The 70,948-nt window shown below is 48.8% G+C and overlaps 1 protein-coding gene across 5 annotated transcripts; it reads right to left on the bottom strand.

Annotated features, from left to right (window-relative positions):
- Positions 1 to 22,794: 22,794 nt before the first annotated feature.
- Positions 22,795 to 54,183, bottom strand: HOPX (HOP homeobox). 5 transcript variants are annotated; one of them, XM_073340002.1, is made up of 3 exons: positions 53,902 to 54,183; positions 36,055 to 36,229; positions 22,795 to 23,472 (listed from the first exon to the last, which is right to left on the bottom strand). In XM_073340002.1, the coding sequence occupies exons 2-3, from the start codon at positions 36,196 to 36,198 to the stop codon at positions 23,395 to 23,397; spliced, it is 222 nt and encodes a 73-aa protein (XP_073196103.1). In that variant the 5' UTR covers positions 36,199 to 36,229; positions 53,902 to 54,183; the 3' UTR covers positions 22,795 to 23,394. The 5 variants fall into 5 exon arrangements, with proteins under 5 accessions (XP_073196103.1, XP_073196101.1, XP_073196100.1 ...); XM_073340000.2 differs by lacking the exon at positions 53,902 to 54,183 and adding an exon at positions 53,522 to 53,600; XM_073339999.2 differs by lacking the exon at positions 53,902 to 54,183 and adding an exon at positions 53,190 to 53,230.
- Positions 54,184 to 70,948: the final 16,765 nt, after the last annotated feature.

The following is a 70,948-nucleotide window of genomic DNA, read 5'->3' as shown; positions in this document are numbered from 1 at the left end:
TGATGGTGTCACTTGAATAAATATGCGGACAGAGTTGGCATTGGGCTTTGTTGCAAGGATAGGTTCCTGGGTTAGTGTTTTTGCTGTGTGGTTGCTGCAGAGTATTAGCTTCAGGTAGACTAACATGGCTGCTACTCTGAAACCTGTCATAGTATGTCAGTAGCAGCTCCGGGAATAGATCCTGTGTCTCCTGGTTCCTAGCCCTATTCATTGGACAATGCTGCTTTCCTTATTTTCTCTTGTCTCCTTCCCACTCTCTACTCCTCTTGTGGGAGTTATCTAACGTAGCTCTTTGGACCAAGGGCCTCTCTTCTCACTTCACCGTGCACACCTATAGCTCTCTCTCCAGATATCACCACTCTAGTGAGCTCTCGTGCTAGGGTTGCCAACCCTCCCCATTTCGCCACGAGTCTCCCAGAATTAGTTTCTAACACCCGGAGGCTGCTGAAGCCAAACTGGGAGATTTTAGGCCGCTAAAAGTCTGGTGGTACAGTGGGGTAAAGGCAGGCTCCCTGCCTGCCCTGGTCCTGTGCCGCTCCCGGAAGCAGTCGGCACATCCTTGTGGCCCCTGGGGGGTGGGAAAGGCCAGGGGATCTCTGCGTGCTGCCCCCGCCCCGAACACCAACTCCGCAGCTCCCATTGGCTGGGAACTGTGGGCGGAGGCAGAGTGCAGAGCCGTCTTCCCCCTCCCCACCAGGGGCCACAGGGACGTGCTGCTTCTGAGCCCGCCTTAGCCCCACTGCACCGCCTCCCAGAAGCCACCTGAGGTAAACGCTACCTGGCTGGAGATGGCACCCCTCGCCCCCTCCCGAACCCCAAGCCCCTGCCCCAGCCGTGAGCCCCTTCCTGCACCCAAACTCCCTCCCAGAGTCCAGACCCCCTCCTGCATGCCAACCCCCTACCCCAACCCAGAGCCCCCTTTTTTGCACCCAAGCTCCCTCCCAGAACTTGCACCCCAACCCCCTGCCCCAGGCTCAGCCCGGAGCCCCCTCCCACACTCTGAACCCCTCAGCCCCAGCCCAGAGCTCGCACCCCGTCCCACACCCCAACTCCCTGCTCCAGCCTGGTGAAAGTGAGTGAGGGTGGGGGAGAGCGAGTGACAAAGGGAGGGGGGATGGAGTGAGCAGGGCGTGGCATCAGAAAAGGTGCAGGGGGGTGGGGCCTTGAGGCAGGGGTGGGGTAGGGGCAGAGCAAGGGTGTTTGGGTTTGTGTAATTAGACAGTTGGCAACCCTATCTCGTGCTATGAGAACGGAATTGGTAGCGGGAGAGGCAGCTAGGAGAGATGGATTCCCAGCTGGGCTGGGGAAGCGGGCTAGCTTTGATATGGATACTTTAGCACTGTTTGGGGGGGCTCTCTGGCGGGTGTCAGGCATCTCCACTCTGCCCACCCTTGTTCAGTGCATGCGTGTGAGGAGCCGGTGGGAGGCTCAGTGCAGAGCTGTATCTGCAGCACCTGCAGTATGCCGAAGGGTCAAGCGACCCTCCCCAGCGTCCAGTGCCCCCAGCAGCCGGCCCGGGCGGGGAGAGGAGGGACAGGCCCAGAGCCTCGCCTCCTCCAGCCTCGCTGCCTGCCTGGGACACTGCCCGGCGCAGCGCAGCAGCTGCCTGGAGAGCGCGCGGCTGTGGCAGCAGCTGGCTGCCCCCTGTGCAGCCTCAGCCCCTGGGGGCGCTCTGGCTCTCTCAGCTGCTGTCCCCAGCTGCTGCCACAGCCGCGCGCTCTCCAGGCAGCTGCTGCGCTGCGCCGGGCAGCGTCTGGAGTGGCTCCGGGCCCTGGCTGCCAGGAAGAGCGGTCAAACATGCCGGGGAAGCTGGCGCAGTGGGAGGACAGAGCCGCCCCCCACAGGTAACGTTGGACGGGGAGAGCGCGGGGGCCCTAGGCTAGGGGTGGGTGGGGGCACAGTCATGTGGGGGGGTCACATAGGGAGGTCATGTGCCCCCCCCCTTTAGCTGGTGCCCCCTTTTGTGTCCCTACCCCGAGTCGCCTTGATGCGTCCAGCATTATAATGGGGCCATCTAGCCCAGGCCACAGGGTACGGTGGTGTGTTTCTCTCCAGGTCTGGGCAGGACTGGACGTGAGGTTCATTCTCGCTGAGACTGAGCCTATGACGGCAGGTTGGGGGAAGCAGCTGCAGGGTTTAGCAAAGTCACTGTCAGCCCCTCTGATTGAGGGGATGGGTGCAGCATTTGTCACTTGGGTGTATAACTTAGTAGGCTTGGTAGACTCCCAGGTGCTTCCCTCGGATCAAATAACAGCAGTGGCCAGGCAGTGTCTGGGCACTAGGCTCCAGCCTTTTCTCTTGGCTGTGGACTTTGCTACTGTGATCCATGCCTTTGTCACCTCTAGGCTGCTATGCTGGGCTGCATTGGGTACACCTTAAATTCCTTTGGGAACAGAAGGTTTTGTGAAGTGGTGTCTCCTGACAGGAGAGTATGGCACTGGGCTGCAGGCTTGGCACTGGCTGCCCAGGGGCTACCTAACATTCAGCCCAGCACTTCACGGCCAAATGCTTGTCGGCTCCAATCTAACAGCTGTGCTTTCAGGACAGAACTCTAGGGGAGCTCCTCCCATGGTTCCTCCCACAGGTATCCAGGGCTGCCCAGCAAGCAGTAGCAAGTGTTCGGACACTAGAGTTGGCTAAAGCAAAAGAGGTGCCACACGAGTATCTGCCTGCCCGTGATACCGAATGGCCAGTGACAAAGGCAGCAAAGCATGCAGTGCCTACGCCTAGGATTGAGGAACTGACCCAGCCGTGCAAAAGGTACGTGCTCACCAGAGGGGGCTTGCTAAAAGGAGAGGGGAAAGATTGCTCAGCTGTGCAGAGAGCACGTTTTTGTCATCGTTCCTGTGTCTCACCAGCTGGTTCTATGGCCATTTCGCTCAGAATGCGGAAATGTATTAAGCAGAACTAGTTCTTGTAGGAACCCAAAAGCTAATTGTGCTGTTAAACAGCTGCCATTGCACCCCAGAGATGTTTGCATGTTACTATTGGAAGAAGCGACTCGTGAATGTATATTAGACTGTATATACAGTTTGAAAAGTGCTTTGAAATTTTTTGAGATGGCAGCGCTGGGAAAACCACTCTGAGTTACTGATTTTAGCACATTACTTAGTAAATACGGTAAGAAAAGTAAGGCTAATGTATCATACAATGCTCTTTGTTCATTTATGTTGTTAATCGTAGTGTAGCCTTTGTCAGGCTGTCTGGAGTGGCTCACAACTGTGAGTGCCTATCTCAGGGCAGACTGCCAGAAAACAAGGGCAGATGCCCCAAACTCATGGTGTGTTCTATTATTAGATTTTTACCAAGCCAGTAACAAATGTGAATGCCTGGATCACTATACCTGGAGTCACAGACAGTCCCCTTAGACTCTCCAGCCCATCTTGCCACCCAGACAAACTGCACTTTGTGATAAAAAATTATAGAAACCAAAAGTCACATCACATTAGGTTACTCCCAATCCCAAAGTCACTTACCCCAAATCAATTGGTAGTCTGGATCTTATGCCAAAAACAACACTTATAGCCAGTTCTCTAGTAAACTAACTAAAGGTTTATTAGCTAAGAAAAAGAAATGAGAGTTATTGAGAGGTTAAAGCAAGTAAAACATATTAACAGGTGAGTCAAAGTTTGTAAGTCCAAATGTTAGCAGAGATGGAGTAATCTGCCAGTCTCCAAAAGACTTTCAGGGTTACCCAGGAGAACTCTGGGGATCTCTGTCGGTTCACTCAGTATTTCCACCCTGTTGGAATCCAGACAGTCCAGAGATGCAGGATCATTCCATGAACCCATATTTATAGCTTTCCCCCACAGGAGGCAATCTGATAAGTGTCTTTATTCCTCCATGATCCCTGGCTTTGAAATTAGCATTTTCTGTTACAGCCATTAAGTCTTTCATTAGCATTTCCAAGATTCCATTTTAGTCACAGGGATATACATAATTTAAAAGGTAAGGTAATAGCAAACAACAATCCTTCATTAGTTTTCATGAAGTTTTAATACCTGATTACAATCTTACACGAACACACCTTTGATTACAGAGTATACATAATGTAGAAGTAACGTAATAGCAAACTATGGGATATAGACAGATGAAAACAATATAATCAACATCTTTGATATTCACATACAAGTGAATTGCCTTGAGAATCTGGCATGCACAGGCACCTGGCCTGTCAGCATCACAGCCTTAATTATCTGTGGCAATATATCAGCATGTACTACGGAATGCTCTGTGATATATTTTGCAAAAATAATGAAATTTTAGTACTATGGGACCTCTCAATGATGCCTGCTATTAAATCTTGGCTGAGAGACATGGAGAGGTCGTCAGTGATTTGTGCAGAGGGTAAGGGGTGCAGTTTGAAGTTCTCCTGAAAACATAAGCTCTTATTCTTAGTAGCTATAGATTCAGAACTTAAGCTCCAGTTGTTAAAACTGAGGGAGTCTTCAGAAATCACGTTGACACTCCTAACCCATTCTTCTTCTGTGTTTTCACGGTTTCAGGCCCACTGCAAACCTTGCTCAGTTTGATCCAGATGCCTTTTTTGTAAAGGAGTCTGCTAAGAAGGCAGTTTGCTCCAGCAGGCTTCAAAAACTAGCACACCCTATTGAGCGCTGAACCCCTTGGCTTTTAGGTTCATTAAATCCTTCGAAGATTCATGGCTGTCTTGTCTGCTGTTCCCCTCCCCCGTGCATGTGATTACATGTTGTAGGTAGACTGTATGCTTGGGAGAGTTTGAATAAAGAAGAGATGGATGATCTGGGGAAAAGCCCGCCAGTGATTCAACTGCTGCTACTTTTAAATAAGTTGCGTCTCTACCCAAGTTCTCAAATAAAAATTTGTCCAAAAATTAAAAAAACTCAGAGTATTTCTTTGCACAGTTAGGGCTGGATCATACTCCCCATGCCCTGAGTTCCTTTGTTTCTCAGAGGTGCCCTATGAGAGGATTTCTTCCATGAGTTAGCCCATCCAACTCCAAATTCTTTATACTCGCCTTGTGCTTAATTTGGCCTCTTCCCCACACATATTGCCCATATATAACATGTTTTAGTTTCATCTTCATGGGAAGGCCCAGAACCACCGTGGTCTGCAAAGACATGCCTTTCACTTTGCTGGGAGGTACTTACAACCCAATGCAGAAATCCTTTCTCATGTTTTTCGTAAGCGATTTCCATTCACTGTTAGAGCGGGGGTGAATTTTTTTTGGCAAATAGTTTATTCACCAAAAATGTAGTTTCAGGTTGACTGAAACTATTTGCAAATTTGGGTTGAATTCAGTGAATAGTTTTGGCTGGAAAAAAAGGAAAAAATATTCTGAAAATGCTGAAGTGAAACATTTTGATTTTTTGTTTCAAAATGATGATTTGCTTAAAAATTTAGCTACATTTAGCTAATTTCCCCCCAAAGTATAAAAAACTCCCAAAATGAAATGAAACATTCTATTCTGAGTTGAACTAAATGTTTTGTTTGACCCGAAACAAAAAAAAATATTTTTTTTTCTTTTAGGGTGAGAAATTGTCATTTTGGGTTGACCCGAAACAAAACATTTTTCTGTTTTTTTTTTCAGTTTGGCCACTGAACTGAAAAATCAGTTATTCAACCAGCTCTATACTTACACTTGGATTACTTTGTAAATGAAGACTATTATTCATATATTGCTACTGTAACAGGTGAAAGGGATGCGTATATGCTCAAGTGTAATCTGTTCTTTGCTTCATGGACTCAAAATCCCATATGGAATGCTGATAGGTGTGGAGGAGCACACATGTAGGGAACATAATAACGGCTATACTGGGTCAGACCAAAGGTCCATAGATTCATAGATACTAAGGTCAGAAGGGACCATTATGATCATCTAGTCTGACCTCCTGCACAACGCAGGCAACAGAATCTCACCCAGCCACTCCTGCGAAAAACCTCTCACCTATGTCTGAGCTATTGAAGTCCTCAGATCGTGGTTTAATGACTTCAAGGAGCAGAGAATCCTCCAGCAAGTGACCCATGCCCCATGCTACAGAGGAATGCGAAAGACCGCCAGGGCCTCTTCCAATCTGCCCTGGAGGAAAATTCCTTCCCAACCCCAAATATGGCAATCAGCTAAACCCTGAGCATATGGGCAAGATTCACCAGCCAGATACCCGGGAAAGAATTTTCTGTAGTAACTCAGATCCCACCCCATCTAACATCCCATCACAGGCCATTGGGCCTATTTACCATGAATATTTAAAGATCAATTAATTACCAAAATCATGTTATCACCTAGCCCAGTATCCTGCCTTCCGACAGTGGCCAATGCCAGGTGCCCCACAGGGAATGAACAGAACAGGTAATCATCAAGTGATCCATCCCCTGTTGCCCATTCCCAGCTTCTGGCAAACAGAGGCTAGGGACACCATCCCTGCCCATCCTGGCTAATAGCCATTGATAATAGCACCCCTTAGTGATGCAGTTATTAAAGGGGGTACTAGTAAAGAGGATAGGAAAGAAGCTAATAAAGTACAGGTAGAAGCTAGTGAGGAACAGTCAAATGTAAAAGAGTCCCATTTAAATATAAGATGTGAAGGAAAGCAACTGAATATTGACAAAATGTACAAGTGCTTATATACAAATGTTAGAAGTCTAAATACTAGAGTGAATTAGCGTCCTGGCAATAAATGAGGATGTTGATATAACAGAAACTTGGTGGAATGATGATAATCAGTAGGACATGGTAACACCAGGGTACAAAATATATCAGAATGACAGAGGAGTTTGTGCTCGTGCGGGATGGGCACACTGGCACACTTAGTAACAGAAAGCATCGAGTCAAATAGTCAAAGTAAAAATGTTAAATAAACCAAACTGTCCCATAGAAGCTCTATGGATAGAAAGAACAGAATTATCAGACTCATAGATGGACATGATATATTGAGGAAGAGTCTTTGACAAGGTCACACACAAAAGGCTCTTAAAAAAAGTAAGCAGCCATGGGATAAGAGAGAAGGTCCTCTCTTGGATCAGTAACTGATTAAAAGATAGGAAACAAAAGGTAGGAATAAATTATCAGTTTTCACAATGGAGAGAGAAAGAAATAATGGGGTTCTCCAAGGATCTATCTTGGGACCAATACTATTCAACATATTCATAAATGATCCAAAAAAGGGGATGAAAAGTGAAGTGGCAAAGTTTGCAAATGATAAAGAATTACTCATGATAGTTAAGTCCAAAACAGACTGTGAAGAGTTACAAAGGAGTCTCACAAAACTGAGGGACTGGGTGACAGAATGGTAGATGAAATTCAATGTTGATAAGTTCAAAGTAATGCACATTGGAAAACATAATCCCAACTGATTTCAGAGTAACAGCCGTGTTAGTCTGTATTCGCAAAAAGAAAAGGAGTACTTGTGGCACCTTAGAGACTAACCAATTTATTTGAGCATGAGCTTTCGTGAGCTACAGCTCACTTCATCAGATGCATGCCGTGGAAACTGCAGCAGACTTTATATATACACAGAGAATATGAAAAAATACCTCCTCCCACCCCATTGTCCAGCTGGTAACAGCTTATCTAAAGTGATCATCAGGTGGGCCATTTCCAGCACAAATCCAGGTTTTGTGCTGGAAATGGCCCACCTGATGATCACTTTAGATAAGCTATTACCAGCTGGACAATGGGGTGGGAGGAGGTATTTTTTCATATTCTCTGTGTATATATAAAGTCTGCTGCAGTTTCCACGGCATGCATCTGATGAAGTGAGCTGTAGCTCACGAAAGCTCATGCTCAAATAAATTGGTTAGTCTCTAAGGTGAATCATAGAATCATAGAATCATAGAATATCAGGGTTGGAAGGGACCCCAGAAGGTCATCTAGTCCAACCCCCTGCTCAAAGCAGGACCAATTCCCAGTTAAATCATCCCAGCCAGGGCTTTGTCAAGCCTGACCTTAAAAACCTCTAAGGAAGGAGATTCTACCACCTCCCTAGGTAACGCATTCCAGTGTTTCACCACCCTCTTAGTGAAAAAGTTTTTCCTAATATCCAATCTAAACCTCCCCCACTGCAACTTGAGACCATTACTCCTCGTTCTGTCATCTGCTACCATTGAGAACAGTCTAGAGCCATCCTCTTTGGAACCCCCTTTCAGGTAGTTGAAAGCAGCTATCAAATCCCCCCTCATTCTTCTCTTCTGCAGGCTAAACAATCCCAGCTCCCTCAGCCTCTCCTCATAACTCATGTGTTCCAGTCCCCTAATCATTTTTGTTGCCCTTCGCTGGACTCTCTCCAATTTATCCACATAGGTGCCACAAGTACTCCTTTTCTTTTTGATAATCCCAACTGTACATACAAAATGATGGGGTCTAAATTAGCTGTTACCACTCAAGAAAGAGATCTTGGAGTCACTGGATAGTTCTCTGCAAACCATTGCTCAATTTGTAGCGGCAGTCAAAAAAGCTAACAGACTGTTAGGAACCATTAGGAAAGAGATAAATAATAAAATAGAAAATATCATAAAGCCACAAAATAAATCCATGGTACACCCACACCTTGAATACTATGTGCAGTGCTGGTTCTGTTTCTGCAGGGAGGGATAGCTCAGTGGTTTGAGCATTGGCCTGCTAAACCCAGGGTTGTGAGTTCAATCCTTGAGGGGGCCATTTAGGGATGTGGGGCAAAAATTGGGGATGGGTCCTGCTTTGAGCAGGGGGTTGGACTAGATGACCTCCTGAGGTCCCTTCCAATCCTGATATTCTATGATTCCCCCATCTCAAAAATCTGAAAAGGTGTAGAGAAATGCAACAAAAATTATTAGGAGTATGGAACAGCTTCCACATGTGGAGAGATTAAAAAGACTGGGACGGTTCATCTTAGAAAAGAAACAGCCAAGGGGGGAATATGATAGGGGGTCTATGAAATCAGGAATGGCTTGGAGAAAGTGAATAAGGACTTATTGTTTATTACTTCACCTAACACAAGAACTAGGGGACACCCATTTTTTCACACAGCGCACAGTCAACCTGTGGAACTCATTGCCAGGGGATCCTGTGAAGGCCAAAATTATAACTGGGTTCAAAAAAGAATTAGATAAGTTCATGGAAGATAGGCCCATCAATGGCTATTAGCCAAGATGGTCAGGGATAAAACCCAATGCTCCAGATATCCCTAAACCTCCAACTACCAGAAGCTGGACTAGACAACAGGGAATGGGTCACTTCCAATTTCCATGTTCTGTTCATTCTCTTGGAAGCACCTGGCAGTGTCAGAAGACAGGATACTAGGCTAGATGGACCATTGGTCTGATCCAGTCTGGCTATTGTTATGTTCTTAAGCACCCTCAGCAAATTTGCGGATGACACTACGCTGGGGGAAGAGGTAGATACGCTGGAGGGTGAGAACAGGGTCCAGAGTGACATAGACAAATTGGAGGACTGGGCCAAAAGCAATCTAATGAGGTTCAACAAGGGCAAGTGCAGAGTCTTGCACTTAGGACAGAAGAATCCCATGCACCGCTACAGTCTGGGGACTGACTGACTAACCGTCAGTTCTACAGAAAAGGACCTGGGGATTACAGTGGACAAGAAGCTGGATATGAGTCAACAATGTGCCCTTGTTGCCAAGAAGGCTAATGGCATATTGGGCTGCATTAGTAGTAGCATTGCCAGCAGATCGAGGGAAGTGATTATTCCCCTCTATTAAGCACTCGTGTGGCCTCATCTGGAGTACTGTGTCCAGTTTTGGGGCCCCCACTACAGAAAGGATGTGTACAAATTGGTGAGAGTCCAGCGGAGGGCAACAAAAATGATTAGGGGCCTGGGTCACATGACTTATGAGGAGAGGCTGAGGGAACTGGGGTTATTTAGTCTGCAGAAGAAAAAAGTGAGGGGGTATTTGATAGCAGCCTTCAACTACCTGAAGGGAGGTTCCAAAGTGGATGGATCTAGACTGTTCTCAGTGGTAGCAGATGACCGAACAACGAATAATGGTCTCAAGTTTCAATGGGGGAGGTTTAGGATGCTAGGAAAAACTTTTTCACTAGGAGGGTGGTGAAGCACTGGAATGGGTTACCTAGGGAGGTGGTGGAATCTCCTTCCTTAGAGGTTTTTAAGATCAGGCTTGACAAATCCCTGGCTGGGATGATTTAGTTGGTGTTGATCCTGCTTTGAGCAGGGGGTTGGACTACATGACTTCCTGAGGTCTCTTCCAACCCTGATTGTCTATGATTCTATAGCCCCTTGTGCAAGCAATCCAAGCTACATGAGGCCTGAGCCATCAACTCTCAGAGCCAAGACTTTGCTCAGACCTGTCAGTGTGGTGCTGTCTGCTGATGCTGTATGTTTTCATATTGCATTCATATGCACCTGTCAACAAAAGTTATTTAGCAGACTATGAAGAGCAACTAATGTTTGTATTTATATGAAGGAGGGTGCCTTCAGCCCTGCGAACCCATGACCCTAATATCTTGCCAGGCCTGGCCTAGGGAAAGACTCAGTGTTCTGAAAGGTGTTTTCTATCCCTCACCACTATGATCTAGTCCATTTTGCCAGGTCTCATTCCAAGGAGCAGAGAAGTGTGTATGTTTCACATTTCTCTGCTGGCCTCAGGCTAGTTACCAGGAAGCTTTGGGGAATATGGCCTGCAAGTCCAAGGTGAATGGGAAGATTTTTGGGTACTAACTAGAGACCAAGCAAAGAAGCCATAAGAACTACTGGCTGGTGGTGACATATGCAAGTCATTTGTCCCTGATACACCCACTGGAGATGCCAGAATGGTTATAGATGGGAGCGTATAGCTTAGAATTCTGACTCTTTAATTACAACTCAGTTGGGTGCTCTTGCAATACAACTATGAAACATGTGCATAAGTATCCTAAACACTGCCTCTAGGACTTAGCCTGTTCAGGGCAAGTCTGCTAGGCGTGGCCCAAACACACAGCTGTTCTGTGATGGGAATCAGAGCTGCAGTAGTGGATTGTAGATACCAGCATTTACCCACTTTGCATTTTTGGAGGCAGAAGTTGGCCAGCCCTTTTGCCAACAGTGAATTCTGATGGGACACCCTGTGGTTTCTACAGATAGTTGCTAGGTTAGGGGAATTTCCGGTGTGAGTGCTGGGCCCACAAAGAAACCTCATACAGAACACACACTTCATAAATTACCTCTACAGCCATGCTTGGGGAACTCATGCTTTGATAAATGTGTTTGTGAATGCATGTGAGATTTCATGTCAGAGGTTTATATGGCACTTCTGGCATCGTAAGCTGGGCCATTGTTTGTGAGACTCACAAGAAACTTGACTCTTACTCATACCAGAAAAGCTTGATTCAAGCTGTGTATTCTGCAAAGGTTTGAAAAACGTGGAGATATCTGTATTTTTTAATGAATATTATGTGTATCTCTAGTTGAGTATCATAGTGTGGCCAGCTCTATGGAACACCAAGGGGTAGTTCCAGCTGGAGCTCTCCACACATACCCAGAATGAGGCAATGACTCTAATTTAGTTGCTGCTGCTTAACAACAACACAATAAATCTACTGCTGGAGGTCTGCCCCCAACTTTCCTGAGGAAAAGCATAAACCTGACAGTGATGGATTGTGCACCCCACACCAGCCTTGATAGGGTTAAGAAGGCGCTGAGAGGCCAATTAGGTCATCTGGCATCACCTGAGAGAAGGAGGTTAATTGAGAATAAAGCCCAGCTGGGGAAGGACTGGGACAGCACTATGAAACTAGGAAGCTGAGAGTAGAAAGGGGCTTCAGGAGAAGGAATCTTCAATCACTCCCTGGGATTGGATTGATTGGACTGGATCGAATCGAATCTTCAGTCACTCCCTGGGTGGAGGTCTCATCAGGGACAAGGAAGAGGTACAGGGGGAGAGTAAGCTCTCAGACCCTGTCCTGGAATAAGGAGTCTGGAAAGAGGCTAGGAGGGGTAAAGTATCCAGAGGGAGTAGAGTAAACTCCAGTGGTAAACCCAGACCCAGGAAGAGATGTGTTAGGCTATAGATATTGAAGCCTGTCTGAAAAGGCCTATACTTTAAGAATTTAGGTGTATTCATAGAATCATAGAGTATCAGGGTTGGAAAGGACCTCAGGAGGTTATCTAGTCCGACCCCTTGCTCAAAGCAGGACCAATCCCCAACTAAATCATCCCAGCCAGGGCTTATCATAGAATATCAGGGTTGGAAGGGACCTCAGGAGGTCATCTAGTCCAACCCCTGCTCAAAAGCAGGACCAATCCCCAATTAAATCATCCCAGCCAGGGCTTTGTCAAGCCTGACCTTGAAAACCTCTAAGGAGGGAGATTCCACCACCTCCCCAGGTAACGCATTCCAGTGTTTCACCACCCTCCTAGTGAAAAAGTTTTTCCTAACATGCAACCTAAACCTCCCCCACTGCAACTCGAGACCATTACTCCTTGTCCAGTCCTCTTCTACCACTGAGAACAGTCTAGATCCATCCTCTTTGGAACCCCCCTTCAGGTAGTTGAAAGCAGTTATCAAATCCCCCCTCATTCTTCTCTTCCGCAGACTAAACAATCCCAGTTCCCTCAGCCTCTCCTCATAAGTCATGTGTTCCAGTCCCCTAATCATTTTTGTTGCCCTCCGCTGGACTCTTTCCAATTTTTCCACATCCTTCTTGTAGTGTGGGGCCAAAACTGGACACAGTACTCCAGATGAGGCCTCACCAATGTCGAATAGAGGGGAACGATCACGTCCCTCGATCTGCTGGCAATACCCCTACTTTTAGAGCCCCAAATGCCGTTAGCGTTCTTGGCAACAAGGGCACACTGTTGACTCAAATCCAGCTTCTTGTCCACTGTAATCCCTAGCTCCTTTCCTGCAGAACTGCTGCCGAGCCATTCGGTCCCTAGTCTGTAGTGGTGCATGGGATTCTTCTGTCCTAAGTGCAGGACTCTGCACTTGTCCTTGTTGAACCTCATCAGATTTCTTTTGGCCCAATCCTCCAATTTGTCTAGGGCCCTCTGTATCCTATCCCTACCCTCCAGCGTATCTACCTCTCCTCCCAGTTTAGTGTCATCCACAAACTTGCTGAGGGTGCAATCCACGCCATCCTCCAGATCATTTATGAAGATATTGAACAAAACTGGCCCCAGGAGCGACCCTTGGGGCACTCCGCTTCATACTGGCTGCCAACTAGACATGGAGTCATTGATCGCTACCTGTTGAGCCCAATGATATAGCCAGCTCTCTATCCACCTTATAGTCCATTCATCCATCCCATACTTCTTTAACTTGCTGGTAAGAATACTGTGGGAGACCATGTCAAAAGCTTTGCTAAAGTCAAGGAATAACACATCCACTGCTTTCCCTTCATCCACAGAGCCAGTTATCTCATCACAGAAGGCAATTAGGTTAGTCAGGCATGACTTGCCCTTGGTGAATCCATGCTGACTGTTCCTGATCACTTTCCTTTCCTCTAAGTGCTTCAGAATTGATTCCTTGAGGACCTGCTCCATGATTTTTCCAGGGACTGAGGTGAGGCTGACTGGCCTGTAGTTCCCAGGATCCTCCTTCTTCCCTTTTTTAAAGATTGGCACTACATTAGCCTTTTTCCAGTCTTCTGGGACCTCCCCCGATCACCATGAGTTTTCAAAGATAATGGCCAATGGTTCTGCAATCACATCCACCAACTCCTTTAGCACCCTCGGATACTGCGCATCTGGCCCCATGGACTTGTGCTTGTCCAGCTTTTCTAAATAGTCTGGATCCTCTTTTCTCCACAGGGGGCTGGTCACCTCCTCCCAATGCTGTGCTGCCCAGTGCAGTAGTCTGGGAGCTGACCTTGTTCGTGAAGACAGAGGCAAAAAAGGATTTGAGTACATTAGCTTTTTCCACATCCTCTGTCACTAGGCTTGCCTCCCTCGTTCAGTAAGGAGCCCACATTTTCCTTGGCTTTCTTCTTCCTGCTAACATACCTGAAGAAGCCCTTCTTTTAACATCTCTTGCTAGCTGCAACTCCAAGTGTGATTTGTCCTTCCTGATTTCATTCCTGCATACCTGAGCAATATTTTTATACTCCTCTCTGGTCATTTGTCCAATTTTCCACTTCTTGTCAGCTTCTTTTTTGTGTTTAAGATCAGCAACGATTTCACTGTTAAGCCAAGCTGGTCGCCTGCCATATTTACTATTCTTTCTACACATCGGGATGGTTTGTTCTTATCACTTAGCTAGTTATAGAGGTATAAAAGAAAGAATCAAAATCACTGTCTGTCGGTGTAAGGGCCTCCTCTCACTGTGACAGTCTGAGGCCCTCTTCTCAGGCTAAGGCCTTTGGATAAGCAGTGGGAGCAGCCATAAGCTGGGAAGCGAACGGTCACATCCCAAACTAGTCATATTGAAATAAGGCAATCTGGGGCTGTTAGAAAGATGATCCAATCTATCTCCTCCAGAGAAAGGGAAGAGCTTAGAGGATGTAAAAGCAAATTTAGTTTGATAGTTTTCTGTTTGGTAAGAACTCACTTATCAATAGACACAGCTGGGAAACCCTTATGTCTTTATAGATGTCGTTGTAAAATCCTCACTTCTGTATTGTTTTGTCATTATAGTTCCCACTTTGTTATTGTTTATTTGCATGGTCTCTGTCTGGTTCTGTGATAGTTTCTGTCTGCTGTATAATTAATTTTGCTGGGTGTAAACTAATTAAGGTGGTGGGATATAATTGGTTACCTAATCATGTTACAATATGTTCGGATTGGTTAGTTAAATTTCAGTAAAATGATTGGTTAAGGTATAGCTGAGAATATTACTATATAAATTAGGGGCAAACAGGAAGTAAGTTGGGATTCAAAAATAAGGAAAAGAATTTGGATTTAAGCTTGCTGGAAGTTCACCCCAATAAACATGGAATTGTTTGCACCTTTGGACTTCGGGTATTGTTGCTCTCTGTTCATGCGAGAAGGACCAGGGAAGTGGGAGAGTGAAGGAATAAACTCTCTAACATCTTGGTGCCATGACTTGGATGCATCGCATCAGATAGGTGAGTGGCAGCCTGTAAGTCCCCCACCCCAATAGTCCGCGCAGCTACTTGGAGGGGTATAGTGCACTCTTGAAATGGTAGTTGCGGGTTCTGGCAAGCCGGGGTAATGGATTTTTTTGATAAATGGATAAGGAAGAACCAGGTCCCATACCCGGTGCAGGGGTGAACGTGGGATGAGATTAAAAAGGAAATGGAGGTTGTGTTAGGGAATCCAGTGGTATGGGGAGTGGCTGAGAAGCCCACCCTCCTTGGTATATGGGTAGTGGAAGAAGGTCCCTGCCCATGGGGACTAGATGCTGTCCAGGGAATGGAGGCACTTCAGCCTGCTTGTGAGAGGTTTGAAGTACGGGCAGCATTACATGAGGTGGGACTTGGCCCTTGGGGAGTGGGGTGGGGGGAGGAAAGTAGGTTTCAAAGTGAAAAATGGCAGGGTTTGCAGGAGCAGATACTAACCCCCACTCTTGTCCCAGAGCCAGGATGAAAACCTGGGAGTAAGGGTTCCCAAGTGTTTCAACCCAGGGAGCCTAATCTTGGCTCAGAGTTAACTGTATCCTTTTCTTCTTTTCCTTCTTCCTTTTTTCAGTTTACTTAATTTGCTGCTGGTAGCCTGTACTTTAAACTGACCTGACAGGCTTAATTAGTTTCTTTCCACCTCTTCTTCCACCTTTCCACACTTTTGTTTTTCTGAAGTTTTAATGGAGGGTACTTTGGATACATATGTAAAAGGTTTTGGGTTTTCTGGACAAAGCATGATGGAGGTCTACTGTATTCCACTGGAATTTTTTGGAGTATAAGATCCATGGGCATCCATGGAGACAAATGTTTTACTGCATTTTGTAATAGTCTTAAGGTAAAGACAGCACAGGTTAAGGCAGCTGTGTGGCAATAATTGTACTTGGTGGCTAAGTTGTTACATACAAATTGCACTATCTTAAAGAACTAAATGTAGGAGTAAGTGATTTAAAGAAGTAAGTGAAAAGTTACAAATAGCTTTTGCAAAAATTAATAATACGAAGTTTGGAGGAAAGTAAACATTTGGTAGTTGTGGAAATGGTAAAAGGTAACAGTTGTGAAGATGTTAAACAATTGTGGTATTACAAGAAGGAAGTTTTTGTTTAATGATAAAACCCAGTTATATAAATGTAACTGTATGTGCGACTCTGTGCAATCACATAGGTTGAAAGCTTGGTAATTAAATTATCCAAGGGGGTCAGGTAGAGTGGCTACTACCAGCACTATGCTTCTGTCCCCAGAAGTCTTTACAGCTATTCTGAGGGGAAATGGGCCCTTTCCCCCCAGAAATGGTCTATAAGGGGCTGCTGCAGGCAGCAGGCAGAGAGATAATCTGATCAAATGATTTAACTATTAGGTAATGTAATCAAAATCACTAAAGGAATGTAAGGGGTTTCTATTGGAATTTAACTTGGCTACCCATGGCTGTCTCTAGTTGTACAAGATGGGAGTGTAATTGGGGTACAGTTGTGTAAAAAAGAGTAATCGCAGTGCAAGGGATGTTAGGCAAAAGAGAACTTTGTGTGTGCGCACAGGAAAAAGAAAAGGAAAAGGGTAGCAATGATGCCTTGGAACACTAAGCCTTGGGGTGGCTCTGGGGGATTGGAATGTCGCTTTGGTGGGTGTGCATGAAAACTCTGTGGGCACGGGGGAGGCAGTTACACCTTGTGTAGAATTAATATGGCTAATATAATGTTATGGAGGTTAAACTATGGAAGGAATGTGCACTTTCCCAGGACGTGTGCAGTGTATATTTGAGAAGGGGTAAAAGAAATGCAAACAAAACATGGCACTTAATATAATCCTATTAGGGCTCCAAAAGGAGCCACAATAAGTTGTGCTTTCTTTTTCAGATCTGTGTGTGTTTTGGAGCAGGAGATGAAAGTGGAAAGTAATCAGAACTCTGGTTGAAGTGAAATGTGTCCCTTTTAAGACAGTCTCTGGGCTGCTAATCCAAAAGCAAGCCAAAAAGCCTCTGTGTGGATGCAAATTACTTAGCTGATGGGGCAAGGGAAGTGACAGCACAAAGAAACAAAGGACCTGCAAATAATAAATACATCTGATCAGCAAACAAGCTACTAGAAGACTCAAATTATGGCCCTCCAGGAAAGGGAGGTGGAAAAAACAAGTCAAGCCTGAAAATAAGGGGGACAGGTTAACCTTAAGAGGGTGGGGGTGTGTGTGCGCAGTGCTAAAATCTGAAGCTGTCTCTCCGCTATTATCTGAGAATAAACTTAAAGCTTGGTACAGCAGAAAAACTATAGCAAACCTGGTCTGTTGTACAAGAGGGGAAACTGAGGTACACCACCTCATGAATTTCATAAATGACCAGTGAGTGGGGTAATTCACTAGCCTAACTATAGAACAAAATAAGGAGAGCCTGGAGGTAATTCTTCTGTTTTCCTGCAATTAGCAAGGAGATTTGTAAAAGGAAGTGGTATTATTATTAAGCAATAATCTGTCTCCGCCAGGGGAGTGGAAATTGTTTCTTTTTGTCAGACACTCTACAAGCAAGCTGGCGCCAGTAGAAGAATAACCCATAATGCCAATGATCTATGTTTTGTGTTGTTTATCTGTGGTGTTTGTCTTGTTGCTAGCATTGTTGTTTCAATGAACACAAAACCTCATGATGTGGGTGCGAGATGGCTTCAAAAGGCTGACCTGGGGGGAAGATGTGTATGGGAATGCAAAATGCTCAACGAGGAGGCCAGCACCTGTGTAATAGCTACCGTGGTACCTGGAAATGGAACGGCAACTACGGTGGTCCCCACAAGCCCTATGGGAATAATGAGAAGGGGAGGAGCTCACTTGGAATCAATGCAGGGGTGTGTAAAATGGTGTAAATCCAGAGAAGATGTTTGGATGTACCCCTCCCTGATGGCCATGGAGGAGCACAGCCAATGGCCTCTGGCAAGGGGTGGACAATTGGGTGTACTGTGTATGAAGTTTTTTGCTGGGAATGTACATATTACTAGGGAGCACAATTACACCAGCCCATAACCAAACCACATACATCTACACATTGCTATCTGGACTTTGGCACACAAATGGATATGTAAATCCTATTGCTGTAACTAATCGAGCCAGGGCATATGGCCTGATTCCATACCAAGTGGTTAAGTTGGTTTGGACAATAACCCATTTCTCTGTGGACATTCAATGGACTTATAATATGGACAAAAGCACGCAAAACCTGCAGGGGCAGTTTGTTGCAACTGCCAGCAACTGGACACATTAGGATCTTAACCCTATCACAGGAGGAGAAGCCGTGTTTTTGGTGGTGGCCGGGATGTTGGACCATACTGCAGTGGTCAGGACACTCAGTGTTGCTGTGGATTATCATAGCAGCTGGTGTATTGTTAACTGTATTTGTGTTATGTTGCATATGAAAACGAACAAGATGGGCACAACCCCCTAGAGAACAGCCAGTAATTATAACCGATAAATAATGTAGTAAGCCCTCCCCACCCCGCAGTGTGCTAGACAACCCGGACCCAACCTTTTTGGGCCTGCTAGACTGGGAAGTCTGGAACACTAATTGGAATAGGTGTGGTATGCCCGTACGAGAGAAGCTGCAGGGCATGGTACTACACAAGGGGCAGTGGGACAGATGGAGCATCAACACCTTCCACCTTGATGCCTGGCCCTATCAGGAAGTGTGTCGCCCTATGTCCTATGCTTTTCCAGGGATACCTGGGCAGGAGGATCCCAAAAGAAAAGAAAGGGGTGGCGTGTTAGGATATAGATATTCAGGCCTGTCTGTAAAGGCCTAGACTTTAAGAATTTAGGTGTGTTCTTATCACTTAGCTGGGGCCGAACACCATCTGGAGATGGCATTTGGACAGGGGTCCTGTTGAACTTTGTAACCAGGGAAGGGGTGGGCTAAATGGTGACCTTGGCAGAGGGCCAAGCTACCAGAAGAAAAGCTATCGCAGAGCGAGGCGGCAGGAGCAAAGTTCCATCACTTGAATGCAAGGAGCCGTGCTAATGGTGAATGGTGACCTTGTTACGTGGGGTGCCCAGGTTCAGGGTCCCCAAACAAACAGGGATTTTGAAATGGATAAAAGAGTGCCTGTGAACGAGATACTGACTGGGGTCAGACTGACAGTAAAGGCTGCAGGGGGGCCCTCACCCAACCCAGTGCTGGGGTGTGTGTCTGAGACAAGGGAGCCTATGGAAAAATATAAGGAGAGGTTAAGGTTTAGGCAGGATAACATGTGGAAAATCATTTTGTTGTTTTGATCCTTTTCCTGTCTGTTTTCCTATGGAAATATAAATCATTCTTTGTTTTGAACAAGCCCTTCTCTGTCACTGTGTTCTCACGCTGATCATAGGCTCCCGAAACGTGCTCTTTTGCAGGGGTCAAACCCAGCAGGACCTGTTGAGGTAACATGGTTGGTGACCAGGGGTGGGAAATGGAGGTTCAAATTCCTACTCCAAAGCAGGCTGAGGGAAGAGATGAACCTTGGTCCCTGTGATGGAGTGCTGACGGCTAGCACTTGAGCGAGCATGCTAGTCACTATTAGTACTAATTAGATTCCCCTGGAGAAAGTCTAATTAGACTGAGGTGTACCTGATTAACAGGCCAGGTTGGGGCTGGTGAGTCAATGAGACAATTAGCGTGTTAACAGGGAAGCTGTATAAAAGGGGACAGGAAGGAGTGGTTGGGAGAGAAACAGAAAACTAGGAGAGCCTGATAAAGGGGGTCCTCTGAGGAGACACCTTCCTCCCCCCATTTTTTGGCAAAGGGGTGTGAAAGTTGAGATGCGGTGTGTAAAACTGTAGAGATACTGCTGTGTATTGTGGAGCGGTTAAATACTGTAAATGAACTGTGCGGGGAGGTTCACAAGCAAGGTCTGTGTTGTGGAAGAGGTGGGGGTGCAGCACGCTGCCCCATCACAGTCTCTCCTATGCTGGGTTGAATTCTCTAACCAGTGGGCTATTGGGCATAAGAGGTGAGATGGGCCTGGCACCGTTACCACCACCTTGGTTTTTTGCAAGAATGGACCGATCTGGATTGGGCGCCTGGCTCCAGCAGAGGGTTTGCAGCCATGAATCCCAAGCGGAGGATGGTGCCTCCCTCTAGCCCAGAGTTACCCGCCTACTTCCCTAAGAGGGTGGGGCTCAGGCCACTTCCCCTCTCCTCACTCTATTCTATTAGCTAGCTTGGGCAGCTCCCCCGCTCAGCAGGCCGGCTTTCGTGGATCCCGTTCTTTGGCACTGTGGTGCTCCCTGCGTCCTGGGCAGGGAGGCTAAGTCAAGGCTGAACGTTCCACGGAGCAGTAGGCCAGCTGACGCTAGGTGCTGCAATGCTAAGTCACCTTCTGGCTCCGGTGCTGAGTGTGCCATGCGGTGCCCTTCAAATCTAGGGCAAAATATTGCCTTCTTTATGGGCTACACTCATGCTCACAGTTTGGAAGCTGAACACAGGATGTTCAGTGTTTCTCCTTTGCCTCAGTTCTTAAACGCTCCCCCCCGCCGCCAAAACCAAAACCAACAAAAACCCAACCTGCTGCTTTTATCTCTCCTCTAGTGACTCAGACACCACTGCATCATTTAGACCTCCTCCAGCAAGGACAAGTGTGATATAGCTTTAAATACAAGGGCCTAGGATGCTAGGATTCTAGCTGTTTGCGCTGTAACTCTGCTCCTGCATGAATGTCTAGCCTTTTGCTACTCTCCATGGTGATGGGAAGCATCCCAGCACTGGGACAAGCAATTCCACATCCCTTTGAAGGGATGGTATTCAGAGCACTGGGGGGGAAAAAATATTTAGCACTCATGACAGCAGCCAGATTGGGTCCACTTTGAGATAGGAAAGGAATGAATGTCAGCCAATTAGGGAACAGCAGAGATCCCACTACCGCCTGTCAGGGAGAAAAGCTTACATTGCACTCAGGCCTGTTGGTCTGACACTGCAAGCAATAGTTCTTCCCTCTCACTTTTGTTGCCATATTCCCAAACCTACCCCACGCAGTTGCTGTGAGCCAGCACAGCTAATGTTTAGAAATCTCTATGAAAACTGTGAGCAACATGATCTTGCCTCATCCAGCACTGTTCCCCCTAGCTGCCTCAATTTCCCTGCTCTCAGGCTTTCAAATCACATCCCAGGTGCTTGGACAAGTCAAATATCCCTTCCAGGAGATGTTATTAAAACAACCCAGGTCAGCTAAACAAAACAGACACCTGCAACTTCATGCTACGTCTTACCAGGGCCTTGCACTGGGCAACTCAAGGTGATAGAAGGGAGACTTCCCCTCCCCCTCACTAAATTGCCTCTACGCTGTTGGCTTTTTTCAATACCTCCTTCCCCAGAGCCAGCTCGTTCTCCCTGAATGCTTCCCTCAAATGCGCCCTTTCAGTAGCTTCTGCCCCTCACGGCCGGGCACTGCTACCTGCCCTCTCTCTGCGTGGCAAGGAGAGCCCCTTCCCCAGTCTGCTCGCCTGTACATTCCCCTTTTATCTTTGTATCAGGACATGACACCCCAGCTCTTTCTTTCAGCCCCCACAGCTCTCTGAGCAGGGGAGCGCTGCCAGCCCCACTCCAAAGGCCACCAAGGGCCTTCCTGGGCTCTCGAGCCCCCTCTCACAGGAAGCCTTGCCTGGGGCTACCATCACATGATGCCTGGTCACCTGCCCCAAGTCCAAACCCATCACGTGCCTGGCAGACGGGCTGAGCCTGTCAAGGACCAGGCCACTCGATGATACAGGTTTCTGGGCTGGATTCACATGGGCACCTAACTGCCTCTTTCGATAGCCAGGTGCCGCTGATGTGCCCAAAAGCCCTGCTCAGCCACCACCTCAATGCCCACAGGCACCTACGTTCCTCTGGTGGGCAACCTTGTGCATGCCTAAGTCCTGATGCTGCCCCAGCAGGATGCTCCAACCAGGCAATTCTCTGCCTCTCTCCCGTGAGGGACCCACTCTGGTAGGTGTGCTCCGATCTCACCCAGCCAGGGTGAGTGGGGATGTGTCCCAGGAGCCAGGTGAACAGGGTACTTGCTGGGGAGAGGGAAGATCCAAATTCAAATCCCTGCTCTGTCTGCTTTGGAGAAGGGACTTGAACCTGGCTCTGGCATCTTCTAGTTGAGGGCCCCAGTTGCTGGATTAGAGTCAATCCCTCACTTGCTTTCTCTGGGCCAGGTGACTATTTATACCTGGTGAAATGACTTTAACAGAAGAGACTGAGACATCCCCTCCCCTGAATATCCCACAGGCTGGTGCCCAGGTCGTCTCCTGAGAGCTGGGAGCCCTGGCTGCACGTCCCCGCTCCAATCAGTCAGAGCAGGGCTTGAATCTGGGTGTCTCACAGCTCAAGGGAGGGCGCTGGCTGCTGGCTATAATGGGAGGGACCCCTTTCTGCTCCTTTCATGAGAAAGGGCTGAGCATGGAAACTGGAGGACAAACAATACATACCCAAAAACTTTTTAAAAATACAACAGATGGGACAAAATCCTTCCGGACATGAAACTGCCACAAGGTCTGCCATGTGCAGAAGGCCTGCAAAATGGCCAGCAACCCTTTAAAGACAGTTAGTGTGGAAGGGAAGAAAAGACCTGTGTTGTCATAGTGAATACTTTGGATGGGCTGTCAGGGAGCTGATGGCTAAGAGCATCACATGCTGACAAAAACATGCTGAATAATGTGAACATCTACTTCAGGTTGTTTGGCTTGGCATGCGGGTGGCTGGATGGTGGTCATTGGCCGGCGATATACAGGTCAGACTAGGTGAGCTGAGGGTGGGGGCTCATCTGGCCTTGAACTGACTTTAGTGTGACCAGAACACAAATATTTTCAGTTTGAACAAAAAGTTCTAATTTTATTAATACATCAGAAAAATATTCCTTTTCATTCAGTGACATTTATTAGACACACTTCAGATAAAGTCAAGGGTTCTTGGCATGATCTAGTAATTATGGATGTCCTCAGTTCTCCTCTGTGGTGATTTTCAGTGCTCTCTGTGTTGAGTTGAGCAAGCTCAGGTTAATGACACATCTGGTTTTCTGTTCCAGGAACCTAGAGACTGTTAATGCTGGCACTGGGTGTGCATATGGGGATCAGAAGAAAAGGAAAATTTTCACACTATCATTCTGCCCTTTCATAGTAGCTTTGCTCAGAGCCAAGGCTTAGGTCCTTAACTGGTTCTGCTCTGTGCAGCTGACATTACATTTATACGCCATATGGAACTCTAATCCAAACAGGGTACAGCTGCTCTCCTCTTAGCCACTCTATAATATGTGACAAGAGCTGTTTAAAGTATTATATCATTATTTTTTTCTGGTTATGTACATTTTAAATAAAACACCATGTTAAACAGCAGGATGTTACTTTGGATCATAACATCTATTGCGAGAAGGAAAAGCAAAATCAGTTGTTTACAGTGAGTAGGGAAAAAGCTAGTCATCCTCCTTAGTCTCTAACGGATCCACACTCTGAAGGGAGCCCTTCGGATTTTCTCCACTCTGCAAGGCGCTGCTTGAACCATTTCTAGAGAACAGAGAAATGTACAAAGATGAATGTTTTCAAGGAAATTAGACTTATGCACTTAACTTCTTTGCATTGCAATAACTTTCTATTCCATTACAATCACACACAAGGTAAAACATTTTGGAAGTGCCTATGTGATTTAGGAGCCTAAAGTCCCACCAAAAATCAACAGGAATAAAGCTCCTAAGTCAGTTAGGGGCTTTTGACAATGTTACCCATTGTCTTACATTCCTACTTTCTAAAGACTCTATCAGGAGGATCTAGTTTTCCAATAGTCTTACATCACAATGGTAAGGTGATTTGTTGCCCAGAAAACAGATGGATCCAGGATGGGAGAAAGCGGCAGAGAGAGAGATGTGGCTGTCTTGCAGCAAGGGGCTGCTTTGATACCAGGTGTGCAGCAGTCCTGTGCTCCCAGTTAGTGTAGATATCAGAGAGTGAGGAAAGAAATGTGGGTCACTGGACTAAACCTTTTACATGTAAAATAGACATACAAGCTCTCTAGGGCAGGGACTATAGCCAGTGTTTTCCCCAGGAATTGAACTTAGTGGGGGTGTTCAAATTTATGAGGGGGGGAGGGGGTCAGGGCCGATGAGGAGTGAGACCGTGAGGGTGAAGGTGGGCTGTATGGCACCATAGTAAAAACTGAAAAATGTTTCATGACCATTTTATTAGATTTTAAAATCATCACACAAATTAAAGTTGGCTACTCAAGCCTTCTGTGAAGCACTACATCTACATCCTTCTTGGTTTCTTGTTATAATTTTGCACAACTCTGTTAATGAACTTCTCAAATGCCACCAAAGATGAACGCATTGCTTCTCATGTGTCCGATACTTCCATTCTTTCAATTGATATGCTCATTAGTTCATTCACATGATCAGGCAGAAGGCGACTTCTTTCAAAACACAAAATTCTATTCAATGATGAAAAAGAACTCTCAGCTGTAGCTGTTGTGACTGGGAGTAGCAAGAGATGAATTCCTACTTCTTTCAGTCCAGGAAACAGAGCATAAAGATCGGGTCCAGCCACTAGTGATGATAAAAAAGAAGTTGAAGTCAAATCTTCATTCATTCATGGTATGATATTCCACGCTGTGTTCAAATTCTTTATTCTGTCCTGCGCACATGGCAGCCCCATTGCTGGAGTGCCTCACTCCACTCAACTGTCAGTGTTTTGTAGGACAGGGATCTGTAAAAGCTACGTAGAGGTTGAGTAGAATCTAGAAGTCGCTGTTGTAGATTTTTAAGACTCAAGTCTGTGTACTTTTTCAGCTGTCTTAACAAACACTTCTTGTTCTCTTAACTTAAGGATTCAATATAAATGCCTTCATTAGTCAACTTCTGGACTTGAAGTCTTTGCTTCTTCCAGTACTTTTTTAATGGATAGCTCTCTGATCAATCCAAATGTAGCTTGTTGTAGCAGGTGCCTGGATGGCATTGTTTAATGACCCAAATGGTTTCAACAGTAGACTTACAAGAGAGAGAATGGCAATAGTCTTCTCTGAATGTAGTAGCAAAAGTAATCCACCAGCCCCACTACTCAGATCCAAACCATCTTGGTAGATACTTTCCAAAGCCAGTAAGAATGGCTGTTAAGACAACAGCCAAGGACTGCTGATGAAAAAGCCAGCGGGTTTTCCCAGGTTGGGCTAATTTGAACTTCAGTCCCAGTGTATCTTCTATATTTTCCAAGGTATTCAGTCTTTTTGGACTCTTGCTGAAAAAAGAGTATAATGAAGACATTAAATTTATAGCTTTTAAAATGTCTTTTGAAGAGCCTGCAGCTCGTACTAGCGCTAGTTGGAGTAGATGGCCTCTGCAGGGTGTATAGGAGACACTAGGGTTACACTTTTCTCTGAGCAAAGCTTGTCCTCCACCATGTCTTCCAGAGAAGTTTGCAGCTCCATCAAATGCACAAGCAGCCATCTGTTTGGGGTCCCATTGACAAGCATTTAACTCTTCTAAGATGTGGGTTGTCACAGATGCAGCCAATCTGTCTTCTATAACTTGAACATCTAGAAATGCATCTACTGACCTACCACTGACATGAAGATAACGTACACAATGACTTAATAGTTGGTGCTCATTTGCATCAGTGCATTCATCAGCCATGTATGCAAATTTTTTGAATGTGGTGAGAGAGTTCTTCATTTTTTTCAACTGTTGTGTCTTTCACTGTTGCACCACATGTGTCTAGCCAGTCAGTTGAGTTTCTTGCAGAAAGATAGCGAGCATTTGCTGGTCTTGTTCAGAACCAGTGTTCAACTTCAGGATGAACAAGTGACAATGCACTTAACATTGGCTTCCAGTTTGTAGTGTGTGGTATTTCTTGCCTAAATAGAAAGTATGAGGCCACAGTCATGTTTGTTCGCTTGAACTGTGTTGTGTCTCCAGCATTCTTAACAGCCTCATTAACACTCACTGGTGTTGTCCTTGGTCAGTGGAGACTCAGAGTTCAGAGGTGCTTTCACATGAGTTCACCTTCCAGGTGGGGGGCAAGAAGGCACCTTGCTCGTTCCTCCAGCTGCTCACTGTTCGCTCTGGCCACTGTTGTTCATTGTGCCACCGTTCACTCCACTGCTCTGTTGCCAATGGCCCTGCACCGTCACCTTCTGCTGCCACCTCCACTGTGACCTCTGCGAGTTGGTCTCTTGAGGTTCCACCCAGCTCTGTGGTTTCAGCTGAGCTCTCGGGGGGGGGGACCTCGCTGCTAGTGCAGACTGGGCCATCTCTTCCACAGAAACACTGTCCCACAGCAGGTCTAAGCACCTGATTATCAGTGATTTCAGTTGTAGTGGTCACTTAACAAAACAAAAGACCATCTATGGAGCCTAATCAGCTCTGTCTTTAAACAGTGGAGGGGGCAGGTCTAATAGTACTTGTGACTCAGGCAGACCATCAAGCAAAACACCTGTCCCCACCCTCTCTCTTGATGCCCTCAGTCAGCACAGGCTAAGTACAGTTCTACTGCCCTTTACTCATAGAATAAGAACAACAACATTTCTTTACACCCTGCATTCAAGTGATTTATAACCCAACCCCAGCCAAAATCTATCACTTGGGCAACACAGCTCTGTTTGCTGGATACCTAGGTAGATGAGGTTGGAATGTAAATACAGTCTGGTCCTTTAGCCTTTCCCCCCCAACCCCAGCTCATCACTAGCTGTCAGGGAGAATTCATTTAGAGTTTACTTACAAATCATAATTTGAAATTATTAGGTTGGCCAACATCACCAAAATGAATGCACTGACATGGTCATTAAAACAACAGCTGTAAAAGGAAGCTAGTCTGTGTTCATACTTTTCAAATCTAGTATACTTTTTCAGATACACATACTTTATCATACACTTTATATGCTTTTAAAGTGTGTATTAATGTTTCAATTTCAATTCAAATTTCCAAACAATCACTAAATTGGCAACACTGCATGTAACTAGTTCACAAAACTGGGCAGAGGGGTGTTGGGAAAATTCAGGGGTGGTAAACAACCCCATGGGGGGGTGTAGGGAAATCCCTCACTATAGCCCTAATCCTGCATGGGCAAAGTACCTGCATGGAGCTTTGTGCACGATGGGAGTTGATGTTTGCAGATCTCCAAGCACACTAATAGGGCTTGGCTGGTGGTCGCGAGTACAAGTGTATGAGCATATTGAAGGCTGTGATCACAACGCACTTTAATATAAGTGTGGAAATTATCTTCATTATAGGACTAAATTCTGTCTTTTTGCTGCAGAACTTTGCAGGACAGATAATCTAAGTCACATTTTTAACACTGACATTTTTGATTTTCTAATTCACAGAAGTAAGTACTGCCTAAGTGACCAGAACATGATTGGCACTGCATGAAGGGATAGCTCAGTGGTTTGAGCATTGGCCTGCTAAACCCAGGGTTGTGAGTTCAATCCTTGAGGGGGCCATTTAGGGATCTGGGGCAAAAATTGGGGATTGGTCCTGCTTCAAGCAGGGGGTTGGACTAGATAACCTCCTGAGGTTCCTTCCAACCCTAACCTTCTATGATTCTATGAACAGCAATGCTGGGAAACCTGGAGTAGTGAAACTACCCTCATCCTCCCATCCAATGGTGGGATCAACAAATGCTTTAGATGACAAGGGCGGTAATCAAAGAGGAAACTATTTCAAAGTGCACGAGGAAGAAGCAGAATTGCTCTCTGCAGATACAGGTACAGTTTGGTTAAAAATTTAGATCCCTGTGGTACAGGTAGGCTATTTTCTAGGTTCTGCACCTTTAAGAGTAAAGTGAACTCCCTAGCCTGTCTGCAGGGGCATGCCCTGTGAGTTAGCCCAAGATGGCAGGTAGTATAGAGTGAGTCACACACACTGTGCTCTCCACAGGAGATTGCACATTGTTTTTAATTTGCTTCTTGTTTCTGTTAATCTAAAATAAGTCCTCCTCAATGGATGCCTACTATACAATATTATAATGCCTCAGCTCTGCTGTATTCCCTTAGTGTTTGCCTTTGCGACTTTTTAACACTTACATAAGAAAATGTGTACTGTCAACAATGCCATGTGCCTTCAATAAAAAGCCAGCAGCTGAAATAAGTCATCCACACGGAAAGTACAATGAACGAGGAGTACTTGTGGCACCTTAAAGACTAACAAATTTATTTGGGCATAAGCTTTCGTGGTCTAAAGCCCACTTCATCAGATGCATGCAGTGGAAAATACAATAGGAAGATATATATATAGACAGAGAACATGAAAAAATGGGTGTTGCCATACCAACTCTAACAAGATTAATTATAGAATCATAGAATATCAGGGTTGGAAGGGACCTCAAGAAGTCACCTAGTCCAACCCCCTGCTCAAAGCAGGACCAATCCCCAACTAAACCATCCCAGCCAGGACTTTGCAAGCCGGGCCTTAAAAGCCTCTAAGGAAGGAGATTCAACCACTTCCCTAGGTAACCCATTTCAATGCTTCACCACCCTCCTAGTGAAAAAGTTTTTCCTCAAATCCAAACTAAACCTCCCCCACTGCAACTTGAGACCATTACTCCTTGTTCTGTCATCTGCTACCACTGAGAACAGTCTAGATCCATCCTCTTTGGAACCCCCTTTCAAGTAGTTGAAAGCAGCTATCAATCCCCCCCTTATTCTTCTCTTCTGCAGACTAAACAATCCCAGTTCCCTCAGCCTCTCCTCATAAATCATGTGTTCCAGTCCCCTAATCATTTTTGTTGCCCTCCGCTGGATGTTTTCCAATTTTTCCACAACCTTCTTGTAGTGTGGGGCCCAAAACTGGACACAATTAAGGTGGGCTATTATCAGCAGGAGAAAAACTTTTGTAGTGATAATCAGGATGGCCCATTTCAAACAGTTGACAATCAGGTGTGAGTAACAATAGGGGGAAAATTAGCATGGGGAAATAGATTTTACTTTGTGTAATGACCCATCCACTGCCAGTCCTTATTCAAGCCTAATTTAATGGTGTCCAGTCTGCAAACTAATTCCAGTTCTGCAGTTTCTCGTTGGAGTCTGTTTTTGAAGTTTTTTTGTTGAAGAATTGTGACTTTTAGGTCTGTAATTGAGTGACCAGGGAGGTTGAAGCATTCTCCGACTTGTTTTTGAATGTTATAATTCTTGACGTCTGATTTGTGTCCATTGATTCTTTTGCGTAGGGACTGTCCGGTTTGGTCAATGTACATGGCAGAGGGGCATTGCTGGCACATGATGGCCTATAAGTACAATGTTGCTCTCCATCTGCGAATACGCACAGCACTCCTATGCCTGTGATCTACTATTTTGCTGTTAGCAGTTGTTTTTGGAGCTGTTGTGGTCACTAGAGACACCAGTGCCACAACACTTTTCCTAAGGGCATTGTAGCATCATTAACAGGGATATCTTGGGCCAACTCCAGCCTGGTAAATATCTACTTAAATTTCTCCCTGTCAGTTCACTTAGATGCACTGTTTGTCACATCCTGTCCCAAACAGTTGACCAGTCACCACTTTGCACTTCAGCAGTAGTCTCTCTGGTGTCTGACTACTGACTGGAGGACACTGCAGATGGAAAACACTGATATTAATAATATTAGACACAGTACATGTGCCATATAACTAAAACCTCAGTCTTGATTTATTACATAAACAACCCTTTTTTAAAAAAACATCCTCAGCTCTGTAGGAGTATTTCAGGTTCAGGAGCAGACAAGCTTGTCTATGAAGGTCAAATTTTAATGTGCAGTAATTTTCACGAGAGAGACACGGGTTCTGTGCACCCAGTGCGATATTTGATCGTCACTTCGTAAAGAAAGAAGAAGTGAAACTTCAGAGCCATAGCACATCTCTAACAAACTAACACACAGCAGCAGCTCTGCCCATCGTCTGATGTCACCTTTTAACCAGGGAAATAAGTCCTTTAAGGGGAGACTCCAATGAGGAGCATGGATTCTCTTTTGTGATAGCTTGTTTTAATCAGGAGATCAGCACTAAGAGGCTCGTGTGTGACTGATTCTTGCCCCGCCCCCCCGGAGCAGCTTGGAACCAGGAGCACAGCGTGGTGTTAGACACAGAGACCTGCACTGCTCCCTACTGGTGCCAGCTGCACTCTGGTAAACTGAAGGGGGAGAAGGGTGCTGTGAACAAAGGAATGAATATTACACCAGGGCCACTTACTTGGGCCAGGCCAGAGACTGGTCTCGCTATGTTTTGCCCATTTGTGACTCCACCGACTGCAATGGTACTTCTGAGTTACACAGTCTGAGATCTGAACTGGGCCCTTTCCATTTCACTTCCCTTGAGCTCAGAGGCAGCCTGTAGCACATGGCGAAACGGTTTTCCTGGGGCTGCTTTCTTTTTAGATGCAACTTTGGCAATTTTCAAAAAGAAAACTATCAAATGGAAATGGCCCAGTGGGTGCTTCGCTGTTCCACCCTCATAGAATCATAGAATATCAGGGTTGGAAGGGACCTCAGGAGGTCATCTGGTCCAACCCCCTGCTCAAAGCAGGACCAATCCCCAATTAAATCATCCCAGCCAGGTCTTTGTCAAGCCTGACCTTAAAAACTTCTAAGGAAGGAGATTCCACCACCTCCCTAGGTAACACATTCCAGTGCTTCACCACCCTCCTAGTGAAAAAGTTATTCCTAACATGCAACCTAAACCTCCCCCACTGCAACTTGAGACCATTGCTCCTCGTTCTGTCATCTGCTACCATGGAGAACACTCTAGATCCATCCTCTTTGGAACCCCCCTTCAGGTAGTTGAAAGCAGCTATCAAATCCCCCCCTCATTCTTCTCCTCCGCAGACTAAACAATCCCAGTTCCCTCAGCCTCTCCTCATAAATCATGTGTTCCAGTCCCCTAATCATTTTTGTTGCCCTCCGCTGGACTCTTTCCAATTTTTCCACATCCTTCTTGTAGTGTGGGGACCAAAACTGGACACAGTACTCCAGATGAGGCCTCACCAGTGTCGAATAGAGGGGAACGATCATGTCCCTCGATCTGCTGGCAATGACCCTACTTATACATCTCAAAATGCCATTGGCCTTCTTGGCAACAAGGGCACACTGTTGAGTCATATCCAGCTTCTCGTCCACTGTAACCCCTAGGTCCTTTTCTGTAGAACTGCTGCCTAGCCATTCGGTCCCTAGTCTGTAGCGGTGCATTGGATTCTTCCGTCCTAAGTGCAGGACTCTGCACTTGTCCTTGTTGAACCTCATCAGATTTCTTTTGGCCCAATCCTCCAACTTATCTAGGTCCCTCTGTATCCTATCCCTGCCCTCCAGCGTATCTACCACGCCTCCTAGTTTAGTATCATCCGCAAATTTGCTGAGAGTGCAATCCATACCATCCTCCAGATCATTTATGAAGATATTGAACAAAACCGGCCCCAGGACCGACCCCTGGGGCACTCCACTTGATACCGGCTGCCAACTAGACATGGAGCCATTGATCACTACCCGTTGAGTCCACCAATGTAGCCAGCTTTCTGTCCACCTTATAGTCCATTCATCCAGCCCATACTTCTTTAACTTGCTGGCAAGAATACTGTGGGAGATAGGGTCAAAAGTTTTGCTAAAGTCAAGGAACAACACGTCCACTGCTTTCCCTTCATCCACAGAACCAGTTATCTCGTCATAGAAGGCAATTAGATTAGTCAGGCATGACCTGCCCTTGGTGAATCCATGCTGATTGTTCCTGATCACTTTCCTCTCCTCTAATTGCTTCAGAATTGATTCCTTGAGCACCTGCTCCATGATTTTTCCAGGGACTGAGGTGAGGCTGACTGGCCTGTAGTTCCCAGGATCCTCCTTCTTCCCTTTTTTAAAGATGGGCACTATATTAGCCTTTTTCCAGTTGTCCGGGACCTCCTCCGATCGCCATGAGTTTTCAAAGATAAATGGTCAATGGCTCTGCAATCACATTCGCCAACTCCTTTAGCACTCTTGGATGCAACGCATCCGGCCCCATGGACTTGTGCACGTCCAGCTTTTCTAAATAGTCCCAAACCACTTCTTTCTCCTGGGTCTGCTCATTGTGCTTGGTCTCTGTGCTATCTAGGGCTCACCTGGCCCCCTTCCCTATACTGGCCTCCCAAATCCTGACCCTGAACCCCGCGTCTTGCAGCCAGTCTGGCAGCTCCTGCCTTCTATTGAAGGAGCTTTCAGAATTTCTTTGACCCCTTTTAGTCCACAGAGAATTCAGCTGATGCTACTGATCTGATTTAAAGGGACAGAAACGAGGACCAAGGAGAAAAAGGAGAGACCAGCCAGCGAGAAAGGGGCCATTGTGAAGGTGCTGTAAATGGCCTGGCCTGCATTGTAAGAGCAGAGACAGCCAGGGCTGCTGCTGGGAACCCAGCACTAGAGGAGTCACAGTGGAGTCTGCCAGCCCAGCCTGGAGGGGAAGTGACAGCAATTCAGCCTCCCCAGGAGAGCCAGAGGGGACAGGGAGAGAAAGAAACAGGCTTGAAAGGAAGAGGAGAGAAATGCCAGACAGCGTGAGAGAGAGAGAAGGGGCAGGCCAAGCAGGCTGGGGAAGGGATGGAGCTCTGGGGTAGCAAGGGCAGGTGCTGGTGAAGTAGCTGGGAGCAGGGCTGGGGAAGCAAATTGAGGCCATGGGATGGAGGAGGGGAGCACTTATGGGGCTATGCGGTGCGCGATGGGAGCAGGGTCATGGGTGTGTGTTGAGCATAGGGTGTATGGGGCTGTGGCATGGGGCGGGGTGGGAGTCTGGTGTAAGAAGGACAGCAGAGCTGTGGAGGTAAGCAGTGAGATTATGGGGCTGTGCGTCGGACAGCAGAGTTATAGCAGTGTGGGGTGGGATGCAGGTGTGCTGTGAGATGAGGAGCAGGATTATGAGGCTGTGGGGTAGAGGGTAGGACTCTGGGGCAGTTGGGGTAGGAGGATGTGGAGTTAGTGGTATGGAGAGCAGTGATATGGGGTGTTGTGGTATGAAGAGTGGGGTTATGGCGTGGACTGAGGTTGAGGGTGTGGGGTGAATCACAGAGCAGAGTTATGGTGTTGTGGGGTGGGGAATGGAGTTATGAGGTGCAGTGTGGTTGTGGCATGAGGCAAGGAGCAGGGCTGAGGGGTTAGCTGGTGCAATGGGGTTGTGGGGTGAGATGGAGCAGTGGGGTGAAGTGAGGAGTTTGCATGTGGAGGTTTGGTGTGAGATGGGGATATGGGGCTCAGTGGGGCTGTCGAAGTGTGAGGTGAGGCTGGAAGGCTGGAGAGCAGGGTGCACTGGGGTATAGGGCTGGGGGCTCTGGGGACAGCATACAGGAGTGTGTTTGGGTTCTGGTGATGTGGGGTGAGGCAGGTTTGTTGGGGTAGGGAGCAGAGGCAGTGAGATTTGTACAGTTATGAGGGAATAGGGGTGTGGAGATGAAAAGAGTGGGATTGTGGAGGCAACAGAGTTAGCATTGTGGAGTTCGGAGCAGGGTTAGGGTGAATTGGGAGTATGAGGGTATGGGGTTATGTGGTGGCTTGGGGCTATAGGGTTATAGGGTGGGGAGGGGGTGATTGGGTGGTTAGGAGCTATAGAGTTGTGGAATGGGTCGTGGCTGTAGGGTTATGGGGCAAGGAGTGCAGTTATGGGGTGGGTATGGAATGGTTCAGGGCTGTATGGCTATGGATCCAGGAGTGGAGTTATGGGGTGAGTTGTGGAGTGGGTCGGGGCTCTGGGGTTATGGGGCGAGGAGTGGAGTTATGGGGTGAGTTGTGGGGTGGGTTGGAACTATAGGGTTATGGGGTGGGGAGGGGTTTATGGGGTGGGTTACGAAATGGGTCGGGGCTAAAGGGTTATAGGGCGAGAAGTGGAGTTATGGGGTGGGTTGTGGAGTGGGTGAGGGCTCTAGGGTTATGGGTTGAGGAGTGGAGTTATGGGGTGGGTTCTGGAGTGGGTCAGGGCAGTAGGGTTCTAGGTTGGGGAGTTGAGTTATGGGGTGGGTTGTGGGTGACTCGGGGCTGTAGGGTTTTGGGGCGAGGAATGGAGTTATGGGGTGGGTTGTGGAGTGGTTCTCGCGTGTAGGGTGATGAGGACAGGAGGGAGATATGGGGTGGGTTGTGTAATGTGTCAGGGCTGCATGGTTATGGGACAAAGAGGAAGTTATGAGGTGGGTTGTGGAGTGGGTCAGGGCTGTAGAATTATGCGGCGAGGAGTGGAGTTTTGGGGTGGGTTGTGGAGTGGGTCACAGATCTGGGGTTATGGGGCAAGGAGTGGAGTTATGGGATGGGTTGTGGAGTGGTTCGGGGCTGTAGGGTTATAGTTTGGGGACTGGATTTGTGGGGTGGGTTGCGGAGTCATCAGGGCTGTAGGGTTATAGTTTGAGGAGTGGAGTTATGGGGTGGGTTATGAAATGGGGAGCGCTGTAGGGTTATGGGGAGAGGAGTGGAGTTATAGAGTGGGTGTGGAACGGGTTGGGGCTGTAGGGTTATGGGGTGGGGAGTGGAATTATGGGGTGGGTTGTGGAGTGGGTCAGAGTTGTAGGGCTATGGGGCAAGCAGTGGAGTTATGGGGTGGGTTGTGGAATGGGTCGGGGCTGAAGGGCTATGGGGCGAGCAGTGGAGTTATAGGGTGGGTTGAGGAGTGGGTCAGGGCTGCAGTGTTATTGGGTGAGGTGGAGTTATGGGGTGGGTTGAGGAGTGGGTCGGGGCTGTAGGGCTATGGGGCGAGGAGTGGGGTTATGGGGTGGGTTGAGGAGTGGGTCGGGGCTGTAGGGCTATGGGGCGAGGAGTGGAGTTATGGGGTGGGTTGAGGAGTGGGTCGGGGCTGTAGGGCTATGGGGCGAGGAGTGGAGTTATGGGGTGGGTTGAGGAGTGGGTCGGGGCTGTAGGGCTATGGGGCAAGCAGTGGAGTTATAGGGTGGGTTGAGGAGTGGGTCGGGGCTGTAGGGTTATAGTTTGGGGAGTGGATTTGTGGGGTGGGTTGCGGAGTCATCAGGGCTGTAGGGTTATAGTTTGAGGAGTGGAGTTATAGAGTGGGTTATGAAATGGGGAGCGCTGTAGGGTTATGGGGAGAGGAGTGGAGTTATAGAGTGGGTGTGGAACAGGTTGGGGCTGTAGGGTTATGGGGTGGGGAGTGGAATTATGGGGTGGGTTGTGGAGTGGGTCAGAGCTGTAGGGCTATGGGGCAAGCAGTGGAGTTATGGGGTGGGTTGTGGAATGGGTCGGGGCTGTAGGGCTATGGGGCGAGGAGTGGAGTTATGGGGTGGGTTGAGGAGTGGGTCGGGGCTGTAGGGCTATGGGGTGAGGAGTGGGGTTATGGGGTGGGTTGAGGAGTTGGTCGGGGCTGTAGGGCTATGGGGCGAGGAGTGGAGTTATGGGGTGGGTTGAGGAGTGGGTCGGGGCTGTAGGGCTATGGGGCGAGGAGTGGAGTTATGGGGTGGGTTGAGGAGTGGGTCGGGGTTGTAGGGCTATGGGGCGAGGAGTGGAGTTATGGGGTGGGTTGAGGAGTGGGTCGGGGCTGTAGGGCTATGGGGCAAGCAGTGGAGTTATGGGGTGGGTTGTGGAATGGGTCGGGGCTGTAGGGCTATGGGGCGAGGAGTGGAGTTATGGGGTGGGTTGAGGAGTGGGTCGGGGCTGTAGGGCTATGGGGCGAGGAGTGGAGTTATGGGGTGGGTTGAGGAGTGGGTCGGGGCTGTAGGGCTATGGGGTGAGGAGTGGGGTTATGGGGTGGGTTGAGGAGTTGGTCGGGGCTGTAGGGCTATGGGGCGAGGAGTGGAGTTATGGGGTGGGTTGAGGAGTGGGTCGGGGTTGTAGGGCTATGGGGCGAGGAGTGGAGTTATGGGGTGGGTTGAGGAGTGGGTCGGGGCTGTAGGGCTATGGGGCAAGCAGTGGAGTTATGGGGTGGGTTGTGGAATGGGTCGGGGCTGTAGGGCTATGGGGCGAGCAGTGGAGTTATAGGGTGGGTTGAGGAGTGGGTCAGGGCTGCAGTGTTATTGGGTGAGGTGGAGTTATGGGGTGGGTTGAGGAGTGGGTCGGGGCTGTAGGGCTATGGGGCGAGGAGTGGAGTTATGGGGTGGGTTGAGGAGTGGGTCGCGGCTGTCGGGGGGGAGTGGGTTTCTGGGCCGAGGAGCAGGGCTTTGGGCCCGGGGGCCTGTGTTGCTCACTCACCAGGGTCTCCTCCTCGGACAGCCCCGCCTCGGCGGCGATGAGGCACAGGGTGGTGGGGTCCGGGTGCTTGTTGACCTTGCTGAAGTTATACTCCAGGATCTCCAGCTGCTCCTCCGTGGGGCCCATCAGCTGCTCAGTGGCCATTTCCTCTGCACACGGGGCGCTGGGCGAGGGGCTGAGGAGAGAGACCCGGGGGAAGGGGGTTCTTGCCTGAGCCCAGAGCAGGCGGTGGAGCTGCGTCCCCTCCTGCCCTGTGCGGCTGGTGCTCTGCTCAGCCCTTGACACACAGCTCCAGGCCGTACTGCCGCAGCCAGCTCTGATCAGCAGGCAGAGCGGCCGCAGCGTGTGGTCTCTGGGCCTGGTGGGGCCTGCATGCGTTGTGAGTGCGACACTGCCCAAAGCAAGGGCAGTCTCATGCTGGGGGCTGTCCCAAACCAGGCTAATCTGAAAGAGTGAGATTTAGTGCGCTGGCTCGTTGGGATTCCCCCCAGCAAACCCCTTTATCGTAGGGAGGGGAGAACCAGCCACCAAAGACCCCTGAATAGAGTAACCACCCTCCTGATGCACAGGACCAGCAGGCTAGGTAATGCGTGGCAGTCTGCACCCAGGGCAATACTCAGTCTGCTACTTGCAAACCATTCAGAGGCTCCATATCACTGTATCTTCTGTTCCCACTTGGGTTTGAGCAGAGCCCCTTCACTGGTAACACCAGGAGCTGCTTCCCCGTGAGCAAAAGCAGTCCTTCCGTCCGCTGGGAGCTGGCACAGACCCTTCACCAGATGGTAGAGGGGACAGAATATTGGGCTTGTGTGATTGCAACTGCTCAGCCAAAGATTAGCAGAAAGGCATAATTGGAATTTGGGACAGTGGAAATCTGGGGAGAGCGTTAGCTAGTTCACATCAATGCGTATCTATCTGCTTGAGCTGTAACAGCCCGGTAGAGCAGAAAATAACACCTCTTTCCATGCTGATTCTGTGCTCTGCTGGGCAAAGCTATTTTGCCATGTTTACAGTTCCAGCAGCCTCCTGCAGGGCTGATTCCTATTCACAACTTGAGGCGTTGGCATCGCTCGTTGGGGATGTTACAGGAATGTGCATGGCTCTGGAAGGAGAGGCTGCTAGTTATCGCACTAGGAGAGCTAACCCTCTGAATCCTGTAGTGCCCTGCAAGCCCTGGTAACAAATTAGTGCATTAAGGGTAACTGCTAAGGAAAAAAAAAAGCATTGTGCTTTTTTATTGCTTCTCCCTGATGTTGAAAGAATGTCTGAAAGGTTTTTTTGTGGAACGCTTTTTTCCTTGGGCGTATCAGCAACAGAAGGGCTTCCCTGCACGGCCAGACACCTTATAGAACCACTGCATTGAAGCGTGACCTATCGGCCATGATTAGAGCAGTGTAGGAAATGGTTTCCCTTCTCAGGAGAACTGTGCAGAGTTCAAAAGAAATTTCTGTCCCAAAATTGACAGAAAAGTCAAAATGTCAAAAATTTTCATGAACTGAATAATCTGCCTTTTGTTTCCGATTGGGTCAATTGAAATGTACTCCTGTTCATTTTGATTTTGACCTTTCTCTGAGAACCTGTTTTGTTTTTTTTTAACTATAAATTAACTAAAAGTTTAACCAAAGTCACTTTGAACTGAAAATGGGATTTTTCATTTTGAAAATGTCAAAACGGGACATTTTTGACAATTGTGATTTTTCCCCCCCAACTTTTTTTGAAAGTGGAAATGTGTCAAACCTGCCCCTTTCCCAGGAGACATTTGGGTTTTAACAAAATGGCATTTTTCCAACAAAAAATAAGTTATGTGAAAAATTCCCACCCATGATAATGGCAGGACAGGTTTTGCTCCCTCGGTGTCAGGGGAGCCTCTCCAAACTCTGGGAGTGCACGAGGAAGGAACAGAAGAGAGCAAACAGGGAAGGGGGCTCTGTCGCTGTTTGGAGGGGTGAGCGGGACAGGACGGGGGGAGGGGAGCGGCTACAGATGTGAGGCAGTTTGTCTGAAGCCTGTGTATGAGTCCCTTGCAGGAGCTGGCGTATGTGTGTGTGACTAGAGCTGAGGGTGACCATAGAGCAAATGTGAAAAATCAGGACGGGGATGTGGGTAACAGGTGCCTATAAAAGGCAAAGCCCCAAACATCAGGACTATCCTTATAACCACAGGCCAGCTGGTCTCCCTACTGGAGCTGGGGGCAAGGGGAGGCACCTCCATGGGTGGGTGAGTTCATGCTGGCTGGATTTTCGAGGGGTGGCAGTGTGAGATTTTGGGGTGGGGGGCTGGAGAGATGGTGAAGGCGGGGGCAGCACAGAGAGGTTGTAAAGGGGCACACGAGAGCAGGAAGGAGCACATCGAGGATGGAGGCTTAGCCCATTTTCTTGAGTAGAAAGTGTAGGCACAAAAGGATTCACTAACCAGCCATGCTTGAAGCACGGCTGGGATGTTGAGAACTGTCCCCTTGTGCCCCCACTCCATTACTTCTCTTGAAGGTCCACCTCAGCATGTCCCAGTCCTGATTTTGGTCACTGCGCATGCCGGGCCCAGCACCTCCTGGTCTTTACTTGGTGAAGTCCTGCTCCCTTCCCAGTCCCTTCCCCCACCCCTTGTTTATTAGCACTGGTAACGGTGTATGGCCAACATACAGTCCTGTCCTGCAAAGATTTAAGAATATGAGGAACTTTACTCGCACAAGTAAAGCTCCATTCAACTCAATTATTCACATGCTTCAGTCTTTGCAGATGCAGATCCTCAACTTGCAAGCCCCTTAGCACAGGGACGCTCCAGTATTTAGTTTTTAGTCTGTTAAGTGTCATGTTCTCCTACGCCACTTCAACGCATGAGAAGGCTGGGGCAGATTCTACCGTCGGTCAAAGCAGTGCATCTCCCCACGCAGCCCAGGGCCCCATGGTTTGTTCTTAGTCACCCCACAAATACCCATCTCCAAGTGCTTTATGGTTCTACTGGCAGCTCCCATTGGGCTCTCAGGGGGATGCATATCCATTCCCAAAGAGCCCAACGTAGACAAGGAATGCAGTCCTCCAGGAAAGCATCAAATGAAGTGCAAGATTTTCCACACCTGAGATCACCTTGGGGAAACGTTACCCAGCAAACTTCCAAGGCACTAACGACCCTGTCACAAGTTTTGAACTACGGATTGTGGGAATATTTCTTGTGTGTGCTAAGCTGGAGTTTCCCGTGCCCATCTTCAGTTTCGTTGCTAGGGGATTTCTGTAGTATCCTGACACACTTCTCACCCTCAGGCTGAGCAGTTCACACTATTTCACATGGTTGTGACACAGGTTCATACTCTGTTGGAGGACTGCAAAACAAATGTTTGTTTGCTAGCTCTTAGACACCAAGAAGACGTAGCTGCATAAACTCTAACCTTAGCAGCTCCAAAAGCATTCCTGTGTTCTTCCAGGTTACCATTCTGTTTGTAGGCCCTAGTGCATTTCTAGTATGCAGAGTTGGGGGAAATATTTCATGCAAAACCTTTGTTTGCACACGCACACACAAATGCAGATTCGGGTCGCCCAAAACAATTTGTGAATTCAGCAAATTGTTTTTGTTGAATGTTTTTTCCCTTGGAAAGGTTGAAACAGTTTGTTTCAGCAGTTCTGAAATGAAATGTTTTGACTTTTCTTTTCAGAAAGTCAGTTTGCATTGGGATGTCCCTGGGTCACTGGGCAGGTGACCTGCAAAGCGCTGACCTCTATTACCACTCAACAGAGGGGCAAAAACCTAATTTGTGCATCAATCTACAAGCTGTTGCACAGGCCGAGGATGCAAAGACCACCTGAGGCACAGGGCTGTGGAAATGTGACCCGGCAATGTGCTGTCACCCCACGCAGTGCCGGCAGAGTTGTGTGACACATTAGTATTGTTCTCCAAGTCACCACAGAGAACTGCAGTAAAGGAGTCAGAGCTCTTTACAAATGGAATAGCTTTTAGAGTCTTATGCTGCCCCTGTGCCTGGGACATCCCCCACTAAGCCCCTGGCCTATACAACCACACCTGCCTTCACATTCCCTCCTCAAAAGCCATGTCTTCCCTTGGGCCTTACCCTGGCCCAGCTGTCATCCAGGGCATTGGACGAAGGGGTAAACAGGTGGCAAAGTTTGCAGATGATACTAAACTGCTCAAGATAGTTAAGACCAAAGCAGACTGTGAACTTCAAAAAGCTCTCACAAAACTAAGTGATTGGGCAACAAAATGGCAAATGAAATTTAATGTGGATAAATGTAAAGTAATGCACATTGGAAAAAATAACCCCAACAATAGATAGACTATAATGGGGGCTAATTTAGTTATAACTAATAAGGAAAGAGATCTTGGAGTCATCGTGGATAGTTGTCTGAAGACTTCCACGCAGTGTGCGGCGGCAGTCGAAATAGCAAACAGGATGTTAGGAATCATTAAAAAAGGGATAGAGAATAAGACGGAGAATATCTTATTGCCCTTATATAAATCCATGGTACACCCACATCTTGAATATTGCGTACAGATGTGGTCTCCTCGTCTCAAAAAAGATATACTGGCATTAGAAAAGGTTCAGAAAAGGGCAACTAAAATGATTAGGGGTTTGGAACGGGTCCCATATGAGGAGAGATTAAAGAGGCCAGGACTTTTCAGCTTGGAAAAGAGGAGACTAAGGGGGGATATGACTGAGGTCTATAAAACCATGAGTGGTGTGGAGAAAGTGAATAAGGAAAAGTTTTTTACTTGTTCCCATAATATAAGAACTAGGGGCCACGAAATGAAATTAATGGGTAGCAGGTTTAAAACAAATAAAAGGAAGTTCTTCTTCACACAGCACACAATCAACCTGTGGAACTCCTTGCCTGAGGAGGTTGTGACGGCTAGGACTATAACAGGGATTAAAAGAGAACTAGATAAATTCATGGAGGTTAAGTCCATAAATGGCTATTAGCAGGATGGGTAAGGAATGGTGTCCCTAGCCTCTGTTTGTCAGAGGGTGGAGATGGATGGCAGGAAAGAGATCACTTGATCATTACCTGTTAGGTTCACTCCCTCTGGGGCCCCTGGCATTGGCCACTGTCAGAGGACAGGATACTGGGCTGGGTGGACCTTTGGTCTGAACCAGTATGGCCATTCATATGTTCTTATGTCCCCAAATGTCCAATCAACCATAATGTCCAGCTACCCTGGTTTCTACTCTGGTTCAGTCCGGCTCTGCGGCTATAGCTGGATCCTATCTAGAAGCCGCATTGTAGCCTGATGTTGGAGTGATGGTTCAGGGGCTCAGTGTAATAGCCAGGCTAGACAGAAAGAAAAAAGGAAGGGAACAGTCAAGTCAGAAAAACGTGCAGTTACCAATGTGAGCCCCAGAGCTAGAGTGCTGAAATGGGAAAGAAGCTCCCACTATTCTGCTCCTCCTGTAGGAGAACAGGGAAGGAACAAGCTGTGGCAGGCTTCCCTTACATGGGTTGCAGTTTGGCTTACGCATGGTGGGTTGTGTTGCGTTGTCTGGAATCTGTTTGTGTTCTGTTTCTAGGAATGACAGCAGTGTGCTAACGTGGCTGGTTATGAAAAGGCGTTTGAATTGTGCAAGATACGCCCAGTCGTAAGTGGATCACCCTGAGCTGACAGGTTGTGTGCGGTTTGACAGGTTGGGAATGCCCGCTTCCGAAGGGAAGAGAGGGGCTGTGCTGGAAAGGGAAGTGGTTTGACCAGGAGTCCTGCCTGGCTCTGGGTTTTGTAGCTGGGGACTCGGAACCCTCCATAGCACTGTCTTTACTGCAGAGGGCTTCCTGGTGGCAGAAATGAATGTTGTGGGGCCTGCGCAATGGCGACGGAGCTAGAGCTGAACATCATGCCCGCCCTGAGCGCCAGGGGAAGAGCCGCAGCAGCTGAACCGCCTGAGACAGCCACAGACCAGCAGGGGGCCTGGTGGGGTGGATGTTGCTGGGCCAGAGCAGCCCAGCTGAGGAGCCGCTTCCTAGCGCCCACTTGATCAGCACTGGGCCTAATGGGATCTGCAAGTGAGCTTTTAGGTGGATGTAAATAGAGCTGTGGGCCCTCAAAAAGCAGGACACTTAATAACTGGGACTGTGGGGTGCGCCATACTCCTGATCATAGAACCACAGGGTTAGAAGGGACCGCCCGGGTTAGTCTAACCCCCGCCACGATGCAGCATTTGTTGTGTCTAAACCATCCAAGACAGGTGGCTCTGTCCAGCCTTCTATAGAAAACCTCCAGTGAAGAAGCTTCCACAACCTCCCTAGGCGTCTGTTCCATTGTCCTACTGGTCTGACCGTTAGGAAGTTTTTCCTGAGATTTAATCTAAATCTGCTGTGGGGTAGGTTGAACCCATTGCCATTTGCCCTGTTCTCTGTGGCAAGAGAGAACAACTTTTCTCCATCTTTTTTAAGGCAGCCTTTCAAGTATCTGAAGACAGCTTTCATATCTCCCCCTTAATCTCCTCTTGTCCAAACTAAACATACCCAGTTCCTTCAGCCTTTGTGCATATGGCTTTCACTGCATTTCTTTGATCATCTCTGTTGCTCACCTCTGGATCCTTTCCAGTTTCTCCACATTTCCACATCCACGGATGACCAGAATTGGACAGCTTGGGTTTTGCCCGTTTTATTGCAGGTAAATATATAGTGATTGTGTTTTTCCCAAATAAAAGGTGTGCATGGTTCCTTATTCCCAAGGACTCTGAGTGCTGGGAAATGGGAAAGAACCACCTGCAATAGTGACCAGGGAATTTAAAGGTTAAGTTTCTGAAAGATGGGCATGGCTAAGGTTTTAATGGGGGGTGGAGAGGGCTAGAGCCACATGTTTCTAGAAAGGTCTCCCTGGCATCTCATTGGAGATAGCCTGGGTTAGTGCCATGGACAGCTGAGGGCAAATGGTCTCCAGGCACAGGTGAACTTGTGGAGGTGGAAATTCCACCCTCCCCATTGCTACTTCCCTGCTCCAAAACACAACTAAGATCTGGCTTGAACTTGCTGTGAAAAGGCAGCAGATTCTGACGTCAGAATCAAACCTTATATCCTGCTTTGTCACCAGCGATTGCTAGGAATCTCTCAGGAGCCCCCTGTAGCAGCTGTGTTTTCATGTCCCAGCAGGACTTGGTACAACCCCCCAGGCCCACAAACCAGGGTGGCACTTTCGAGGCCGACAGTCATAGACTCTAAAGTGCCGAGGTCTTATTGAAAGCCGATGGGACTTTGACTCCTAACTGCCAAAGTCATTTCTGAAAATGGGGCAAATGCTCATAAGTCACAGAGGGGCTTTTGAAATGTTACTCTCTGTCTCAAAGCCCTTTGAGCTTTGTGCTGCCAACACCCTGTCTGGAAACTCCTGTTCAAGCCACTTCTGCAGAAGGCGGCATTTGCTAGTGAAATCACTGTTTGGCAATATGGAAAGTGGTCATAAATAGGACTGTGCCCAACATCACATGACTCATTGGTTGCTCAAACACAGAGCTTTTTTCTTGTGTCCGAGAATGCTGCAGGACAGTAACCACACCCATGGCTCTGGGATGTACTGGGGTGTGAAGTGGGTGGGACCAGCTGATTTCTCGTTACGAAACAAACGAATGACCAACTCGCTCACCTCTTGAAAGTAATAGAACATCATTGCTTGTGCAAACTTAATTACTGCCACACCCTCATTTGGTCACTAGTGACCCACACAAACAAAATGAGTAGAATGCTATCCTAAGGGACAAACCTTCACCTGCGTCCTCCAGCACTCAGCCACAGGAAGGCCAGTGTCCTCCTGCCTGGTCAGCAATGTGGAGTACTCTGCATAGAAAGCTGAGTGACTCCAACAGAGCACACAGTCAAGAGACAAAGTGGGTTTGCCTACCCAGCAGTGGGGAGGCAGCACGTGTAGACGTACCCGAGCCAGCTTGGATCTAGCTCGCTCAAAGTGACCGTAGCAGTGAAGCTGTGGCAGCAAGGGCAGTGGCCCGGCTAGCCCCATTCGGGACTTGGGTGTGTACTTGAGCCGCTCGCCCTAGCTCAACGGTAGCTCAGGTACTGTGTGTGTAGACGTGCTGCAGTCACACCTTCTGACTGTGGTGTAGACACAGACTCGCTGCGGCTTTGACAGGCGGGGTTTGTGCAAAAAGATAGTGGCCCCAAACTGGAAACCTAAATCTGGTTGTAGGCACCTTAATTAAAATACCCTGATTTTCACAGGTGCTGAGCAGATGCTGATGGGTAGGGTTAAACAAACAGAGCCCAAGGAGGCCTCTGCCCAGCATAGGCTAAAATTTAGGCTGGCGAGCAAAGGATAACCCGGCTGATCATAACTGCCTTGGGGGAGCTAGAAGGAAATAAATGGTCCTGCAAGTACCTAGGGACTAGATTTGCCAGGCTGGCTGAGTCCGTCCCAATGCCTGGAATTGTCTCACTGGTAGCTGGTGTAGTTTGCCGAAGGCCAGTTCCCTGCCTGCCATCCGGCAAGGGAGCACGCTGCAAACCCCGATGCTTCTGGCTGAACTGGAAGGAGTAGGGAAGAGCAAATTCCAGCCCCGACCTGGAGGTGATGTCCCGTGCGCTCACAGGGGGCTTCGCTCGGGAAAGGGGCAGGCTCTCCAAAGAAGCTGATGCTAGCCATGCTAGGCCAGCGTGGGCTCCCCTGGTGAGGGAGCAGCCCCCAGTGACTCCTGCACCTACCATCATTGCCCCAGGCACTCTGGGCTGGAGCCTCAGCCCAGAAGCAAACACTTGGCCTCACAATCCCAGTATCAATGGCTACAAAGCTGATGTAAGTCTTCATGGGCATTCCCCTGGTCTAGAGGAATCGCTGCATCTCCACCATCTCCATTGTGTGGGCTGGGAAGCAGGGAGCAACATGTCCCCTCCTAGATGCCAAGCACCTGTCTAAGCACCTATATATATCTATATAGGCCCCAGTCCCATACAGTCTGAGCACTCATGCTGCTCAGCGCTTTTGCCTTCCCAACACCCCATGGGGCAGGGCCACAGTGTTAGCCTCACCACACAGATGGGAGCTGGAACACAGGGGAGAGTAAGTGACATGCATAGGGCCCCAGGGAGTCTGGGGCAGAGCAGGGGCTGACTCAGGTCTTTGCATCCCTCTCTCCTCTGCCACCCGCTGTTTGGAAATGTCCGTCTGTCTCTGTGCCCCATCTTCAGACCTGCTCCAAAACCGGATATCTCTGACTGTGTCTGCCTGTAATTCACCCCTCGCTCTGCTGTTCTGCAACTCTGTGGGGTATGGGCCCTGAGGAAACCACCCAAGGGAAAGCTGTCGTGCCTCGCCATACAGCGGAGTCATGTTGGTTCCTCCTCCAGGCCAGGTCTCTAGCCGCCCACTGCAGAGATAGGGCTGGTTTCCATGTAGAAAAGCTGTCTAGTATCTGCTTGGGCAAGTCCCCGCCAGGCGCACAGGGCGGGCTAGACGGGAGTGCCCTATGTGTGTGTCATCTCCGAGCAATGCCTGGCCTGTTTTATTGTCTGTACTGTTTCGAGGGGGATATGAGTATATGGGATGTGTTTTCCTCCAGCTCCCACCCTCTCCTGTCTTTACTCTCATGTCCTCCCTCTGTCCTCGGCTTCCTCTCTTGCCAGACCCCAGGCCTGGAACGCACCCTCCCCTCCTGCTCGGTGTTCAGATCTGGAGCCGGAACTGAACTGCAGCGCTAGTGTCTGGCTTGGGGTGCAAGCTCGATCAGCGGGGCTGGGGCCAGCTGTGATAGGCTGAGAGCCCTGGGCGCACTGACGGGACTCAGTAAACTGTCATTCTTTACAATGTGTTAATTTTATGCGTGCAAATTTGCATATGAAATTTAACACATGCATATTTGTTTCCCCAGTTCCACTTTACAGCTGTTTCCTTTCTTCTAGCACTCTCCAGTGAGTGACTGGGGTCGGAGGTAGCTCAGTGGCAAAGCAGTTTCCACAGGGAGGGATATTCCTGCAATGACTTCAGGCTCAGGAGCAGCTGGGGGGCTGCTGTTCAGTGTTTGCCATCCATTATCTCTGGCCTCACAGTCTGTGGCCCTCAGGCTGCTGATTCCCTTTCCCTCACTAGCCCCAATCTGAGGCTTTCATAGCTCTCCCCCAGACTTTGGAAACATGAGGTAACCTCAAGCTCAGTGGGTGTGTCTACACTGCACACTAAGCCCAGGCCTGGACGCAGGTTTGAGGCCATGCCCCCTTCTGTCCGCACAGAATCAGACACTCAGGATGTGGGTTTTAGGATTCTGCTGGAGGGTGGGGTCAGAGCCTAGCTCCTGCTGTGACTCAGGGCCAAGCCGTGTCACTTTGCAGCATAGATGCTGGTCTAGCTGCAGACCTGTATCTGGAGGGCTGTGCAGTGCAGTGTGGATGCGTTAACAGGGCTGTGAGATCAGGGTCCAGCAATGGTAAACCCAGGTTTATAATGCAGTGTGGATGCTCAAGCTTGGGCTTGGAAACTCTGCATCCCCAAGGCTGGGTCCCCCAGACCTGTGCTTAGTGTGCAGTGCACACATAGGCTATAGAGCCCCAAAAGGCACAAGCTTTCAGATGGCTCATGTCCTGGTCTCTGCTGTTGGGTAAGCTATTTCCCTGGTGTACGTGTGTTCTGTGCCGCCCACAGTGGCTGGGGCTACCTGAGGCTTCCCCGAAATTCTCCCCATTGCTCCAGTGCTGATTTAGCACCATCAGAGCTAGCAAAGGTGGGTGCACTTATGCCAACTGCCCAGACTGCGGCTGTGCCCTAGCCACAATGTCACACTACACCATGGCACCGACTTGTGCCTCGCAAGGCTGTGTAGAGTAAGAGAGCTAAAACTGCACCAGTAAAATGCTGTCCAGCTCTCTGAGTATTTGATTAGAGACGCCCCGTAACACGGGCCAGAAACAGGACTGGTGCACTGAAGAGTACAGATTTCATTGACACTTCATTAGCGTGAGCTGAATAACTCTCTCAAGTCTTTGCCACTCAGCTGCACTGTAATCAGCCTAAACTCCGCCTAATAAATACCTTGTTTACAGAGCCTAGAAGAATTGTTACTCCAGTCACCATGCACAAAGCGACTCTTCTGTAACTCTGTAATGACTGAAGCAGTACGGGCCAGGTGTCACTGAGTAAGTTCTGGGGTGAGTGCCATTGTAAGTGCTAAGGTTGCATTTCCATTTCCAATGGGACAGATCATCATGATTTAAAATCTTGCAGAAATTTGGGCAAATGCAAACATTATTCCACTGTTTGCATAACAGTTCATTGTTTGGTTTGCTGAATTTTCAGCAGATTTGCTTGAAACAGTATTTTTTGCTTTTAAAACTGAAAAAAGTGTTCAAAACGTTTTTTTAAATGTCAATACAATTTTTTGATTTGGGGATAAAACATTCCTATATGACTAGATTGATAGATCAAAATTGGTGTTAAAAATCCCCACAAAACAAAACTGAAAAAAGAAAATTAAGAAACAGTAAATAGAACAACAGGCTAAATATTTTCATTTAAAGTTTCTCATCTAAAGTTTCTTTCCCTGCCCCCCCGCCTCCCTCCCAAAAATGGAAAATTTTTGAGGAAAATGTTTTTGTGAAAAATTCCCTGAGCAGGGCAGGGGATGGGGAAGGGGGAGATAAAGGGCCAAATTTTAACAAATTTTTTTTGTTTTGAGAAATTTTGCCCAGGTGGAATTTTCAGATGCCTCCTAAACACTCAGAAACATTAGCTTGTGAGTCAGGAAGGCCGGCGGTGTTGCCAGCATGGGGGGACAAGCGCTGAGGTCCCTGTACAGGACCGGGACCTCCGTGGGTGTCAAGCAGCATAGCTCCATTGACGTCAGAATTCAAGGGAGGGGGGCCGCTGACACCATGAAACTCCACCTGCTGAGGAGCTGGCCGAAGGACTCCAATGGAGTGACACCGGTTTACTCCAGCTGGGGATCAGACCCATTGAATCCAATGGAACTACACTGATTTACACCAGCTGAGGATTGGGCCCTCCAGTTGTTTGCATCCAAGAGGGCTGCGTGACAAATGAGTAAGATCTTCTCCCATGGCTACAGTAACGTTGGGGCACAATGGGGCACAGACTGGCACACGCAAAACTATTTCTCACAGAGGTGAAACGTTCCTGTTTGTCCTTCTGCTATGGCCACGTGGTGAGAGACGCTCAGCATTGGCTGACCCCACAACTCCCAGTAAAGTCCAGGGGAGCTGAAGGTGCTGAGAGACAGGTGTTAGCAGTGGTCGTGGCGCAGCTCTAAAAAATCCCACCTCCAGCAGGGGCGCAGCTCCCAGCGCTGGGGCACTGTCTACCCTGGCGCTTTACAGCGCTGAAACTTGCTGCACTCAGGGGGATGTTTTTTCACCCCCCCCGAGCCAGAAAGTTGCTGCGCTGTAAATTGCCAGGGTAGACAAGCCCTTAGACTTTGCTCAGTAATGCAGGAGTAATAAGGGTTCTGAGGCACTTTCCCAGCGCACCACGTACCTGTCTTGTCATGTACACTCCGGCTGCAAAGCCAGCAAGTTTACACCCAGACCTGAATGAACTTACCACCCTCGCCATCTTGGCTAGATCCTCAGCTGCTGTAAGTCAGCAGGGCACCCTGATTTAAAGTAATTCTGAAGTAAACAGGATGAAATTCAATAAGGACAAATGCAAAGTACTCCACTTAGGAAGGAACACATACAAAATGGGAAATGACTGCCTAGGAAGGAGTACTGCAGAAAGGGATCTCGGGGTTATAGTGGATCACAAGCTAAATATGAGTCAACAGTGTAACACTGTTGCAAAAAAAGCAAACATCATTCTGGGATGAATTAGCAGGAGTGTTGTAAGCAAGACACGAGAAGTAATTCTTCTGCTCTACTCCATGCTGATTAGACCTCCACTGGAGTATTGTGTCCAGTTCTGGGCACCACATTCCAGGAAAGATGTGGACAAATTGGAGAAATTCCAGAGAAGAGCAACAAAAATGATTAAAGGTCTAGAAAACATGACCTAGGAAGGAAGATTGAAAAAACTGGGTTTGTTTAGTCTGGAGAAGAGAAGACTGAGTGGGGACATGATAACAATTTTCAAGTACATAAAAGGTTGTTCCAAGAAAGAGGGAGAAAAAATGTTCTCCTTAACCTCTGAGGATAGGACAAGAAGAAACAAGGGCGGTTTATGTTGGACGTTAGGAAAAACTTCCTGTCAGGCTGGTTAAGCACTGGAACAAAGTGCCATGGGAGGTTGTGGAATCTCCATCATTGGGGATTTTTAAGAGCATGTTGGACAAACCCCTGTCAGGGATGGTCTAGATAATACTTAGTCCTGCCTTGAGTGCAGGGGACTGGACTAGATGACCTCTCGAGGTCCCTTCCAGTCCTATGATTCTATGATTTCACTGGACTGATGTTGATTTACACCAGCTGAGGATCTAGCCCTAGATTTCCAAGCGGGGGTATTAAAGTGAAGGACCAGTCAGGTAGAACACACCCTAACGCAAGCAGGTGCCATGGTGGGGCTCTGCCAGTGCATCTCAATACTGACCCAGAGCAGCATTTGTGTGCTCATCTAGGGCCTCTGGGGGCAAATGGCCGGCTTCTGCATTTGGAAATGTGCTCGTGGGGTGAGTGATTTGTCATATGGCTAAACAGCTACTACCTGTTAGGGGTTTTAAAAATTACTGTGAAGAAAATCATTTGGGCTTGCATAAGCCCAGCCCTACAGAGCAGCACTGCTGGGTTCATGTAAACCCAGACAGCTTTGTAGTTGGATGGACTTTGAAAATATTTCTGTGGAGCCACTTAGGTGACTACTTGTATGATTCTTATCCTGTATTAGCTGTGCACCTCCCAGTATTTAATTTGTTAATCCTCACACCACCCCTGTGAGGTGGGGCAGGGCCATTATCCCCATTGTCCAGATGAAGAAACTGAGGTACAGAGAAGCTACATGACTGTGGCCAATCTGGGCACCTAGATGGTCTTCTGCGCCCCAGGGTAATGCCTTAAACACTGGAACAACCTTCCACTCCAGACTGGTCTTCTCACAGTCACTATCAGCCAAACAGTGAAACACTAGGAGAAATCCAGGTCCCATGCGATTTCAGGGTTTAAAAAAAGCACCTCCAAGCCTTAAATACAAATAAACACAAAAGCCGGATACACTGACCCTCTGCAAAGCCCCAGTGAATCTGCTGCAGCCACACCTTTGCTCCAAACGAGCAAGGAAGGCCACTTCATAGAGAACAGAGGTGTCCTCTAGTAGCGCCCCCCTCCCTCGCGGTAGCGCCGCTTGTCACAGCTGAGTCCGAGTCACGTTAGAGCAAAGCAAGTAAGCATGGTAGGGACCAGTGGTGGGGAGCGGGTGTGTAAACAAAGCGCTTCCCACCTGTTCACACTTTTTAACGAAAAGCTCATCATCAGAGTCTTGGAACAAAAGTCAGAGCGTTTCCCTTTCTACGGAATAAAAGTGAAAATAAAGGAGCAATGCAATGAACAGGGGCCCAGCCTATCCCCACGCCCCCGTGCAATGCTTTCTCTCTCACAGGGGCCCACCCCCCGGGCATTAAAGCCAATGAGCATCACCTACCTGCTAACAACAGCTCTTCCCAGCGCGCTGCCAAGCCTTGCTCTCGGGGCGGGCTGCGCACAGTGCCGGCTTCCCCGGGAGCCTTTTCTGGCTCGCTGCCCCACTCCCGAACAGACCCCTAACCCGGGGGGAGCCTTGCTGCCCCCGCTCGCGGCAGCCCCCTGGCCTCTAGGCAGGTGTCGCTCAGCGAAGGCGGCGCTGCGACTGGCGGCAAACTGGGCAGCCCGACTGCGTCCCTGTGGAGAAGCAGGGTGGCAGGCGCTGGGCTCCCCAGGCAAAGCAGGAGAGAGCCAGGCGGCGAGCGGCTGCTCAGGCAGAGGACCCTGCCTGCAGGAGAGGGCTTCCTCACCCAGTGCGGGGCTGCAGGCAGGGTCCTCTGCCTGAGCAGCCTGGAGATATTTCTTTGGAACCAGAGGCGGCGAGTTCTATCTCCACGCGGTGCCTTAGCACCGGCAATAGTCAGAGCCCATGGGCCGCGCCCCCGGCCCCCTCTTGCTGCCCCCCGCGCGCCTCCCAGGCCCCGGAGCAGAGCGTCCCTGCCTCTGCCTCTTCCCTGCAGCTCCACGCTGCCTCCCTGCAGCAACTGCTGCCCCGGGGTCCTAGTGCCCCCAACTCCCCTGCCAGGGCAGACTGACTCTGAGCCTGCCCTTCCCCCTCAGACCCTTCCCTTTTCCGGCGCGACCCTCCACCAGCACAGGGCCCCCCTCGCCCGCAGTCACCGCTCCTGCCCCAGGCTGGGCAAGGGGCAGCCCCATCCCTCGCCCCCAGTGAGGCTACAGTCAGGGGCAAGGGCAGGGGAGGAGGCGCACGCAGCACCCCCCGGCACCCACCCTGGGGGAGGCGAGGGAGATTCCTGGCCCTGAGAGGGCCCCTAGGAGCACATGCAGTGACAGTGGTGGGGGTGAGTGGGCTGCTGGGGGGCCGGGAAAGGGGAGGTCCTCCCCCAGAGCTCGCTACTGCTGGCAGGGAAAGGGCTGGGGGGAATCCTCCTCTCTGGTCCCTGTCCCAGAGCAGCCTGCCTGCACCCCAAACTCATCCCCAGCCCTGCCCCACCCCAGAGCCCACACCCCCAGCCAGAGCTTTCACCCCCCCACCCTCTACCCTAGCCCTGAGCCTCTCTAACACCCCAAACACCTTATCCCCATTCCCAGCCAGAGCCCGCATCCCCCTGCACTCTAAGCCTCTGCCCCAGCCCTGAGCCGCTCTAACACCCCAAACCCCCCAGCCCGAGCCCTCATTCCCCCACACCCTAACCCTCTGCCCTAGCCCTGAGCCCCCTCCAACAGCACAAACTCCTCATCTCCAGCCCCAGCCAGAGCCCTCACCCCCCACACCCTAACCCTCTGCCTCAGCCCTGAGCCTCTCTAACTCCCCAAACACAGGAGCCCCAGACAGAGCCCTCACCCCCCACACTCCTACTCTCACCCTGAGCCCCTCCCACACCCAAACTCCTCATTCCCAGCCCCAGACAGAGCCCTCACCCCCCCTACACCCCTACTCTTGCCCTGAGCCCCTCCCATACCCCATACCCCACAGCCCTCACCCCTGCACCCCCTCCCTCCACACCCCCTCCCAGAGCCTGCACCCCAATCCCCTGCCCCAGCCTAGGGCCTGCATCCCAGACCTCCTCCCCCACCCAAACTCCCTCCCAGAGCCTTGGGCAGGTGGGGGGGCGGAGTTTGGGCGGGGGCGGGTTCTGGGCACCACCAACATTTCTACAAACCTGCCACCCCTGTTTGGAACCACAGTTTAGAGCAACGTGGGCAGAGCGCTCCGCCCTTCCACAGGTTTGCAGAGTCCTGTGGCCAGCCCTGAGTGTTCCTCTCGGGGCCTGGGGCCAGAGGTGCGGGCCCAGGGACCTCGCTTGGGGGTAGGTGCTCCTCACTGCTGAAAAGTAGCCCCTGAGGCGTGAGCTTCCCCAGAGCATTCAGTGCTGGCCTCGCCCCATGGGTGTCGGTGCTGAAACTCCCCCGGCTTCACCACGAGCAGAGTCAGGGCCAAACCCACTGCTCCCCCCCGCCCCCCCGTCCCCACAGCGCATCTTTCCTCCCGAAAGGGGCCGCAAGCTGTAGGCTGCGTCCCGCAAACACGCGCTGGTCACATACAGTCGGAGTCGTCCCAAGCCCAGCCCTCGGAGCCCCGTTGGGCTGATCGGCCCTGGCTCCACGGGCAGCTGAATCCCCGCTGGCGGAGATGGGGCAGGCCATGGTCTGGTCCCGAGCGCCCAAGCAGCAGAAAGGGCTGGGGCGCTGGAGCCGGGCCCAGGGCTTCCGAGGCACCTCGCAGCAGGGGCGCAGGATTTCAGCGGGAGCCAGGTGCCCCCGTTTCTTTGGGGCTCGGGGCCTCAGCGTCTGAGTGCCAGAGGCGCCCGCGAGCGGCAAGTTCTCGCCCCGGGTGCGCGGGCTCCTGCCCGTCCCGCCGCGGGGAGCGGGCTCTGGGCTCGGACGCCGCACGCCGCGGCCACGCCAAGGGCTCGTTCTGCGCCGGCTCCCGCCAAGCAGGGCCTGTCCCCCCCGCCCCGCCGCCGGCTCCTTCGAGCGCTCCGCGCGGTGCCTGCCCGGCGGCCGCAGCTGCTGAGCCGGGGGTCTCCCGGGGAGCGTGGCCTCAGGAGCACTGACCGGCGAACCCGCACGGCGGCGCTTCGGACACCGCCGCGGCGCTGCCAGTGGGCTCTCCCGTGACTGGGTGTTTACGTGGCTATTTTTAGATACCCCCTTTTTCCTGCCACCGGCAGCCAAAAGGCGACCGTGCAAAGCTGAACACCCTTCCCCCAGCATGTGCATCCCTTTCTCGGCTGCAGCACGTGTCCTGCTCCGCGGCTCGGTTCTGCCACCTTTACTCTTGGCGGGGCGCACCGTGCTTTTGCCCGGGTTCCTGTGGACCCCCGTTACCATTGGTTCTGAAATCAGTGGGGGGGGGGGTGTGAGACACACAATACGGTACCACTCACTGTACACAAGGTGACAGAATCCGCCGCTGACTACATAAACCATCTTACTCAGTGATCATGTAACATAGGAACGTGCAGCATCTAATTCATCTCCAGCAGCTCCGTGCTTAGAGCAAAATATCTGGTGAAAGCAGAAGAAATAATAATCTGAATGCACCAACAGCCAGCAGAGCCAACTCCCTACCTTTCCACATTGCAAAGGGCGGCAACGCCTGGTGCTGTTCCGCGCCTCTTCCTGCACGGGGCACTTGCTTCCCCCGGGCCCTGGCAGGGTAGTGCCTCATGCCCACACCCCTCTGCGGCCCTCTCGCTGCAGCAGCGTCCGTGGCACCCCCGAGTCCCCCCCCCCTCCAGCTCCCCAGGGCAAAGTTTGCACTCACCTGGAGCTGGAAGGGACCGGAGCGTTCTCAGCAAGCCAGCGCCCGGCGCGCCGGCGGTTGCCCGGACCACGAGCCTGCGTGCGCGTGTGACAAGCAGGCAGCGGGAACCCTGCAGCGCCCTGTCGCCTGGCCGGCTGGTCACAGCCCCGGACGCAGCTGCGCGTTTCGGGCGCTCTCGCCCGCTCTCCTTCAACCCCCCGGTTCTGTAGCTCCCCCGAAGCCTGGCGAGAGCAGCGGCGGCGGATACTTGGCTTCCCTCTCTGCGCCTGGCTTCTCGGTAGTGGTGCAGCTCTTCAGAGAGCGGCTGTGGACGTACCCAGCTCCCCTGGCCGTGGTTCTGACGGCTAATTACCGCACACTTGTCTCCCTGCGGGGACAAAACGTTCATAGCAGGCAGAAGGGAGGGGCTGGCAGGTATGACTCACCCGCAGCTCCACCACAGACGCTGGTAAATGTGTTTTGTTTCTCAGCGTGTCCTTCCTAGCTTTCCCGCCCTCACATCTCAGCAAAGAGCTGGAAGGCTTTTCAGGGCACTTCTGCACCCAAGTTTGTGCATGTGCATGCCTGTAATTGTTGGCACGCTGCACTCAGCCATGCCTCGGCGTCCCCTGCACAGGGCACGAGTACCACTTCCCAAACTCTCCTGGGTGGGCGAACTGCAGCAAGGGATCCTTGGCACTGTCCCCGCAATGGACAGGCCCGTGTGGCTGACTCAGCGTCGAGGGGTCCCTGTGCAAGTGGAATAGCCATCAGAAGATCCCCACCACCAGTTCTGGGAGGGAGGCCGGTGAGGTCTCCGGCCTGTGTCGCACAGGGGTCACACTAGATGATCACAATGGTCCTTCTGCCCTTGGAATCTGTGACTCCTTCTGAGCTCGGATGAAGCCGGAGAAAATTGTGGGTCAGTCACAAGGGCTCCCAGGGCTCCTCCCCGTCGCACCCATGGCTGTGCCGACAGGCACCATCTAGCCCTGCAGAGGAAGGAGCCAGTTGGGCCTCCTGGAAATGATGACAAGCTTAAGGAAAATAACAAACTCCAGCAATGGGGTAAAATGCAAATGCAAACCCTTCTGTGGCAGCCCTCCCCATTCAAAGCCCCCAGCCATTAACCCTCGTGGTAGCTGGGGGTGCTGACCTCTTATTACCATCGGTGCACTAAGTACACAGGCCAACACTTAGTGAGCCTGGCTGCTAAAGTTCTGGGACACCCAGACTGAAACACCGAATGTGCCTGGAGCCCCAGTGGGCATCCGCTGGAGCTATATGTGCAGGCCAAGACAGCTCAGCTGGTCACCAAAAACTGGAGGCCCCTAAAATCAGTAGCTACTTTTGACCATATGGTCCTTAGCATCTGGTCTCTGCTGCTGTGAAAGGTGTCTGCCCCACCATTGGCGCATTGCTAATGGGCATCTCTAGTGCCCTTGCTGAGGACTTACCTTTGGTTTTGGTTTCCTGCATTCAGTGGTAATGCCCCTTTGGCTGGGTTCCTGCCATAGTAAATTAGCAGTTTATAACTGGCTTTAATCTGCTCTCTAACCACAAGGGTACTCTGGTGGTTAAGGCACAGGGCTGAGTGCTGTAATGATCTGCGGTCAGTTCCTGGCATGGCCACGAACCTCCTGTGACCTTGAAGTCCCATTGGCCTGGCTCAGCCTCTCCTGTAGAGAAACCTTTTCTGTGGGGAGTCTGAAGAGAGCTCCATAAGGAATCTTTCACTTGGATGATTAAGCAGAGATGGCTGTAATGTTACTACGGAAACAATTTGGGGGAAGAAGGAAATATATTAGCAAAAATAATCTGATTTAGGGGTGAGTTTTAGCAATGCACCCTCTTGCCCTAGACTTTTATAGAAAATTGGTAACAGCTGAATACCTGGAGAGAGGCACAGTACATGCCACTTCTGCAAACTCCTACGTGCAGCTTGTTACTCCCTCTGGCATGGTGATGGGAGGACAGAGATCTCCTCTGGAGTTGTTCCTGCCTTGCCAATGGATGTGGCTCAGCTGGATCCTGTCTGCAGAGTGCCCAAGTGTTCTGTCTGTTGTGGGAATTTTCTGGTCTGTTTTTGGAATTTCCGTAGGTTTAGGGGTTTGTGTTCAGCTGTGCTGGGACTGAATAGAACTAAACATTGAATGTGTGAAAGGGCAGAAATAGTGAGTGTTGAAATGCTATGAAGGCTGGGGAAAAAAGCCTTCCGTTAATTAGCTTGTAGTTGCAAACAGGAATGCAAACTTTTCCTTTAAGGAATAGCAGAGAGTTCCTACTGCAGTTGGTTGTCAGCCAGCTGGGTTGCAAATTAGCCAATCAGAGGCAGCCAAAGCAATCCATAGTAATCTGACAGCACAGAAAATATGCTGTAAATGCTAAAGTCTCCTTTCCCAGCCTCAGAGGCCAGTTTGAGATTGATATCTAAACCCTGGATTTAAAAGCATTCGAGCACAGTGCTTTAATACCCAGTACCTACAGCTGCCCTCCCATGTATTTTATCACTACACTCTTTACTTATAGATACATTGTTCTTGTATCCTCAGTAATTTCCATGGCCATGTGCTAATGCTTCACTAGGTAAATTTCTTGGGCTTGACCCTGTAGTCCTTACTTAGGCAAATTGAGTTCAAGCAGAGTTTTGCTAGCACAATAACTGCAAATTCAGTTGCTACTAAAACTCAAATGGAAACATAGTGAGAGCTAGATTAAACGTACCATTTCATAGACTGTCCAGGTTTAACAATGGAGTTCCAGAGACATGTGGCAGGCCACAGGATACATTGGATTTTGCGGCGCAAATTCAGTGGTGCTCTCAGGCTGCTTTGGGCTATCCCATGGCATAAGGAACCATGAACCATGGTTTGTGCTACTGGAATGGGGCAAGATGTTAGAGAGCTTATTCCTTCACTCTTCCATTTCCCTGGTCCTTCTCGCATGAACAGAGAGCAACAATACCCGAAGTCCAAAGGTGCAAACAATTCAATGTTTATTGGGGTGAACTTCCAGCAAGCTTAAATCCAAGTTCCTTTTTCCTTATTTTCGAATCCCAACTTATTTCCTGTTTGCCCCTAATTTATATAGTAATCTTCTTAGCTATACCTTAACCAGTCATTCTGCTGAAATTTAACTAACCAATCCGAACATACTGTAACATGATTAGGTAACCAATTATATCCCACCACCTTAATTAGTTTACACCCAACAAAATTAATTATACAGTAGACAGAAACAATCACAGAACCAGACAGAGATTATACAGACAAACAATAGCAAAGTGGGAACTATAATGAGAAAACGATACAGAAGTGCGGATTTTACAACGACATCTATAAAGACATAAGGGTTTCCCAGCTGTGTCTATCGATAAGTGAGTTCTTACCAGTCAGAAAACTATCAACCTAAATTTCCTTTTACATCTTCTAGGTTCTTCCCTTTCTCTGGAGGTGATAGATCGGATCACCTTCCTAACAGCCCCATATTGACTAGCTTCCCAGTTTATGGCTGTTCACTTCCCAGTTTATGGCTGCCTCTGCTGCTTAGCCAAAGGCCTTGGCCTAAGAACAGGGCCTCAGACTGTCACAGTGAGAGAAGGCCCTTCCACAGATTCTTTCTTGTGTACCTCTATTACTAGCTAAATGATAAACATGTAAGCCGAGACAGGATGAGCTCCACCCTGACATCTGGTGGTGAGGTGTGGCAGGTTGTGGAAAAGAACTTCAGGGGCCGATCTTATTTGTATAGGCACACCCACCCCGCCTAGAATGAGGCCATAGCTGCCCAAATGGTCACTTTGGCTGCTGTGGGATCCCCAGTGTCTCTGTTATTGGGGCAGGAAGAATAAATTGTTATTACCCTGATTATGGGAATCAAGGACAGTGGAACTGCACTTGACCTTTTGTTATGATGGAGAGGGGTCTTACATCAACTAAGTAGCACTCGCTAAGCAAGGGACATGGGTTCCAAAACTCTGTGAATTGAGAGAGGCTAGGGACAGGTATTAATACTTGGTGGTATGGGCCCCCTGGGGAGGGCCTTACATGCTAATTGCACTTTCTCCTCTCTCCACTGTGGACTATCAGAGCTGATTTTGATTCTATTAGGAGTCTAGTTACAGGCTGCTGAGCTGAATTCACTTTGGGCTAATGGTGCACCAGCACTGAGGTTCCCCTACTACAAACTGAAATCACAAAAGAGCTAAACTTACTAAGAGCTGAAATCACTGAGTGTTGTGTTAAGTAGTGGGGGAGCCTGAAGATATATGGTGGAGCAGTTTGCAGGACGGTGAGCAGAGCGGTTTGTCGGATGCCTAGAGCAGCTCATGGGGCGGCTGGCAGAGTGGAGCCCCATGGAGAGGTGGGGCCATCAGCTTTGGACCACGTAAGGTGCCCCTTAACTGCCCCCCTCCCCCAATCTCCACCCAGGTTGGGAGGTAAAACTCTGCAGATAAACTTTCAAATTCTGGGGCTTCCCTGACCAGGGATAGAGACTTTTGGGTCGTTGGACTTTGCGTGATTTTTGGGTTGCTGGACTCAAGAACCAAAGGGAAAGGACATGCCCCAATTTGCTTGGGGTGGGTTTTTTGCTCATGGGTTGTGTTATGAATCCTGTTGGTGGTGTTTCCCCAACATAATGCCACATTGTTTCTCTCTGTTATTAAAAGGCTTTTTGCTACATTCAGACTATGTGCTTGCGAGAGGGGAAGTATTGCCTCTTGGAGGCGCCCAGCGGGGGTGGTATATATTTGTCCCAGGTCACTGGGTGGGGGTTCGAGCCGGTTTGCATTGTGTTATTGGAATGGATCCCCTAGATACTGAACCCGGCCCTTGTTGCTGCCAACTCTGACAGGCAGAAGGGTTACAAACATATACCTACATTCTTAGAGTACAGGCCTTTACAGACAGGCCTGAATATCTATATCCTAACACAAGACAGATAGTGTCCTGATGAGTCTTCCCCTGTCAATACAGTAACATGCACAACACCAAAGAACAAAGAGAAAAATAAGTATGCAAATGACTAGGATGCCCCTTGGAAAGCCGTGTCTCCGAAAAGGAGCTAGGTGTCGTCTGAACATGCGCTGCCAGTGTAATGCTGGGACACAAAGGGCTCATGCGATCCTGGGCTGTAGAATGGGGAGCAGTGTGAGCAGGAGCAGGGAGGTAGATGGCATTGGTGAGCCCGATGCAGGACTATTGAGTACAGTTCTGGTGTCCCCTTTGAAAACTAGAGAGGGTACAGAAAAGAGCCACAAAAATGATTGCAAGTCTGGAGAAAATGCCTGACAGTGAGCCATTTGAAGAGCTCAATCTCTTTAGTTTCAGAATGAAGAATGAGGTTATAGACTAGAAGAGCTTTCACAGGGAGAAAATACCAAGTACTAAGGGGCTCTGTGATCTAGCAAAGAAAGGCAGAACAAGAACCAATGGCTGGATGCTGCTGCCAACACATTCAAATTAAAAATAAGGCAATTTGTTACCAGTGAGGGTGATGAGCCATTGGCACAAACTCCCAAGGGCAGTGGTGGATTTTCCATCTCAGTGTCTCAGATCAAGACTGGCTGCCTTTCTGGAAGAACTGCTGTAGCCAACCACACGTTATTGGGCTCAGTACAGGGGCAACTGGGTAAAATGTAACGGTCTGACTGGATGAGCTGATGGTCCTTCTAGTCTTGAACTCTATGAACATGCCAGGTGGAGCAGGCACTGTTTGCAGTATAGTGGTAATCTAGACACCTCATAAAACAAGCTTTGCATTTAAATCTTTGTAAACAGACTTTCAGGGGCAGAGCACCTGGTCCTACATGCTTTACTTAGGCAAAAGGCCAGCGCCCCATGTCCTGCTTAGCAGCACTGCCAGGCAAGTAGTGCGTGGGCAGCCTTCCAAATATACCAAAATTCACACTTGGAGCAGTCCATCTTGGGACGGGGTTTGGATTTCTGCAGCAGTGCCTTCATTGAGTGTGTCCTTGGGGGGGGGGGTTGCTAGAGCAGACCTGGCATGGATGAAGTCGGGGTGCATGGAGCAAGGATACCCCCTTGCAAACTCCATTGACAGGGCTGGGAGGGAGTACCTGATGGAACCAATGGAAATCCTACCTTTCCCTCCCCCAGGGGTGTGTCTTCTCCCTGGCACAAAAAGATGTAACCTGTACTGCTCTACTCCAGAGCCTAACCAATCAGAATAAATTGTCAGTGTCTTTGATTCTCTCTCAAAGTGTATTTGATAGAGGGAGCTTTCTGAATGCAGCACAGATTCAAACCGGCTACGTATTTCACAACCCTTCCGCAGTATCATCGGCCCTCTCCCAACAATCTCCATAGAGTCAGGGGTAGCTGAGAGCTAAGTACAGACCTCAGCAGCTGAACAGATCTCTTGGGCTTTGGTGCTAGCTGAGTACTAGTCACAGGGCCTAGAGAATGTGGAACTGGTCTATTTTCTAGACTTGTCAGTTTGGCACTGCAGCAGAAAGAAGACCATCTACTCAATCTGGTGTGGATTTGTGTGTGTCTATTCCTAGCACATCAAAACTTTTCAAAACTTAACTCCCCTTACCCCTGGCAACTGTGAGAGAGAGCTGCAGCTAGCGAGAGATGTCAAGAGTAACAAGAAGGGTTTCTTCAGGTATGTTGGCAACAAGAAGAAAGCCAAGGAAAGTGTGGGCCCCTTAATGAATGAGGATGTGGAAAAAGCTAATGTACTCAATGCTTTTTTTGCCTCACTAACAAGGTCAGCTCCCAGACTGCTGCGCTGGGCATCACAACATGGGGAATAGATGGCCAGCCCTCTGTGGAGAAAGAGGTGGTTAAGGACTATTTAGAAAAGCTGGATGTGCATAAGTCCATGGGGCCGGACGAGTTGCATCCAAGAGTGATAAAGGAATTGGCGGCTGTGATTGCAGAGCCACTGGCCATTATCTTTGAAAACTCGTGGCGAACGGGGGAAGTCCCAGATGACTGGAAAAAGGCTAATGAAGTGCCCATCTTTAAAAAAGGGAAGAAGGAGGATCCTGGGAACTACAGGCCAGTCAGCCTCACCTCAGTCCCCGGAAAAATCATGGAGCAGGTCCTCAAAGAATCAATCCTGAAGCACTTACATGAGAGGAAAGTGATCAGGAACAGTCAGCATGGATTCACCAAGGGAAGGTCATGCCTGACTAATCTAATCGCCTTCTATGATGAGATTACTGGTTCTGTGGATGAAGGGAAAGCAGTGGATGTATTGTTTCTTGACTTTAGCAAAGCTTTTGACACGGTCTCCCACAGTATTCTTGTCAGCAAGTTAAAGAAGTATGGGCTGGATGAATGCACTATAAGGTGGGTAGAAAGTTGGCTACATTGTCGGGCTCAACGGGTAGTGATCAATGGCTCCATGTCTAGTTGGCAGCCGGTGTCAAGTGGAGTGCCCCAGGGGTTGGTCCTGGGGCCGGTTTTGTTCAATATCTTCATAAATGATCTGGAGGATAGTGTGGATTGCACTCTCAGCAAATTTGCGGATGATACTAAACTGGGAGGAGTGGTAGATACGCTGGAGGGCAGGGATAGGATACAGAGGGACCTAGACAAATTGGAGGATTGGGCCAAAAGAAATCTGATGAGGTTCAATAAGGATAAGTGCAGGGTTCTGCACTTAGGAAGGAAGAACCCAATGCGCAGCTACAGACTAGGGACCGAATGTCTAGGCAGCAGTTCTGCGGAAAAGGACCTAGGGGTGACAGTGGACGAGAAGCTGGATATGAGTCAGCAGTGTGCCCTTGTTGCCAAGAAGGCCAATGGCATTTTGGGATGTATAAGTAGGGGCATAGCGAGCAGATCGAGGGACGTGATCGTCTACCTCTGTTCGACATTGGTGAGGCCTCATCTGGAGTACTGTGTCCAGTTTTGGGCCCCACACTACAAGAAGGATGTGGATAAATTGGAGAGAGTCCAGCGAAGGGCAACAAAAGTGATTAGGGGTCTGGAACACATGACTTATGAGGAGAGGCTGAGGGAACTGGGATTGTTGAGTCTGCAGAAGAGAAGAATGAGGGGGGATTTGATAGCTGCTTTCAACTACCTGAGAGGTGGTTCCAGAGAGGATGGTTCTAGACTATTCTCAGTGGTAGAAGAGGACAGGACAAGGAGTAATGGTCTCAAGTTGCAGTGGGGGAGGTTTAGGTTGGATATTAGGAAAAACCTTTTCACTAGGAGGGTGGTGAAACACTGGAATGTGCTACCTAGGGAGGTGGTAGAATCTCCTTCCTTAGAAGTTTTTAAGGTCAGGCTTGACAAAGCCCTGGCTGGGATGGTTTAGTTGGGGATTGGTCCTGCTTTGAGCAGGGGGTTGGACTAGGTGACCTCCTGAGGTCCCTTCCAACCCTGATATTCTATGATTCTATGATTCTCTCTTCTTCTTTATTGCTTCCTAGGAAAGGAAAGAACCCCTAATGCAGCAGGAACTCTTTTCCTTCACCTCCTGATCTGCAGCAAGCAGGCCTCTGATTTGCAGGGACAGGGCATTAGGCAGAGATGTATTTCAGTTTAACAAAGTGTTGTTGTTGTAAACTTAGAGTTATTATTTCAGCAATATTCCTCTGAACACTAGAGCTGGTCACCCATTTTCATCAGAAAGATTTGTTTTGACAAACAATGGCTTTTCAATTATAGAGCAGGGTTTTCAAAAAAATTTCCAGTTTTGTCAAAAATTCAGGTTTTGTCAAAAATATAATCCCTCCAAGGCCAACTTTTATTTTGTTTTTCAGTTGTTGAATCCCTCCCCTGAATTTTTCATCGGGGGGGTGTTGGGTATTAACAAGAACCTACAAGATTTTGATGTAAACTAAAAGTATTTTATTTTCAGATTTGTTAAATAATTTCCTGACCAGCTCTACTGAATAGTCCTGTCTGAAATCAGTCAGATGTGATTTTGCAGGATGTAAATCTGTTGCCATTAGCTTTGTAGGAGGTTACACATAATTGCTGTGTGTGGGATACTCAAAGGGGAAGGTTTGAATAATTCATCTGATGAGTCATCTCTCTTTCCATTGAAAAGCTCACAAAGGAGCATTAGGAGATTTGGAGGACCAGTGACTGCTACCCTCAGAAAGTTACTCTCACCAACAGAAGTTGGTCCAATGAAAGATTTTATTAAGATAATGTTGAAGTAAAAAGAAAATGGTACAGAGTTTAAGCATAGAAGATTCTGCTTATCAGGGAATAAGGTACAGATTATCAAGGGGTGCGAAATTCGGTTTAGGAATGGGTGGCGTAAGGAATACATAATCTGCAATCTCCCTGATTGGGGGTAAAAGTTTAACTGGTCAAAGTACAGACATTGAGCTACAGGGGTATGTTGTCCATATAATGGCTATGTTTAGGTGTGGAGTATAATGAGTGGATACGATGATGAGGATGGATCTACCCTCATTTGGTGGGATTTAATGTTCGGTGAGTTTATGGTTCCAGTTCATATGGTCCAATGGAAAAAGCCTCTCAGTCCCTTTCCCATAGTTGATGCACGATGTTGTACCGGCTCACACCTCCTGGTACTGTTGGTGGCCGGTGATGAGTTCGATGTAGATGTCCCTGGACCATCAGATGGTGTCTGAGACCATGAGGTGCCGCATGAGCCGTGCGTAGCGTCGACCGATCCCACAGGTCCGCAGCACACGCTCGTTGCAGGGGTCCCAAGTGCCCAGGGCCCCGACTTTCAGGGTGTCCATCTGCACCTCGTAGCCCTTCGCTTTCAGGGTGTCGGCCAAAGGGGCGTCTTTTTCCAGCTTACGAGCTTGGGCTTCGCGGAAGGCTGGGGTCCTGTTCTTGAAGGAGACCGTGATGTCGACGAGGATGATCTTTTTCTGGGCCTTGTCGGTGACTACCACGTCAGGTCGTAACTGGCTGTCAGTACCGGGTATTACTTACCCACCTTGTCTCTCTAGTATCTGGGGACTAACACGGCTACAACACCACTGCACGCCCTCAGAACAAACATTCTGAAATAGGTTTCAGAGCAGCAGCTGTGTTAGTCTGTATTCGCAAAAAGAAAAGGAGTACTTGGGGCACCTTAGAGATTAATTCTCTAAGGTGCCACTAGTACTCCTATTCTGAAATAGGCCTTCCCCAGAAAAAGCCTGCATCTTATGCATTGTAGCCAGGCCAAATTCTGCTCTCAGTTATGGGCTTGCAAGTCCCTTTGAAATGACCCTTTGAGCAGTCCCATTTGGGTAGTCCAGAGGCAGTTGCTTGCACCCATGTAACAGTATTTGGCCCTCTCTACAAATTGTCTGCTGGGGTAAGATGGGAGAATTGCAGGGTTAAGGGCAGAGGGAAAGTTGGCCAAGTGATCTTTAACTGAGTTTCTCCATACTTTCAGATGTTTGCTTTATTTTTAACATGGAGCCTGCACCTTGATTTCCAGGCTCCCTAATGTTAAGTTTCTGTTTTTTTCAGAAAACTACCATAGTATTTTATGATGATCCCCCCTGAAGTAAGTGATATTGGGGAAAACAACTTAACTTCAGCTGAGCAAAGTCTCTGCCTTTGGATATAACTGAGAACTGCAGGACTCCCTGCACTGGCAAAGATACAGCTGCAGGAGCTATCAGTCCGTCTGTGTCTGGCCAAAATGCACTGAGCCCCCACTGGGACCACAGGGCTGTTCTCAAGGTAAGCTATACCTTCCTGTGACACCTTTGTCCTTGGCCACTTTCAGAGAAGTGCGTAGGGTGGATTAGGTCTGTTGCTGTATGGCAAGTTCTAGCTCATGGCTGGAGTGGTTGTATATTACTAGGACCCTGCCAAAGTCACGTCCATTTTCATCAACTTCACAGTCACAGGCTTCTTTAAATGGTCAATTTCACGGTTTCAGGTATTTACCTCTGAAATTTCATGGTGTTATAACCCTGGTGGTCCTGACCCTAAAAAAGGGTTGTGGGGCTATTATAGGAGGGGGGTCATGGCATTGCCTCCCTTACTTGGGGGGTGCTGCAGCTGCTCCCAGAGGCACTCCCTTCAGAACTGGGCAGCCGGAGAGCCGTGGGCAGCGCAGATGGGAGGGTGACATGGTATTCGTGGGGGTCATCACTCTTTCGGGGGGCAGGGCATGGTAGGAGACCCAGTTTGGGTGCCCTCAGCTCTCCCCCTCCCCAGCAGATTTCACTGGGAAGACCAGATTTCACAGTCTGTGACGTGTCTTTCATGGCTGTGAATGTGGTAGGGTCCTATATACTACCCACCAAATGTTGAGCAGAAGCACAATGACCCACCTCTCAATTCTCTTTTCTGGATTTCTGTTTCTTTAGTAAGATTTTATTATTTGACAGATAGCGGCCTGGGTTTCACTGCATGGCCTATCCCAGAGGTTACACAAGCAGATGCAAATTTCTCCGAAATGTCCCTTGCCCTGCAGTAAGGAGCGCACCTTTCCCTCTGCCCCTGCCATGAGCCATACAGAGCCATCATCTAGTCTGACCTCCTGTATATCACAGGCCACCAGCCCTCACTGGTACCTGCACCTTAAACCCAGCTGCTTGCATGGGATTTTTTACTGCTCGGCTACATACAAACGAGTCCTCTGCTTGGCATTTCTAGTTGTAGGCTGTGTCTGATATAGATCCTTTCCCCCAACACCTTTCAGGCATGCTCCTGAGTGACTAAAATGCATACAGAGTCTACAGCTCCCTGCCAGGAGACGTCTGACAATGCTGTTGTCATCCTTAGGCACAGCATGCCCCAGCAGGTCGAGGAAGCATGCTAAATACCACACATGCACACGTGTGAGTTGGCTGCCTGACCCAGCTCACAGAAACACTGGCTTCTCACTGGAAATCCTAAGACCCGGAGAAAGATTGTAAGAGGTAACAGACCATTCATTTGGTCTTGGAAAGTTGGGCTGCTTGCAGAGATGAGAAATACCATTGTGGTTCTAAAAGGCTCCGCCAATGGGTAATCATCATCATGATGATCCCATTATGCCTCTGGCATTTAGGGCAGCAATGAAGATCCTCAGCTCCACCTCCCTTGTAAGGTAACTCCCATCTCTTCATGTGCGAATATATTTATGCCTGTATCTGTAATTTTCACTTCATGCATCTAAAGAAGTGGGTTTTTACCCACGAAAGCTTATGCCCAAATAAATCTGTTAGTCTTTAAGGTGTCACCAGACTCCTTGTTGTTTCTGTGTATACAGACTAACATGGCTACCCCTCTGATACTCCACTCCTGTCTGTCTCTGGCAAGTCTTTCAATGGTCCCCCAGCCATACCCCAGGTTTTTCAGTTTGGCTTCCACAGCTCTTCTCCATGTTGTTTTCGGGCAGCCTCTTTTTCGCTTGCCTTCAGGTGTCCATCTTATTGCTACTCTGATGATGGAATCAGTTTGAATCCGAAGCACATGACTGATCCATCTCCAATGCCTCCTGGCAATGATGGTGCTCAGATCCACTTGGCTGCACTGTGTCAATTGATCTTGGTTTGAGATCATTCTGGGCCAAAAGATACGGAGGATTTTTCTGAGGCAGGTTGTACGGGATGAAGACGGTTCGGACATGTCAGACTTTCTCATTCCCCAGCATTCTGCACTCTAAAGTAGTGTTGAAAGTATGCAGCTCTGATAAATCTTGACTTTGGTTTTGGTGTTGTATTTTGATGATTTCCTGACTGTATTTAAGCTCCTGAATGTGTTCCTGGCTTTACTGATTTTGTTCCGGATGTCCTGGCTTGGGCAGCACCATCAGCCAGGACGGTGGAACAAGTATGTGAATGTTTCTACATTGGTGAGAACATAATCCTCTATCCATATTGATGATGGAGAGGCAATATTAAAAGTCATGAGATCGATCTTATTGCAATTGACTTTCAGTCCAATTTGCTGGCTGAATGCGTTGAGTCGAGTTTTTTCTTGTATATGGTTTTTGTTTTTTCTTGCCAATAGGTAAGGTAGATACATTTTTAGACACCCTGAGCATGAGACTCATTACAGTGTGCTGGATAGCTCTGTTAAAATAAATCCTATACCAGAGTCTCCATGGTAGAGCCTGCATTTTTATGGTGTTATAATGCAGACACAATGAATCTGCTACTGGCTGCCATTGGGTATACTTGGCAAAATAGATTATGTTTATCCTTCTGGAATAAGAATTAACTTGACAGGTTTGTGTTACAGGACAGCTTTACTGAAAGAATAACACACTAGTAGACATGACCCATAACAGACAATACAGGACCAGATTCTGCCATCCTTGGATTTGCAGAGTACCCTGCGAGCAGCCCCATTTAAACCAGTGTAGATATCATGGAGTACAGTACTACTCTGGATGAGCAAGGGTGGTAAAAATCTGGCCCAAAATGGTGATGATAATACATAATCGTTTATATTTATTTAGTGCTTTTCACTTACTGGGGTCCCAAAGTACAAATTCCCAGGCCAGTCAGTAAGCCACATTTTTAAGAAAACAAAACAACCAGAAAATCTGGACATGCTCAACCCCAAGTCAACCTTAACTCTCCTGCATAGCCCTGATCACCATTCATCCCCTTGCTTACCACTGCAGGCCACAGATCTCCACTGGTCCAAAGAAAACTCCACACGCTGGCTTGTAAATTGCCAGACCAGTCACTAATTAAGGCCCAGAGACCAGATGCTTTCCAACCTTCACCACCTGGGCCAGAGACAACAACACCTCACAGTTTATTCTTAACACATGGCCCTGTGTTTGCAGAATCTGTAAACGCCTTCGGTCCAGCCCATTTGGCTGGTGGAGTTTGCAGATTCCATCAGCTACACTCTCAGAGTTAGTAAAGTTCATGAGGCGTAGGGAGAAATGTCTAAATATCCCCAAGATGGAGCAGAGAACTTTCAGGTGCCAATGTTTGTAACAATTTATTCCAGAACAAACGACCCAGTCTGATCCAGCAGGAGCAGCAGTGGAAGTAGATTTCAGAGTAGCAGTCGTGTTAGTCTGTATTCGCAAAAAGAAAAGCATCTGATGAAGTGACCTGTAGCTCACGAAAGCTCATGCTCAAATAAATTGGTTAGTCTCTAAGGTGCCACAAGTCTTCCTTTTCTTTTTAGTGGAAGTAGACAAGGTTTTAACTATCTTAAGTGAAATCCTGGCCCTGTTTAAGCTGATGAGAGTTTTGCCATTGACTCTAGCATTTCACTTGAGGTTGTTTAGCCCTGCTAGTGTTGGCTGACTACCCGTCTTGTGCGTAGTCCACTAGCACACAGAGCTTCCCAGGCAAGTCACTCCATTTCCCCAGTTTTACAGTTTATAAACTCAGTCTGTAGGGAACCTTCACTACAATATTCACTACCACCAAGTGCCAGGAGCATCTCACTGGGGCGGTAACACAATGGCCTTCTGCAGGAGTGAGAGGCAGCCTACGCTGAGCTTCTTATCGCCTCTTCATGTTTTCTTCCCTCTTCAAGGTCTGGCTCAGTTATTCTTGGTCTCCATGTTGCATAGCTGCACCTTCTGAAGTGGGAGAGCCCTTCACAATGGAATGTCGAAGGGGAACTTTCCTTTTATGACCAAGAAAACACCTTGCAATTGAATTCCAGGTGATGAGGAGGCAGGGTGCTTTTGCATATGCAGTTTTTGGCAGCTGTGATGGTCATGTTGCTGTGGCAGGCTCACCGGAGGGGGCCTCTTTTTGATGTGGGATTTGGTTTTAATTTCCTCCAATAGCCATTTCTGTCAGAGCTGCTTGTGAAGGAGGCACTGGGGTTAATGTGGCCTAACAATGAAAGATGTGCTGATCAGAAAGTATGAACGGGAAGAGATGAAAAGGGACCTTGTTTGGCCACGTTCTTTTTATTAAATTATATTTTTCATAGATGTTAAGACCAGAAGGGACCAGTAGGATCATCTAGACTGACCTCCTGCATGACCCAGGCCAGAGGACCTCACTCGGTGATCCCTGCATAATTTTAATGTGACATAATATTCGTGCCCACTGCAAGAACTTTCACAGGATTAGAACCATTCTAAGCCAGGCTCTTACCCCTAGCCCAATAAATCACTTGAGATTGCAAAATGCAACAAAATCAAATACAGTAGAGTATAGCAAATTGCCTTTTGACAGCATGTCATGTAGCACTCCGACGTGACACCCTTTTATTACATATCCCACACACAAACTCTGTTAAAAGAACATTATGAATGCACAGTGTTCTTTTAACATTTTCTTGTGCATAATTTCCTAGGTTTTAAAAATAGCAACTTGAGAAAACAGAATTTCCATCATGTGGCATCATATTGACACCCATGTGGGTTTTTGGTAAGGCTGGGATTTTTAGATCCATCACACAGCCCTCTGTCACTTGAGCTAATGGAGGAACTGATAGCAGTGGTAGGTTATCATCCTCTCTGTGGATCAACACTGGTGGGGGAGAGGGGAGGCACATATTTTGCCAGCGGGTTTCACAGCTATTTGCTGACAGCAGAGGAATGGTGAGACTCTGGATTCTTGGGTTCCATTCCAGGCTCTGGAGGGAGTGTTCTCCAAAGGGCACAGACTCTTCTGCCCATTTGCCACCTGTTTGACCCCTTCTGCCCCAGGTCAAAGACACCCTGTCTTTGTCCCAGTCCTCACCTACCCAGTCCCAGTCTCCACTCCTCAGGCTTATTATCCCAGGCTCAGTCTCTCCTTGTTGAGCGCTAGTCTCACTGTACAAGTCCTAATATCCCCCGACTCCCAGTCTCTCCCTCTCCTCACACCCAGTCCCAGGCTCCTGCCCAGCCAGTCCCCATTCCTCATTCCCAATGCCTCATCCAAACTGTCTCTCCCCTGCACTCCTGTCTATTTGTCCAGCCAGTCCCAGTTCTCCCTCAGCACTAATGCTCTTTATCAGATCTGTCTACCCTCTTCCTCTGCCCCTGTTCCTCCCAAGAGTGGTTCCTAATGCCAGTGTCTTTGTCCAGCTGGTCCCACTCTCTTACCCTCGCCCCAACTCTCGTCTTATCTCTGTGACCCCTCCAGTCAACTGGGGTCCCAGTCGCGCTCTCATTTCCCTCACTGGCACCAGTTCCAAGCTCCCCATCCAACTCCAGTCTCAGGCCATGTCTCCACTACAGCTTATGTCAGCATAATCACCCCCTGAGGAATGTAAGTTACCCCGACCTGGTGTGGACAGTGCTATGTCAGCGGGAGAGCTTCTCCAACTGACATAGCTACTGCTGCTCGCAGAGGTGGTTTGATTATGCCAATGGGAGAGCTCTCTCCCATCGGCATAGAGCGTCTTCACCAGACGTGCTGTATGTGTAGCCAATCCCTCCGTCTTACCAGCCTCCGTTCCCCACACTGTTCCTTTCCCTCTCCAAAGTCCAATTTTTGTCCCCTCTGCATTCAAATACATTTGTTTCCTCCTACACATTGCCTGCATGCCAGCAGGCGGTCACTGAGCGCACATGGCTAACAAGACTCCCTGCACTCTATTCCAGTGCCCAGCCTCATCCTGACCCAGAGTAATTGGGAGCAGAAACTATAGGGAAATCCTGTAGTCTATGGGGTGGTGCATGCTCAGATACACTGTGGGGATGGCACATGTAGAGTCAAGGCAGCACTAGGAGCTGTGAGGGGACTGAGCACGCTCAGTGAGGATGGACTCTCTGAAGATTTTAGCTGAGCATATATGAACTGTGATTTTCCAGAGGCTCATAAGTTGGCCAAATTTGGGCTGATTTGTACAGGGATAGTTAAAGGCACATCCCGGACACAAAGGCTACCCCCTTTCGAATGTCAAACTCCTTCTCCAAAGCACGGGGGGAGAACTACAGCATCTCAAAACACATCAGCTGGAGACGTCTGCTCGACACACAGGAACGGCAGTGGAGGACTGGGTCTAGGAATGGGAACACTGCATGATCCCACCCCAGAAAAGCTGAAGGCATGAGGCCTGATACCACGGGAGATGGCACTCAGAGAGGGCACAGACTGCTCGCTCTGCCACTATGACAAAAATCATGAGAGCTCTTTGGGACCACAAAAGCTTGTTTAGGCCATTTTAGAGGAAATTCCTTGAAACGTTTTGCTCCCTCTACAGCGGGAGAGTCAGCTAAGCCTCCTGGCTTTCCAGGAGGAAGG

Source organism: Lepidochelys kempii, chromosome 4 (genome assembly GCF_965140285.1).
Source record: "Lepidochelys kempii isolate rLepKem1 chromosome 4, rLepKem1.hap1, whole genome shotgun sequence".
NCBI lineage: Eukaryota > Metazoa > Chordata > Testudines > Cheloniidae > Lepidochelys > Lepidochelys kempii.
Note: the sequence above shows the minus strand (reverse complement) of the source record. Positions and strands in the feature narration are given on the sequence as shown.

Bases quoted from the DNA above. Each gene is read 5' to 3' on its own strand.
- HOPX (XM_073339998.1), bottom strand. From the start codon at position 50,402: ATGATGAGCTTTTCGTTAAAAAGTGTGAACAG. The intron at 36,230-50,370 runs GTGGGAAGCGCT...CTCTCTCCTCAG, and splicing joins TCGTTAAAAAGTGTGAACAG to CCCCTCGCCCAGCGCCCCGT. The intron at 23,473-36,054 runs GTGAGTGAGCAA...TCTGTTCTCTAG, and splicing joins TGTCCGAGGAGGAGACCCTG to AAATGGTTCAAGCAGCGCCT.